The sequence below is a fragment of the Cervus canadensis genome, chromosome 11 (assembly GCF_019320065.1).
Source record: "Cervus canadensis isolate Bull #8, Minnesota chromosome 11, ASM1932006v1, whole genome shotgun sequence".
In the NCBI taxonomy this organism is placed as follows: Eukaryota; Metazoa; Chordata; class Mammalia; order Artiodactyla; family Cervidae; genus Cervus; species Cervus canadensis.
The window spans coordinates 4,898,459-4,959,406 of NC_057396.1; the positions used below are offsets into that span (position 1 = coordinate 4,898,459).

The 60,948-nt window shown below is 39.8% G+C and overlaps 1 protein-coding gene across 2 annotated transcripts; it reads right to left on the reverse strand.

Moving 5' to 3' along the window:
* Window positions 1-36,507: 36,507 nt before the first annotated feature.
* On the reverse strand, window positions 36,508-60,422 carry BIRC2 (baculoviral IAP repeat containing 2). 2 transcript variants are annotated; one of them, XM_043481655.1, is made up of 9 exons: window positions 60,081-60,422; window positions 56,601-58,732; window positions 56,411-56,510; window positions 51,982-52,060; window positions 51,327-51,375; window positions 43,816-44,070; window positions 39,552-39,806; window positions 38,827-38,865; window positions 36,508-38,369 (listed from the first exon to the last, which is right to left on the reverse strand). In XM_043481655.1, the coding sequence occupies exons 2-9, from the start codon at window positions 57,499-57,501 to the stop codon at window positions 38,176-38,178; spliced, it is 1,872 nt and encodes a 623-aa protein (XP_043337590.1). In that variant the 5' UTR covers window positions 57,502-58,732; window positions 60,081-60,422; the 3' UTR covers window positions 36,508-38,175. The 2 variants fall into 2 exon arrangements, with proteins under 2 accessions (XP_043337590.1, XP_043337589.1); XM_043481654.1 differs by lacking the exon at window positions 43,816-44,070.
* Between the last annotated feature and the right edge of the window lie 526 nt (window positions 60,423-60,948).

Below are 60,948 nucleotides of genomic sequence, written 5' to 3' on the forward strand. Positions count from 1 at the left end.
AATTACAACATGATGACTAGTTGATCACTGTTGTATGATATGTAAGAAAGTTATTCAGAGTAAATCCTAAGAATTCTCATTACAAGGGAAAAACAATTTATTTTGTATCTATATGACATGGTGGATATTAACTAAACTTACTGTGGTAATCATCTCACAGTATATGTAAGTCAAATAATGATTCTGTAAACTTTAAACATATACAGTATCATATATCAAGTATATCTCTATAAAACTGTAAAATGCATGTCATAAATATACAGCACAATGAATAATCACAAAGTGGACAGACCTCTTTAACCCCCACCCAGATCAGAGACAAGAATATGACCAACACTTTGTAAGTCCCTCTTACGCCCCTTCCCAACCACACTTCTCTCCTTCTCCTCTGAGGCTAACAAGTGCTTTACTTTCAGCATCATAGATCAATATTGCCTGTTTAAGAATTTCATGTGATAGAATCATGCTTCTTTTCATCTAGATTCTTTCGTCAATGTTTGTGAGATTCATTCATATTATTGTAAGTAGTCACTAATTTATGTTCATTGCTGTTTAGTATTCCATTGTGAGCATATTGATTTGTTCTTCTCCTGCACATTTGGGTCTCCAGAATTTGGTTTATACAAATAACATGGGTAAGAACTATTTATACATGGTTATTGATGCAAATTTGTAAGCATTTCGCTTAGGTATATACCTAGGACAGGAATTGCAGGGTCAGAGGGTTTATGAGTAGAGCTGAGCTGCAGTAGAAAATGCTAAACAGTTTCTCAAGGTGGTTCCATCAGTTTGCAGTCCCATGGTAGCCTAAGAGGTCTTATTGTCTCATGTTCTTGATTTATCAGGCCTGAATTTCAGTCATCCTGGCAGGTGACAGTATCCCACTGTGGGTGTACTTTGAATTTCTTTGATAACTGCTGATTCAAGATTACACACCTTTTCATTTGGTTTGTTGGCCGTTTGGCTGTACTCTCGGGATGTGCCAATTTGAGTCTCTTGCCCATTTTTTGATAGGCTTCCTTATTTGTAATTTTCTATATATCCTTTTTCGGTTTATTTTTCAAAATTTTTATTGGAGTATAGTTACTTTACAATGTTGCATTATGTACTTACTATACAGCAAAGTGAATCAGCCAAACATTTACAGGTGTTCTCTCTGTTTTGGTTTCCTTCCAACTCAGGGCGCCACAGAGCATTGAGGAGAGTTCCCTGTGCTGTACAGTAGGCTTATATGTCCTTGATGAAAGTTTCTGTCAATAATACATTTACAAATAGATCTCTCCAAATCCATCTAATAAATACAGGAAAATTAAATTTTTGTTCTATGCAAAGTGTATAATTTAAAGAACATATGGCATATTTTCATTAAATATGTTTCCAGCAAAAGAGATATTGCTATTATCCCTGAAATTGCTCTGTATTAGAGTGCAGTGACTGACAACTTCCTAAGAAGTAATGCATAATATTATAAAAAGAAATATTTGATAAATACGAACATTTTATACCTGCTCTGCTGTTGTGTGATCATAGATGCACAGGTTCATTACTAAGTTTGTAGCAAACAGGAGAACACAACAGATATCTCTGGATATAAATAGCAGACAACTAAGAAGAAAATGAGTTGGAGATCTGAGACTAAGTCCTAGAAGATTTTTACTAAGTAGAGAGTGCTCAGCTTCCTCCACTTCTCCTGCAGCAGCACCACTATATCTACCATCTCCCCTTTCACCCATCCATCCATCCTAACCCTTTTCCATTTCATTTGAAGAAGAGATAGACTTCTGCCCCAAAATACCTAGATATATCACTTCCCAACTACTCAAAGGCCTTGTCTGTTTTTATTAATGAAATATCATAATCATTATTTAATAATTTCTTAAGAGCCACTTAAATTGCCACTTCTTTTATGCAGAACTTTTCCCATGTCCCCAAGCCTGCTCTTTTTCTTCTTTTGATATTGATCCTTCAAAGTGTTGACAGGCATGCAGCAAAAGGATTCTCAAATCATGTCATATTCTGCTGCTTTTGCTGCAGGATTAGGAAAGAAATTTCTAGGAACTACAAAATGCTCTGCACCAAAGGAAGTTAGGAAAAAAATCAACTGAGATAGAACACTTCGTAACTCATTCTCTGAATGAATATCATTTAGTGTCATTATCTTGATACCAAAGCCAGACAAATTCACCACAAGAAAACTACAAACCAATATCCCTTATCAATATAAATGCAAAAATCTTCGACAAAATATTAGCAAACTGAATCCAACAACATATTAAAAAGATCATATACCACAATCAAATGGGATTTATTTCATGAATACAAGGATGTTTCAACATAACAAAATCAGTGTAACATACTGCATTAATAGAACAAACGTGGCCCTCTCAATGAGATGTGACCATCTCAATGAAGAAAAAGTACTTGTTTATAGCCAACATCTTTTATAACACTCAGAAAACTAGAAACAGAAGTGACTTCATCGACCTGGCAAATGGCATCTATTTAAAAAAATAGATAAAAAGAGCTAATGTACCCAATAGTAAAAGATTGAAAGCTTTCCCTCTACAGAAGCCCATTTGTATCACTGATGTTCAATATCCTGTTGAAAATTCTAGCCAAAGCAATTAGGTAAGAGAAAAAACTTCAAAACTGGGAAAGAAGACACTCACTATTTATAAATGCCATGATTCTATATATAAAAATTCCCAACAAATAAACAAGGAATATAGAGCTATTAAATTCACAAAGTTGTAAGGGTATGAGACCAATACACAAAAATCAGTTGTGTCTCTACATACTAACAATGAACAGTTCAAAATGACATTAAGAAAATAGCACCCAATAGAATAAAACACCTAGGGGGAAATTTAACCAAGAAAGGGGAAGTCTTGTACACTGAAAACTACAAACCTTTGCTGATATTAAAGACCTAAATAATGGAAAAAATCCCCATGTTCATGGATGAGAAGATTTAATATTGTGAAGATGGCAACACTACCCAAGGCAATCTACAGATTCAATGCAATCTGTATTGAAATTCCTGGATCACAAGGGGCCACAAATATCCAAAACAACCTTGAAAAATAAGAACTAAGTTTGAGGATCACACTTCCCAATTTAAAAACTTACTAGGAGGTTACAGTAATTAAAACAGTGTGGTACTGGCACAGGATAGACATATCAGTAGCAGTTCAGGTGCTCAGTCATGTCTGACTCTTTGCAACATGGTAGACTGCAGCACTCCAGGCCTCCCTGTCCATCACCAACTCCTGAAGCTTACTCAAACTCATGTCCATAGACTCGGTGATGCCATCCAACCATCTCATCCTCTGTCATCCCCTTCTCCTCCTGCCTTCAATCTTTCCCAGCATCAGGGTCTTTTCCAAGGAGTCAGTTCTTCACATCAGGTGGCCAAAGTATTGGAGTTTCAGCTTCAGCATCAGTCCTTCTAATGAATATTCAGGGCTGATCTCCTTTAGGATGGACTGGTTGGATCTCCTTTCAGTTCAAGGGACTCTCAGAGTCTTCTCCAACGCCACAGTTCAAAAGCATCAATTTTGGGTGCTCAGCTTTCTTTATAGTCCAACTCTCACCTCCATACATGACTGTCAGGGGACGTTCAACTTTAAGGAATCCAATATGTTACACTTTTCTTCCTTTGTGTGCCACTTCTCAAGGATTCTCTGTTCCTTATCAGTTCCTATTCTGGGAATGAGTAGGGCTGCATGCAGTTCTCAGGACTGAGCTCATGGGAAAGGGTACCTGCTTGGATTCCTTTCAGTAACTCCCTTCAATGACTCTTTTCAGCGTCAGCAATCTTGTATGTATTAGACTATCCATTTTGTTGCAACTGATACAATTTCATTCTTTGTAATAGCTGAGTAATCATTTTACTAAAGATATATAAACCCGCATTTCTGCTAATAAAATACCCTTGCTCCACTAGAGACCTGGGTCCCCCATGTCCTTCTTTCTGGCTTCATTCTCGTCGGAACGTGGAAACCTACCAAGCTCACTTTCTCTCCCGGGCTTTCAAGACCTCCTTGAGAGGACGCCCTGTGCCTCTGTGAGCGGTACAAGTCCTGTGTATGGGCTTTATTGGTTTTCCACATAACCCGAGAGATACTGCTCTCTCTCTCTCTCTTTTCGTCAGCTCCGGTCCATCAGGTCCCAGTCTGTAAAGAAGACCAACAAGTGGCCCTCAAAACAGGGACTTGGAATTCATGGTATTCAGGACGGAGTGACTGGGACCTACTGAGGTCAGGTAAGTGTGAGTTTATGGAACAAACAGCTGGAAAGCCCCACCATTTTTCTACTTTACTTCATCATTTATTAAAGTTCAAAGACTTTCAGTTTCACATCAGCAAATAGAGGCTTATGTCCAAATGGTGGAAAACTATTTTGACTGTAATAATTGTAGTCATCTTATTCTTGCTGTTTGCTTTTTATATCTATAACTATATAATGAATTTTATATCTAAAATGTTTGAAGCATTTAATTACAAAGATTATTCAAGCTCCTATGATTGCCACAGGCTCTTCCAACTATTACTTGGGGCCCCTGGATCAAAGATCCTCAATATGAGGATAAAGAAAATATATTGCCTCAACAATTTAGGGTCTACACCCCTTTCCAACAGGAAAAAGTTACAGAATGATTTCTCCACTCCTTTCCTTGACAACCATATTCTCCTAAAAGCAGGAGGAAATGAAAGAGTTAAAGCTTAAACAGACAGTCAAGGCCCTATAAAGAGGAAGCAAACATTCCCACTCATACTTTCCTTAAGCCTTGTGCAACAATGTATCTTGCCGGAGAACTGACCATTCTTTAGATCCAAAACCAATGATTACACAGAACAATGTCTTACTCATGGAAATGCTTTTCTTAGGCTCTATGTTAATGATTATAATTGTAACAAATCTTGCCCAGAGACATTATCTGGAACCTGTTCTCCCTGGCTAATCTTGTGCCAAAGTTATCTCTGGATATATTTCTTGGGAAAGGGCTTAATAGAGCTCTTACAACATTGAGGTATTCTTTTACCTATTCTCAACCAGTTGAGAAATATATAAGGTCCCACTTAAACTACTGAGACAAATACTCTTTCTACCCCCTTCTGATATCTATATCAGAAGCTTTCTCTGATCTGTCACTTTACACAAAGCTCTCAATGACTGAAACCTATCTTTGGTCCTGAAATTAACTCTCCTTCAGAGACCACTAATCTGACAGAATCGTTCACCGTAAGCTATCATCTTGGGTGCTCATCAAACAATTAAAAGAAGTTGCTCTTGAAGCTTGGACCAAATTACTCCTCAAGAAGAACCTAAAGATAGCTACACTAAGATATTACAAGGGCCTAATAAAGCCTATGCCGATTTTCTAGCTAGACTAGAAACTGCTATTTCCCATAGTGTGTTTGGAGAAGAAACCAGAATACAACTAGGAAAACTGCTTGCATATGAGAATGCAAATCAAAGGGCTATCACTCCAATATGTGAGACCAGGACTGTTATTGATTATTTGAAAATCTAGGGTCTGAGACACAAAAAATACAAATGTTAGCTGAAACAATGGCTGCTACTTTTAAAAAAGGAAAATGAAGGATATTTTACATATTGGGATAAGACCCATTTAAAAAAACATTGCCCTAAGAAACATGGAAAAAAATTAAAACTAATAAAAAATTTTCCAAAAATCTACCCTCGCTGCCATAAGGGGGTACATTGGGCCAAAGGTTGTCGATCTAAATATGATATTGAAGGAAAACTTATTTTGAAAAACTTCAAACAGGGGTCTCCCCAGGTCCCCTTCAACAAAAAACAGGGGCAAACTCCATCTTTTCCCTCAAACAATCCCTTCTAGAATACCTACTGGACTTTTTGGACCCCTACCTCCACAAACCTTTGGCCTTTTACTTGGCCAGTCTAGCTTGACTTCTAAGAAAACTACTGTTCACCCTGGAATAACTGATTCAGATTATAAGGGAGAAATTCGAATTATCATGTCATCTCAGATACTATGGCAATTCAAGAAGAGAGACAAAATTGCCCTATTATTTCTTTTACCTTATATTTCTATTAACTCCTCTCATGATATACAGACAGATGGATCAAGAAATACAGATCAAAAACAATCCTTGTGGACATCATTGGTATCTATATATGCCCGATCAAATGTAAATATCAAAATTAATGGTAAAAAATTTTCTGGTCTCCTCGATGCTGGATCTGACATCACTATTATTTCCAAACATTTATGGCCCAAATCTTGGCCAGAAAATTTCCTGCAAATTACAGGAGTTTCTCAAACCAAAATACAAAAAGTTTATCAAAGTATTCAAATTTATCCTTATGAGGGACCAGAAGGCCCACCTGCAACATTACAACCTTATATGATAGATGTACCCCTTAACCTAATAGAAAGATACTTACTTATACTATGACAAACTCAAATATACATTCCACATTTTTCCTAGGGGCCACTGCTCATTTAACAAACAAAACAATTATTAAAATAACTTGAAATTATGACAAATCTATTTGGACAGAACAATGGCCCCTGACAAAAGAGAAATTACAGGCTACTAAAGAACTTATAGATAGATACACAATTAAAATTAAAACATATTAAAAAATCTTATTCCCCTTGGAACGCTCCCATTTTTGTTATAAAAAAGAAATCTGGCAATTGACGTCTCTTAACAGATCTTTAAAAAGTTAATGCATCTATGAAACCTATGGATGCTTTACAACCAAGAATCCCATCACCTACTGCTGCTGCTGCTGCTAAGTCACTTCAGTCGTGTCCGACCCTGTGCGACCCCATAGACGGCAGCCCACCAGGCTCCCCCATCCCTGGGATTCTCCAGGCAAGAACACTGGAGTGGGTTGTCATTTCCTTCTCCAATGCATGAAAGTGAAAAATGAAAGTGAAGTCGCTCAGTCATGTCCAACTCTTCGCGACCCCATGGACTGCAGCCTACCAGGCTCCTCCGTCCATGGGATTTTCCAGGCAAGAGTACTGGAGTGGGGTGCCATTGCCTTCTCCTCCATCACCCACTACTATTCCTCAAAACTGGCATATTATTATCATTGATTTACAGGATTGCTTTTTTACTATACCTTTACACCCTCTAGACTGAGAGAAACTTGCTTTCTCTCTTCCTTATCCTAATCACACCAGGCCCCATAAACGATACCAATGGACTATATTACCTCAAAGAATGATGAATTCTCCTACCATATGTCAATATTATGTAACCAAAGCCCTGGAACCTATAAGAAAACAATTTCCTAACTTTTTTGTTATTCATTATATAAATAATATATTATTTTCAGCTCCATCTGTTTTAGAAACTCAACACATGTTTAATATAACTCAACAATGCTTGAAAGACTCTGGATTAATTATTGCCCCTGGAAAAAATCTAAACCTCTATACCTTACCATTACTTAAGATTTGTTATTAATAGACAACACATTCCTCCTCAGCTAACACAGATTCATATTGATAAAGTATCAACCTTTAATAATTTTCAAAAACCTATAGAAAACATAAATTGGATTAGATCTTCTTTAGACACTGCTAATTATCAACTGACTAATTTATTTAATACTTTGAAAGGAGATCCCAATTTAAACAACCCGTGTTCACTTTCATGAGAGACACAAGAAAAACTCTCTTTAATAGCAATTTCTTACTCATATTAGACTTCATTTACCTCTAAAATTAATTATACTCCCCTCTTCATTCCCCCACAGGACTTCTTGCCCAACTAAAACACCCAATAGAATGGATCTATACCCATTTTACTAGCGTATGAGATGAGTGCAATTGTGCGGTAGTTTGAGCATTCTTTGGGATTGCCTTTCTTAGGGATTGAAATGAAAACTGACCTTTTCCAGTCCTGTGGCCACTGCTGAGTTTTCCAAATTTGCTGGCATATTGAGTGCAGCACTTTCACAGCATCATCTTCTAGGATTTGAAAGAGCAGAACTGGAATTCCATCACTTCCACTAGCTTTGTTCGTAGTGATGCTTTTTAAGGCCCACTTGACTTCACATTCCAGGATTTCTGGCTCTAGGTGAGTGATCACACCATTGTGATTATCTGGCTTGTGAAGATCTTTTTTGTACATTTCTTCTGTGTATTCTTGCCACCTCTTCTTGATATCTTCTGCTTCTGTTAGGTCCATACCATTTCTGTCCTTTATCGATCCCATCGTTTCGTGAAATGTTCCCTTGGTATCTCTAATTTTCTTGAAGAGATCTCTAGTCTTTCCCATTCTGTTGTTTTCCTCTATTTCTTTGCATTGATTGCTGAGGAAGGCTTTCTTATCTCTCCTGGCTATTCTTTTAAACTCTGCATTCAAATGGGAATATCTTTCCTCTTCTCCTTTGCATTTTGCTTCTCTTCTTTTCACAGCTATTTGTAAGGCCTCCTCAGACAGCCATTTCGCCTTTTTGCATTTCTTTTCCATAGGGATGGTCTTGATCCCTGTCTCCTGTACAATGTCACGAACCTCCGTCCATAGTTCATCAGGCTCTCTATCAGATCTAGTCCCTTAAATCTATTTTTCACGTCCACTGTATAGTCATAAGGGATTTGATTTAGGTCATACCTGAATGGTATGACCAAGCTTCAGCAATACATGAACCATGAACTTCCAGATGTTCAAACTGGTTTTAGAAAAGGCAGAGGAACCAGAGATCAAATTGCCAATATCCACTGGATCATCAAAAAAGCACGAGAGTGCCAGAAAAACATCTATTTCTGCTTTATTGACTACACCAAAGCCTTCAACTGTGTGGATCACAATAAACTGTGGAAAATTCTTCAAGAGATGGGAATACCAGACCACCTGACCCGCCTCTTGATAAACCTGTATGCAGGTCAGGAAGCAACAATTAGAACTGGACATGGAACAACAGACTGGTTCCAAATAGGAAAAGGAGTACGTCAAGGCTGTATATTGTCACCCTGCTTATTTAACTTATATGCAGAGTACATCATGAGAAATGCTGGGCTGGATGAAGCACAGCTGGAATCAAGATTGCCGAGAAAAATATCAATAACCTCAGATATGCAGATGACACCACCCTTACGGCAGAAAGTGAAGAGGAACTAAAAAGCCTCTTGATGAAAGTGAAGGAGGAGAGTGAAAAAATTGGATTAAAGCTCAACATTCAGAAAACTAAGATCATGGCATCTGATCCCATCACCTCATGGGAAATAGATGGGGAGACAGTGGAAACAGTGGCTGACTTTATTTTTTTGGGCTCCCAAATCACTGCAGATGGTGACTGCAGCCATGAAATTAAAAGACGCTTACTCCTTGGAAGGAAAGTTATGACCAAACTGGATTGCATATTAAAAAGCAGAGACATTACTTTGCCAACAAAGGTCCGTCTAGTCAAGGCTATGGTTTTCCACTGGTCATGTATGGATGTGAGAGTTGGACTGTGAAGAAAGCTGAGTGCTGAAGAATTGATGCTTTTGAACTGTGGTGCCTGGAGAAGACTCTTGAGAGTCCCTTGGACTGCAAGGAGATCCAACCAGTCCATCCTGAAGGAGATAAGTCCTGGGTGTTCATTGGAAGGACTGATGCTGAAGCTGAAACTCCAACACTTTGGCCACCTCATGTGAAGAGTTGATTCATTAGAAAAGATCCTGATGCTGGGAGGGATTGGGGGCAGCAAGAGAAGGGGCTGACAGAGGATGAGATGGATGGATGGCATCACCAACTCAATGGCCATGGGTTTGGGTAGACTCCGGGAGCTTGTGATGGACAGGGAGGCCTGGCGTGCTGCGATTCATGGGGTCACAAAGAGTAGGACATGACTGAGCGACTGAACTGAACTGAACTGATACCCATTTTAGAAGGACAAAATCACTTACACCCTATTTTGATTTAATCACTTTAATTGTTATCAGTGAAAGAAATAGAACTAAGACATTAATTGGCTCCGATCCTCATAAAACTGTTATACCTATTAATAAATCTCAATTCAAAAACACATTACAAACTTCTACTGATTTCCAAACAGCCTTTCTGAAATATTTTGGAGAAATTTCATTTCATTATCCTTCTAACAAGCTCTAGAATTTCTTCAAAAAGACTGCATTTATTATCTCCCACATCGTCAGCTCACAACCTATGCCTCAAGCTGATGTTTTCTATATAGATGGGACCAAAAATGCCAAAGCCTTATTCCGGTCTCTTAAAAAATAGAAAAATTTTTATACTAAATTTCATTCTACTCAACTAAACAAATTATATGCTCTCATTCAAGTTATTTACTTACTTCCTTACTACACTAATATAGTCTCTGATTCCTTATATTCAGTTTTTATATTAAAAAATATAGAAACCTCCACTATAAACTCCAATCAACCTGTTATTCAACAACTTTTTTCTAACTACAATCTGTTATTAGAAACGGCACTTCTCCCATTTGTATTACACATATTCGAACACATTCTTGCCTTCCTGGCCCCATGACTCATGGCAATGAGCAGCTAATAAATTTGTTTCTTTTGCTACTCCCAAAAAACAAGATGCTTTATTACACAATAATGCTGGCTCTTTACACCAAATATAAAAAATTCCATACCACCAAACTAAAAAATTCATTAATAATTGCTCTACTTGTAAACCCTTACATCTTCGACCCATTACACAGGATATCAGTCTTTGAAGATTACAACCCAATGAATTATGGCAAATGGATATGACTCATTGCCCTGAACTCTCCATCTTCTTTCTTACATGTCTGTATCGACACAAACTCTGCTTTTATTTAGGCCACATCTCTTCGAGGTGAAGTTACACAACATGTTATAACTCATCTATTAACTTGTTTTGCTATAAAGGAAACTCCTAGTTCTATAAAAACAGGCATGGCCCTGCCTATATTTCTAAACACTTTAAACAATTTTTACAATCATTTTCTATTAAACATGTTACAAGTATTCCTTATAATCCACAAACACAAGATATAGTCAAATGGACACATCACACACTAAAACTACAAATAAAAAAATTTAAAAAGGGAGAATACACAGTATCACTATTATCTTCCTTATCTAAAACAGACTTTACTAGATTCCAACATAAGCTATTCTCTAAACCTATAACTATTGTTACTACAGCTTTATTTGTTTTAAATTTCTTAAACTTACCGCAAGGAGATATTTTGACAAAAGCAGAAAAACATTTCGAGGCATTGAAGGATACCTCCCTTCCTCTGCCCATTGGTTAACTAAACAATGAAAACCTGGAAAATTAATATTACAGAGAAAGAGGTATGCTTATATTTCTCCAGATGGATCCAACGAAGTCAGTTGGCTCCTTCTTCAGAAGATCCACCCCTGGGGAACCACCAACATTCAAGATAGAGAGGAAAAGGCGAAATCCCTGGGAAGGGGAGGTTCCAGTACAAGTCATGGCAGCTTTAGAGATTTCCAAAAAACGCCTCACTCAACGTCATCTACCTCAAGATCTCCCTACTTGGGGACAGATAAAAACCCTTACTAATCAAGCTGAAAATCTCATTTATCAACAGGGAATGCCTTGGAATCCAGAAAATATTTTTGCCGCTATGCTTGCTTTGCTTGCTTTTGCTTCCCCTGCTCAGGCTGACTTGATTAGGCTTATATACCTAACCACTTTTTATTGCAGGTTATAATATGGACAGACATAAGATCAATTGTATCCACTAATGACTCAGTACATATGCCTCCTCCTTAGAGCCTGGAGGGGCCCTCACACCCTGAGGATGAAGGGAGACTAATTACTATTTCTCTAGGCTATGAAATCCTTCCTTTATGCATGAGCCCAACATAATTATGCATAAACATTAGTCGACAAACTTGGACTTTCGTCCTGCCTCCAAAAAAGGACTATCAGACATTGCTTGGGTTATTTACTGCCCTTTCTTTTTATGAAAACCATGTCAACACTACTCAAACTCTAGGAAAAGGACAAAAAACATTATGTAAAGGGTATACTTATAAAAACTTTAAATATACTCCTATTCATTAAGACAGATGTCAAACCAAATCAGGAAAATTAATGTTTGTGGCCAATTACACCATTGTCGATTGGGGACCCCATGGTATATGGTTATCTGACTGTTCAGATAATATTAACCGTACTGTATGTGATTATACTACTCAAGTAACATGAAAGACTACCAATACTACAATGAAACATTACCATGACAAAGGACTTCTTAGTGGCAGCGATGGGATGGCACCTCCTTGCCTTCGAATCATCCTCAATAAACAGATTGGACCTGAACAATGGGACATTTGGAAATTTGCCACGAACACCGAAGAACTTGTAACTTGGACTGGATATTTCACAGGGACTAGTCATGGTTCTAGTCATTATTCCTTTCATTATAATCATTCATATTTCATACAAGCTTGTGTTCCCCTTCTTTTTGTTGTAGCTATAGGAAACTTGCAATTTAATAAGACTTTACATTCTGTAACTTGTATAAACTGCAAACTATATACTTGTCTTAACTCCTCCATGTCTATAAAAAACAAATCCCTTCTGATTCTTCGACCCCAACATAACCTATGGTAGCCAATAGATGTCCAGCGACCCTGGGAGTAAGGTCCCATGGCCGGACTTGCTTCCCGGTTACTTACTAAATTACTCCGACGATCTAAACGATTCATTGGATGGCTAATTATTGGCATTTGGGGATTACTAGCCATTTGCACTACTGCTGCTGTTGCCAGCATTGCTTTATAAACCTCAATTCAAACGCACAATTTTATGCAAAATTGGACTAAAGATGCTCATGCTATGTGGACCACTCAGGCTCAGATAAATGACGAAGTTGAAGATGAAATACAGAAAATAAAAATAGCCCTCCAATGGGTCGGAGATCAAGTAATAGATTTACAAAAACAAGCTATACTAAAATGTGATTGAAATTCTACTCAATTTTGTATTATCTTTGTGCGGTTCAGCTACAGTGCCTACAATTGGAAACAAATCAACTTTCATTTACAAGATTTACATGATAATGCTTCCTTAAATGTACAATTATTACAAAAAGAAATCTTTGAGGCCTTCTTTAAGAGTCTACCCTTTTCCAACAATCTGGAAACCTTAGCTGAACAGCTAGCCAATCAATTATCTGGGCTAGACCCTCGAAGATGGCTGCAAAACATTACACATAGTATTGGATCTAAAATTGTAACGCTAATAATTGTCCTAATGGTTATATGCATATTATACCAATGCCTTTCAACTAAAATTGTTCAGACTAAACAAACTCATTTGGTCAGGACCTTTTTCACTAAAGTATCTACAGTCACACCCAATTATGAAAAAATAAAAAAGGGGGAATTGTCAGGGGACGTTCAACTTTAAGGAATCAAACATGTTGCACTTTTCTTCCTTTGTGTGCCACTTCTCAAGGATTCTCTGTTCCTTATCAGTTCCTATTCTGGGAATGAGTAGAGCTGCACGCAGTTCTCAGGACTGAGCTCATGGGAAAGGGTACCTGCTTGGATTCCTTTCAGTAACTCCCTTCAATGACTCTTTTCAGCATCAGCAACCTTGTATGTATTAGACTATCCATTTTGTTGCAACTGATGGAATTTCATTCTTTGTAATAGCTGAGTAATCATTTTACTAAAGATATATAAACCTGCATTTCTGCTAATAAAATACCCTTGCTCCACTAGAGACCTGGGTCCCCCATGTCCTTCTTTCTGGCTTCATTCTCGTCGGAACATGGAAATCTACCAAGCTCACTTTCTCTCCCGGGCTTTCAAGACCTCCTTGAGAGGACGCCCTGTGCCTCTGTGAGCGGTACAAGTCCTGTGTATGGGCTTTATTGGTTTTCCACATAACCCGAGAGATACTGCTCTCTCTCTCTCTCTTTTCGTCAGCTCCGGTCCACCAGGTCCCAGTCTGTAAAGAAGACCAACACATGACTACTGGAAAAACCACAGCTTTTTAAAAAAACTAGACAGACCTTTGTTGGCAAAGTAATGTCTCTGCTTTTTAATATGCTGTCTAGGTTGGTCATAGATTTTCTTCCAAGGAGCAAGCACCTTTTAATTTCATGGCAGCAGTCACCATCTGCAGTGATTTGGAAGCCCCCCCAAAAATAAAGTCTGTCACTGTTTCCATTGTTCCCCAACTATTTGCCATAAAGTGATGGGACTGGATGCCATGATCTTAGTTTTCTGAATGTTGAGCTTTAGTCCAATTTTTTCACTCTCCTCTTTCACTTTCATCAAGAGGCTTTTTAGTTCCTCTTCACTTTCTGCCATAAGGGTGGTGTCATCTGCATATCTGAGGTTATTGATATTTCTCCCAGCAATCTTGATTCCAGCTTGTGCTTCATCCAGCCTAGCATTTTGCATGATGTACTCTGCATATAAGTTAAATAAGCAGGGTGACAATATACAGCCTTGATTGATTCCTTTCCCAATTTGGAACCAGTCTGTTGTTCCATGTCTGGTTCTAACTGTTGCTTCTTGACCTGCATACAGGTTTCTCAAGAGGCAGGTCAGGTGGTCTGGTATTCCCATATCTTTTAAGAACTTTCCAGTTTGTTGTGATCCATACAGTCAAAGGCTTTGGCATAGTCAATAAAGCAAAAGTAGATGTTTTTCTGGAACTCTCTTGCTGTTTCAGTGATCAACGAATGTTGGCAATTTGATCTCTGGTTCCTCTGCCTTTTCTGAATCCAGCTTGTACATCTGGAAGTTCATGGTTCACGTACTGTTGATGCCTGGCTTGGAGAATTTTGAGCATTACTTGGTTGGCATGTAAGATGACAGCAATTGTGCAGTAGTTTGAACATTTTTTTGCATTGCCTTTCTTTGGGATTGGAATGAAAACTGACCTTTTCCAGGATAGACATATACACCAATGGAATTGAATTAAACATCAGGAATAAGCCCCTAATCTATGGGCAATTAAGATGTGTGTGTGTATGCTCTGTGCCCTTGAGAGCAAATGCCCATTTTAAAAAATTTTATATTTTAAATAAAAAATATATTTACCATGTAATTTTTGTGATGAGAGAACCTGATTCTATTCTTTGCAAATTTCCATTACTCAGTACAATATTATTAACTATAATAACTACAGTCATTATGCTGTACATTGTATCTCTGTATCCATCCAAAATAACTGCAATTCTGTTCTCTTAACCAACATCTCCCCATTTCCCCCACTTCCTTCTTCTCAGTATCCACAATTATACTCCCTACTTCTATTTATCTGACTTTTTTAGATTCCACATACAAGCGAGATCATGTTATGTTTTCTCTGTGTCTGGCTTATTTCACTTAGCCTAATGTTACCCACGTTCATTCATGTTGTTGCAAATGGCAGGGCTTCCCTGGTGGCTTAGAGGGTAAAGCGTCCGCCTGCAATGCGGGAGACCTGGGTTCAATCCCTGAGTCGGGACGACCCCCTGGAGAAGGAAATGGCAACCCACTCCGGTATTCTTACCTGGAAAACCCCGCGGACGGAGAAGCCTGGGAGGCTGCAGTCCATGGGGTCGCAAAGAGTCAGACACAATTGAGCCACTTCACTTTCACTTTCAATGTTACCCAGGTTCATCCATGTTGTTGCAAATAGCAGGATCTCTTTCTTTTTGAAGACTGAAATATACTATGTATATAAAATCTCTCACAATTTTTAAATCCATTCTTTGTTGAATGGACACTTAGGTTGTTTCCACATCTTGCCTATTATATATAAAACCATAATAAATGAGAGAGCAGACAACTCTTCAAGGTACTGATTTCATTTCCATTGTTGATATACCCAAAAGTAGGATTGCAGGATCATGATAATTTTACTTGTGGTTTTTTGAGGAAACTTCATACTGTTTTCCACAATGACTATACAATTTACAGTCCCACCAAGACTGTACAAGGGTTCCTTTCACATTCTCACCAACACTTGTATTGTCTTTTTGATAGCAGCCATCCTAACAGGTGTGTGTTGCTATCTCATTGTGGCTTTGATTTGCATTTCTCTGATGATTAGTCTTGTTGAGTACCTGTTCATTTACCTATTGGGTATTTGTATGTCTTCTCTGGAAAAAGTCTGTTCAGTTCCTCTGCCCATTTTTAATTGATATGTTTGTTTTTTGATATTGAGTTGTATAAATTCCTTATATATTTTGGACACTATCAGATAAATGGTTTACAAATATTTTTCCCTCTTCATTTTGTTGATTGTTTCCTTTGCTGTGTGGTAGCATTTTAGTTTGATATTGTCCCACTTGTTTATTTTTGCTTTTTTTGTCTGAATTTTAGATGTCATACACAAAACATTATAGCCAAGAATAATGTCAAGAAGCTTTTTCCCTCCTTTTTTTTTCATTCAGAAGTTTTACAGTTTCAGATATTATGTTTAAGTCTTTGATACATTTTCAGTTGTTTTTGTTAAGGTGTATGATATGGATCCAATTTTGTTCTTTTGTATGTTGATATCATTTTCCCTATACCTTTTATTGAAGAGACTGTCCTTTTCCCATTGTGTATTCTTCACATCCTTGTCAAAAACTAGTTGACTGTGTTTGTGTATGCTAAGTCGTTTCAGTTGTGTCCAACTCTGTGACCCTATAGACTGTAGCTTGCCAGTCTCCTCTGTCCATGGGTATTCTCCAGGCAAGAATACTGGAGTGGGTTGCCATGACCTCCTACAGGGGATCTTCCCAACCTAGGGATTGAACCTGCATCTCTTATATCTCCTGCATTAAAAGGCATGTTCTTTACTATTAGCTCCAAGCTTGGCTTTATTTCTAGGCTCTCTACTCTGTTTTACTGGTCTATGGGTGGGTTTTTATGCCAGTATCATATTCTTTTGATTACTGTAGGCTTGCAATGTAACTTGAAATCAGGATGTGATGCCCCCAATTCTCATCTTCATTCTCAAGATGGCTTTAGCAAATTAAGGGTTTGGGTTTTGTTTTATTTTATTTTGTTTTTGTGGTTCCATACAAATTTTAGAATTTTTTTCTATTTCTATGAAAAATGCCACAGGAATTTTGATAGAGATTGCATTGAATCTATATGTGCCTTTGGGTGGTATGAACATTTTAACAATATTAATTCTTCCAATTCATGTACACAAGTATATTTTCATTTATTTTTTTAAAGTTTTTCCTTCAATGATCAACTGATTTTAGACAAGGGTTCCAAGGTCATCAATGGGGAAAGAATAGTCTCTTCAACAAATATCCAGTTGTCCCTGTTCAAAAATGGAGAAGAATGGAGTTGGACCCTCATCTCATATCATATAGAAAAATTAATTCAAAATGGATTAACAATTTAAATATAAAAGCCAAACAATAAAACTCTTAAAACAGGAATATATCTTATGACCCTGAATTTGGCAATGGATTCTTAAATTAACACCAAAATCATGAGCAACCAAAGAAAAACTAGAGAAATTAAACTTCATCAAAATTAAAAACCAGGGGAGTTCCCTGGTGGTCCAGTGGTTAAGAATTCACCTTCCAATGCAGAGGATGCCAGTTTGATCCCTCATCTGGGAAATAAGACCCACATGCTGAAGGGCAACTAAGCCCACACACCACAGCTATTGAGCCCATGCTCCACAAGAGAAACCTGCGTACCACAGCAAAGAGCCCTCACATTGCAATGAAGACCCAGGGCAGTCAAACAAATAAAAATCAATTCAAAATATATCACTGAGTTAAATATAAAACATCAAAAATTAAAGACCAAACTTTTGCACAAAGGACATAAGCAAGAAAGTAAAAAAAACCTACAGAAAACAAGAAAATATTTGCAGTCATAGTTCTAAAAAGGGTCTAGTATACAGAATATATTATATAAAGAACTCCTCAACAAAAAGACAAGCAACCCAACTGCAAAGTGGACAAAGAGCTTGAATAGGCATTTCTCCAAAAATGTACATTAGCCATTAGGAAAATGCAAATGAAAATCATAATACGAACCAATTCCACATCCATGAGGACAGCTATAAAAAAGAGAGAGAGAAAGAAAACAGAAAATACCAAGTGTTGCAGGGAATGTAGAGAAATGGGATCTCTCGTGTATTGCTTGCTTGTAGGAATATAAAATGAATGGTGCAGCTGCTGTTAAAAATAGTCTGGCAATTCCTAAATAAGTTAAACCTATTCCAGATACATAACCAAAACACCTGAAAACCGGTATCCAAACAAATACTTGTAAAAGAACATTCATAGCAGTACTACTCACAGTAGCCAAAAAGTAGAAAGTAACCCAAGTACACCATTAGCTATATGGATAAACAAAATGGTATATATGTTCAGTGTAGTATCACTCATCCATAAAAAGGAATGAAGTACTGATACACGCTCTAATGTGCAATGAACATCAAAAACACTATGCTAAGTGAAGGAAGCCAGGCACAAAAAAGCCACATATTGACTCCATTTATAAGAGATATCCAAAATAGATAAACCCAGAGACAAAAAGCAAATCGTTTGCCAGGACAATGGGGAAGAGGGTAAGGAGACTGACCGCTTCAAGAGGACAAGATTCTCTTTCAGCTTTAGTCATCTGCATAAGTGGCAACCCCCTTCTTCATTTTTTGGCACAAATACTATTTTTTATATTATTTATGGTGTTTATGAATTGACTTCAAGTCCAATCAACCAGCCTTCCCAAACTTCTTTAAATTCAATCCTGCCTCTACATTATTCTTTCAGTTCAGTTCAGTTCAGTCACTCAGTTATGTCCAACTCTTTGTGACCCCATGGACTCTTTCCAACTCCACAGCACACCAGGCCTCCCATTCCATCACCAACTCACAGAGTCCACCCAAACCCATGTCCAGTGAGTGGGTGATGCCATCCAGCCATCTCATCTTCTGTCGTCCCCTTCTCCTCCTGCCCTCAATCTTTCCCAGCATCAGGGTCTTTTCAAATGAGTCAGCTCTTTGCATGAGGTGGCCAAAGTATTGGAGTTTCAGCTTCAACATCTGTCCTTCCAATGAACACCCAGGACTGATCTCCTTTAGGATGGAACTCTCTTGCCTTTTTGATGATCCAGCGAATGTTGGCAATTTGATCTCTGGTTCGTCTGCCTTTTCTAAAACCAGCTTGAACATCTGGAAGTTCACGGTTCACGTATTGCTGAAGCCTGGCTTGGAGAATTTTGAGCATTACTTTACTAGTGTGTGAGAAGAGTGCAATTGTGCAGTAGTTTGAGCCTTCTTTGGCATTGCCTTTCTTTGGGATTGGTATGAAAACTGTCCTTTTCCAGTCCTGTGGCCACTGCTGAGTTTTCCAAATTTGCTGACATATTGAGTGCAGCACATTTACAGCATCATCTTTTAGGATCTGAAAGAGCACAACTGGAATTCCATTGCCTCCAATAGCTTTGTTCGTAGTGATACTTCCTAAGGCCTACTTGGACTTCACATTCCAGGATGTCTGGCTCTAGGTGAGTAATCACACCATCGTGATTATCTGGGTTGTGAAGATCTTTTTTGTACAGTTCTTCTGTGTATTCTTGCCACCTCTTCTTGATATCTTCTGCTTCTGCTAGATCCATACCATTTCTGTCCTTTATTGTGCCCATCTTTGTATGAAATGTTCCCTTGGTATCTCTAATTTTCTTGAAGAGATAACTAGTTTTTCCTATTCTATTGTTTTCCTCTATTTCTTCACACTGGTCACTGAGGAAGGCTTTCTTATCTCTCCTTGCTATTCTTTGAACTCTGCATTCAAATGAAAATATCTTTCCTTTTCTCCTTTGCTTTTCCCTTCTCTTCTTTTCACAGCAATTTGTAAGGCCTCCTCAGACAGCCATTTTGCCTTTTTGCATTTCTTTTCCGTGGGGATGGTCTTGATCCCTGTCTCCTGTACAATGTCACGAATCTCCATCCATAGTTCATCAGGCACTCTGTCAAATCTACTCCCTTAAACCTCCTTCTCACGTCCACTGTATAATCATAATGTATTTGATTTAGGTCATACCTGATTGGTCTAGTGGTTTCCCCCACTTTCTTCAATTGAAGTCTGAATTTGGCAATAAGGAGTTCATGATCTGAACCTCAGTCAGCTCCCGGTCTTGCTTTTTGCTGACTGTATAGAGCTTCTCCATCTTTGGCTGCAAAGAATAAAATCAATCTGATTTTGGTGTTGACCATCTGATGATGTCCATGTGTAGAGTCTTCTCTTGTGTTGTTGGAAGAGGGTGTTTGCTATGACCAGTGTGTTCTCTTGGCAAAACTCTATTAGCCTTTGTCCTGCTTCATTCTGTACTCCAAGGCCCACTTTGCCTGTTACTCCAAGTGTTTCTTGACTTCCTACTTTTGCATTCCAGTCCTCTATGATGAAAAGGACATCTTATTTGGATGTTAGTTCTAAAAGGTCTTGTAGATCTTCATAGAACCATTCAACTTCAGCTTCTTCAGCATTACTGGTTGGGGCATAGACTTGGATTACCGTGATATTGAATGGTTTGCCTTGGAAATGAACGTTAGTCTTTATAAAGCTATAATCACGTAACTCCTCTGCTGAAAAACCAATAGCTCTTCATCACCTTTAGAATGATCTCTAGACAGGAAAGCTCAAATCTGGTACCCATCCTAACTTCTTAACCTTCTTTCCCGTTATTTATTTTCATTGACCCTATAACTACTGACTTTATCCCAAAAAATACTTCATGCATTTTATCTTTCTTCAGATTTTTCCCTCTGCCTGGAAAATACTTCCCAACACCTCTGTTGTCCAATTTTATATATTTTAATCCTATCTAATGTTCAATACCCAATTGATTACTACCCTAGTTAAGATTCTTTTTAAAAATCCCCAGAGCACTTTATCTGAACCTCTCTTATAGCAATTATTTTCTACTTTGAATTAAAAGGTATTTCTCAGGGCCTCAGGGCCCCTGTCTTGTTCCTTTGTACCTCTGTGTTTTACATATACCGAACCTGTCACCAGTCTCCATGCCTGTTCCCAGGCTTCTTCGCCTTTGGCATCTGCATATATCCTAATTATTCCAAATTACATTGTTCTACAAATTACCTTCACAATCACAATAGCTTCAAAATGAATAAGCTTCCTCAAGAGACAGTGAGTTCTGGTGGAAACAGAGATTGTACATGTAATCACCTGAAATACTATAGAGATTATATATACCAGATACTGAAAGTGAAAGTCTTTAGGCGCTCAGCTGTGTCTGACTCTTTGCGACCACATGAACTGTAGCCCACCAGGCTCCTCTGTCCATGGAATTCTCCAGGCAAGAATACTGGAGTGGGTAGCCATTCCCTTGTCCAGGGGATCTTCCCAACCCAGGGACCGAACCTGGGTCTCTGGCATTGCAGGGAGACTCTTCACAGTCTGAGCCACCAGGAAAGTCCCAAATACCAGATAAGGACAGAGAAAATCTTTAGTTTCCTTGTAACTTTGAAACCAAGATTATGATTTCTGTTTTCATAGAAAAATCATGGAGTATGTACTTATGGACATGCATATATGCACAACCACACACATTAAATACATAGCAAATTTAAAGGTGATTAGCCCTGTGAAGAATGGCACCTCACTCCAGTACTCTTGCCTGGCAAATCCCATGGATGGAGGAGCCTGGTGGGCTGCAGTCCATGGGGTGGCGAAGAGTCAAACATGACTGAGCAACTTCACTTTCACTTTTCACTTTCATGCACTGGAGAAGAAAATGGCAACCCACTCCGCTGTTCTTGTCTGGAGAATCCCAGGGACGGGGGATCCTGGTGGCCTGCCGTCTATGGGGTCGCACAGAGTCAGACACGACTGAAGTGACTTAGCAGCAGCCTTGTGAAGAAGGTTGAAAGTAGCAGTAGGGAGAAATTAAGGAGGACTTGTATATTTTACTTTATATACTTTGAATTTTTTAGAAGTATCTATTCAAGTATTGATGCTTTTGAACTATGGTGTTGGAGAAGACTCTTGAGAGTCCCTTGGACTGCAAGGAGATCCAACCAGTCCATCCTAAAGGAGATCAGTCCTGGGTGCTCATTGGAAGGACTGATGCTGAAGCTGAAACTCCAGTACTTTGGCCACCTCATGCGAAGAGCTGACTCATTGGTAAAGACCCTGATGCTGGGAGGGATTGTGGGCAAGAGGAGAAGGGGACGACAGAGGATGAGATGGTTGGATGGCCTCACCAACTCAACGGACATGGGTTTGAGTAAGCTCCGGGAGTTGGTGATGGACAGGGAGGCCTGGCGTGCTGTGATTCATGCGGTCACAAAGAGTCGGACACAACTGAGCGACTGATCTGAACAGAACTGATTCAAGTATTCAGTTCAGATCAGTCGCTCACTCGTGTCTGATTCTTAGTGACCCCATGGACTGCAGCACACCAGTCTTCCCTGTCCATCAGCAACTCCCGGAGCTTGCTCAAACTCACGTCCATCGAGTCGGTGATGCCATCCAACCATCTCATCCTCTGTGGTCCCCTTCTCCTCCCACCCTCAATCTTTCCCAGCATCAGAGTCTTTTCCAAGGAGTCAGTTCTTCTCATCAGGTGGCCAAAGTATTGGAGTTTCAGATTGCGCATCAGTCCTTCCAATGAATATTCGGGACTGATCTCCTTTAGGACAGACTGCTTGTATCTCCTTGCTGTCGAAGGGACTCTCAAGAGTCTTCTCCAATATCACAGTTCAAAAGCATCAATTATTCTGCACTCGGCTTTCTTTACAGTCCAACTCACATTCATACATGACCACTGGAAAAGTCATAGCCTTGACTAGATGGACCTTTGTTGGCAAAGTAATGTCTCTGCTTTTTAATATGCTGTCTAGGTTGGTCATAGCTTTCCTTCCAAGGAGCAAGCATCTTTTAATTTCATGGTTGCAGTCACCATCTGCAGTGATTTTGGAGTTCCCCCAAAAATAAGGTCGGTCACTGTTTCCATTGTTTCCCCACCTATTTGCCATGAAGTGATGGATCTGGATGTCATGATCTGAGTTTTCTGAATGCTGAATTTTAAGCCAACTTTTTCACTCTCCTCTTTCACTTTGATCAAGAGGCTCTTTAGTTCTTCTTCACTTTCTGCCATAAGGGTGGTGTCATCTGCATATCTGAGGTTATTGATACTTCTCCCAGAAATCTTGATTCCAGCTTGTGCTTCATCCAGCCTAGTGCTCACATGATGTACTCTAAATAGAAGTTAAACAAGCAGGGTGACAATATACAGCCTTGACAGATTCCTTTCCCAATTTGAAACCAGTCTGTTGTTCCATGTCCAGTTCAACTTTGCTTCTTGACCTGCATTCAGATTTCTCAGGAGGCAGGTAAGGTGCTCTGGTATTCCCATCTCTTTTAAGAATTTTCCACATGTTGTTGTTATATACACAGTCAAAGGCTTTGGCATTATCAATAGAGCAGAAATAGATGTTTTTCTGGAACTCTCTTGCTTTTTCAATGATCCAGCAGATGTTAGCAATTTGATCTCTGGTTCCTCTGCCTTTTCTAAAACCAGCTTGAACATCTGGAAGTTCACGTTCACTTATTGCTGAAGCCTGGCTTAGAGAATTTTGAGCATTACTTTACTAGTGTGTGAGATGAGTACAATTGTGCAGTGGTTTGGTCATTCTTTGCCATTGCCTTTCTTTGGGATTGGAATGAAAACTGACCTTTACCAGTCCTGTGGCCACTGCTGAGTTTTCCAAATTTGCTGGCATATTGAGTGCAGCACTTTAACAGCATCATCTTTTAGGATTTGAAAGAGCAGAACTGGAATTCCATCACTTCCACTAGCTTTGTTCATAGTGATACTTCCTAAGGCCCACTTGACTTCTCATTCCAGGATGTCTGGCTCTAGGTGAGTAATCACACCATGGTGGTTATCTGAGTCATGAAGATTTTTTTGCATAGTGCTTCTGTGTATTCTTGCAAGCTCTATTTAATCTTTTCTGCTTCTGTTAGACCCATACCATTTCTGTCCTTTATTGTGCCCATCTTTGCATGAAATGTTCCCTTGGTATCTCTAATTCTCTCGAAGAGTTCTCTAGTCTTTCCCATTCTGTTGTTTTTCTCTATTTCTTTGTATTGATAACTGAGGAAAGCTTTCTCATCTCTCCTTGCTATTCTTTGGAACGCTGAATGCAGATGGGTATATCTTTCCTTTTCTCCTTTGCCTTTAGCATCTCTTCTTTTCACAGCTATTTGTAAGGCCTCCTCAGACAACCATTTTGCCTTTCTGCATTTCTTTTTCTTGGGGATGCTCTTGATCACTACCTCCTGTACAATGTTATGAACCTCCGTCCATAGTTCTTGTACTCTGTCTATCAGATCTAATCCCTTGAATCTATTTGTCACTTCAACTATATAATCTTAAGAGATTTGACTTAGGTCATACCTGAATGGCCTAGTAGTTCTCCCTACTTTCTTCAATTTAAGTCTGAATTGGTATAAGGAGTTCATGATCTGAGTCACAGTCAGCTCCAGGTCTTGTTTTTGCTGACTGTATAGAGCTTCTCCATCTTCAACTGCAAAGAATATAATCAGTCTGATTTCGGTATTGACCACAGGTGATGTTCCTGTATAGTTGTCTTTTGTGTTGTTGGAAGAGGTTTTTGTGATGGCCAGTGCATTCTCTTGGCACAACTCTGTTAGCCTTTGACCTTCTTCATTTTGTACTCCAAGGCCACATTTGCGTGTTACTCAGGACATCTCTTGACTTTCTACTTTTGCATTACAGTCCCTTATGATGAAAAGGACATCTTTTTTGGGTGTTTGTTCTAGATCTTGTAGGTCTTCATAGAACCATTCAACTTCAGCTTCTTCAGCATTACTGGTTGGGGCATAGACTTGAATTACTGTGATATTGAATGGTTTGCCTTGGAAATGAAGAGAGATCATTCTGTTGTTTTTGAGATTGCACCCAAGTACTGCATCCAGACTCTTTTGTTGACTAGGATGGCTACTCCATTTCTTCTAAGTGATTCTTGCTCACAGTGGTAGGTATAACAGCCGTCTGAATGAAATTCACCCATTCCAGTCCATTTTAGTTCACTGATTCCTAAAACTCTTTGTTCACTCTTGCCATCTCCTGTTTGACCAATTTCAAATTACCTTTATTCCATGTTCCTACGCAATATTGTTTACAGCATCAGCCTTTATTTTCAGCAGCAGATACATCCACAACTGGGTCTGTTTTCTCTTTGGCTCTGTCTCTTCATTCTTCCTGGAGTTATTTCTCCACTGATCTCCAGTAGCATATTGGGCACCTACCGACCTGGGGAATTCATCTTTCAGTGTCATATCCTTTTGCCTTTTCATACTGTTCCTGGGGCTCTCAAGGCAAGAATCCTGAAGTGGTTTGCCACTTCCTTCTCCAGTGGACCACATTTTGTTAGAACTCTCCACCATTACCGGTCCAATTAAAATGGCACATAAATTAAAGTGACATCTTTATTACTCATAAAGGCTTTCATGACATTTAGCTGTAGATTTCCTCATACTGAATCCCAGAATAAAACTTCTACTCAGTCACTGGAAATGCTGAAAAGCCAAGGCAGGCTCCTTGATGCCAAAGTTACAAAATCTGACTGGCTCCCAAAAAGAAGTCGGAAGATGAGACAGAGCTGCTAGGCAGCCCCACGTTTCTCTCCCAAAGGCACCAAGAAAAAAGGTGCAGTTGGGAAAAGAACTCCTTGCATACCAAAGAAACTTCAAAAGAGAAGACTAAATACTCTGTCTTAATACAATTCTTTCAAGGATTAATTTTTGTGGAGAATAAGACTTCATAGTTACCATACTCCAGTGATTCTTAAATCACAGTCCATTGGATCTCTCAGTGTTCCTGAGACCCTTTGGGGGTTCTGGAAATTAAAAATGGCACTAAGATGTTATTTACCACTTTCACTGATGGTACAGTTGACCTTAGCATGAATTAGGGTTGTACCAGCCATGTCCATTATTGCCACAGACTCACAGTATAAAAAATTGCCACTTGCACATTAGGGTTTTTTTTTTTATTTTATTTACTTTTTATTTTTGGCTATGCTAGGTCTCTGTTGCTGATCAAGAACTTTCTCTTGTTGCCACAAGTGAGGGCTACTCTCTAGTTTCAGTACAATAGACTTATTGCAGTGACTTCTCTTGTGTGGAACACAAGCTGTAGATTTCCGCTGGCTTCAGTAGTTGAGGCTTGTGGCTCTAGAGCAGGAATTCAGTAGTTGTGGTTCATGGGCTAAACTGCCTTGCGGCATGTGGGATCTTCCCAGACTAGGGATCGAACCGGTGTCCCCTGCATTGGCAGAAGATTCTTAACCACTGGACCACCAGAGAAGTCCAAGAATGCTTTTGATGAAGTAGTATAATTGTTAGGTCTGATTCTTGAGCAGACATCATTTCAGTACTGACACAATGGGAAAACACAAAGTCCTCACGCTGCATCAGTCAGTCAGTTCGGTCACTCAGTCGTGTCCAACTCTTTGCGACCCCATGAATCGCAGCACACCAGGCCTCCCTGTCCATCACAAACTCCCAGAGTTTACTCAAACTCATGTCCATCGAGTCGGTGATGCCATCCAGCCATCTCATCCTCTGTCAGCCCCTTCTCCTCCTGCCCCCAATCCCTCCCAGCATCAGGGTCTTTTCCAATGAGTCAACTCTTTGCATGAGGTGGCCAAAGTATTGGAGTTTCAGCTTCAGCATCAGTCCTTCCAGTGAACACCCAGGACTGATCTCCTTTAGGATAGACTGGTTGGATCTCCTCGTAGTCCAAGGGACTCTCAAGAGTCTTCTCCAACACCATAGTTCAAAAGCATCAATTCTTCGGTGCTCAGCTTTCTTCACAGTCCAACTCTCACATCCATACATGACCACTGGTCACGCTGCATACAAAAGTACAATATGTGTCTCAAGGAAAGCACCTGTGTGATTGAACAGCAAGCTGAACTAGCTGGTTTTTTCCATGGAATAGCATTTTTACTTAAAAGAATGACTGGAAAACAACATTGATAGTGTAAGTATTTGGCAGTCATTCTCTTGAAGTGAGTCTGAGAAAACAACTGATAGTGTTGTAGCTAAATGATAAGAATCTAGCTTTTAAGCAAAAATTAAAAGTTTGGAAAACTTGTAACTACCTCTATGAGCCTGAAAGCTTCCCAATACTTAGACTTGTCCTGACACTGACCACAAATGTCGTGCTTTTGGTGAGATTAACAAACATGATTTGAGGACTGAATAAATGAAATGTGTCAACATTTGCGAGATCTACATAATTGAGTAAACAAACATTTTCCAAACAACCAATGCAAGACGGTACATGATGGTAAAAGATCCATTCAAAGTGCAAGAGTCATCAATGGACCTTATATAAGAGAAAACAAAAAGCCCACTGGACATTAAAAAGATTAGTGGTTGCCAGGGGTTAGCTCAGAGGGATGGTTGAAGAGATGGAGCAGAGAGACTTTAGGGCAGTGAAACTATTCTGAATGATACTACAGTACTGGACACATGTCACTGTTCATCTGTCCAAACCACAGGATGTGCAGCACCACAAGTGACCCCTAATGTAAACCATGGTCTTTGGGAGAAAATGCTGTGTCAATGTAGGTTCATCAACTGTAACAAATGTGCTCTTCTAGTGAGGGGCACTGATTAGTGAGGGAGACTGTTCACGTACATGTAGGGACAGAGTATATGGGAAGCCTCTGCATTTTCTGCTCAATTTTGCTGTGAAACTAAAATTGTTCTAAAATATAAAATGCACAAATACATTTTTAAGTAAATTTACCTAATTTTTTTTCTAAATTTAAACGATTATTAGTATGATTTTAGATTCTATACTCTAGCTATCTTTAAGAAACTACCAGTTTTCAAATTTTGGTGTGGCATGAAATAAAATTCAAAATTACCTGAAAAATTCTTGCTTTTCCATACATTCTCAGAAGCTGAATTTTCTTCACATCTTTTAATCAAGATAACTTCTCACAAGAGTAGATGCAGAACAGATATAAGAATCCAGCTGCCTTCTGTAAAGCCAGACATCAAAGAATTTTGCTAAAATGTAAACAATGCTCTTCTTCTTACTAAATTTTTAAAATAGTAATTTTTCACAAGTGCTACATTGATATGTAATGTGGATTGCTTCATTCCTAAAAAATTCAATGTGCTTATTTTCAAATGAATTAGCTATTTTAAAATTTTGTTTTTGTTTCTATAATCCACAAATACACAAGCTCTTTGGGGTCCTCAATTTTTAGGATTGTAAAAGGGGCTCTGAGACCAAAGTGTTTAAGAACTGCTATTATGCACTAATATATATTAGTGACATATATACTAATATATATTAGTGACAGTATACTGTCACCCTGCTTATTTAACTTATATGCAGAGTACATCATGTGAAATGCCAGAATGGATGAAGCACAAGCTGAAATCAAGATTGCTGGGAGAAATGCCAGTAACCTCAGATATGCAGATGACACCACCATTATGGCAGAAAGTGAAGAAGAACTAAAGAGCCTCTTGATGAAAGTGAAAAAGGAGAGTGAAAAAGCTGGCTTAAAACTCAACATTCAGAAAACGAAGATCATGGCATCTGATCCCATTGCTTCATGGCAAATAGATGGGGAACAATAGCGACAGTGACAGACTTTATTTTGGGGGGCTCCAAAATCACTGCAGATGGTGACTGCAGCCATGAAATTAAAAGACGCTTGCTCCTTGGAAGGAAAGCTGTGACCAACCTAGACAGCATATTAAAAAGCAGAGGCATTACTTTGCCAACAAAGGTCCATCTAGTCAAAGCTATGGTTTTTCAGTAGCCACGTATGGATGTGAGAGTTGGACTCTAAAGAAAGCTGAGTGCTGAAGAATTGATGCTTTTGAACTGTGGTGTTGGAGAAGACTCTTGAGAGTCCCTTGGACTGAAAGGAGATCAAACCAGTCAATCCTAAAGGAAATCAGTCCTGAATATTCATTGGAAGGACTGATGCTGAAGCTGAAGCTCCAATACTGTGGCCACCTGATGTGAAGAGCTGACTCCTTGGAAAAGACCCTGATGCTGGGAAAGATTGAAGGCAGGAGGAGAAGGGGACGACAGAGAATGAGATGGTTGGACGGCATCACCAACTCAATGGACTTGAGTCCGAGTAAGCTCCAGGAGTTGGTGATGGACAGGGAAGGCTGGCGTGCTGCAGTCCATGGGGTCACAAAGAGCTAGACACGACTGAGCGACTGAACTGAACTGAACTATGCACTAATAGGTTTATTTTATACATAATAAGGGATACTGATTGAAATGTTACACTCATATAGAATATAAGTGCTGACAGCCAGACGTCTTTTGACTTACAGAGTGGCAGTCATTAAGTAAAAGGTGTCCTGAGTTGCAAGTGTGGAGCAGAAGAGAGAACTTCCTTGGCTGCAGGACTTCTGCTCTCTTCAGAGAGAATGTGGGAAGATACCAGGCAGAAGCAAGAGGCCTAGCTTCCCTGGTGGTTCAGATGCCACACAACTCTCCCCATTTATGTTGAAAAGCAAAGAGATCGAAGCCTGTTATTTCTACTCTAAAAAATGAAGTATGGTTTAACAAAAGATGAAAAATTTTAAAGGTAAATAAATGTATTAGAGTCTCTCCCACCCGAACCACAGACCACCGCTGTCCACCACGCATTTGCTCTGGCAATCTGGAGACTCAGAATGGCAGCGGCGGAGGAGGATGGGCACCTCATTTCTCGCCAAAAACACATCAAGAATACATCAGCACCTCATTGTGGCTTTGAGGTACCATTACACGCCAGTCAGGATGGCTGCTATCCAAAAGTCTGCAAGCAATAAATGCTGGAGAGGGTGTGGAGAAAAGGGAACCCTCTTACATTGTTGGTGGGAATGCAAACTAGTACAGCCACTATGGAGAACAGTGTGGAGATTTCTTAAAAAACTGGAAATAGAACTGCCATATGACCCAGCAATCCCACTTCTGGGCATACACACTGAGGAAACCAGATCTGAAAGAGACACGTGCACCCCAATGTTCATCGCAGCACTGTTTATAATTGCCAGGACATGGAAGCAACCTAGATGCCCATCAGCAGACAAATGGATAAGGAAGCTGTGGTACATATACACTATGGAATATTACTCAGCCGTTAAAAAGAATTCATTTGAATCAGTTCTAATGAGATGGATGAAGCTGGAGCCCATTATACAGAGTGAAGTAAGCCAGAAAGAAAAACACCAATACAGTATACTAACGCATATATATGGAATTTAGAAAGATGGTAACGATAACCCTATATGCAAGACAGCAAAAGAGACACAGATGTATAGAACAGACTTTTGGACTCTATGGGAGAAGGCGAGGGTGGGATGATCTGAGAGAACAGCCTTGAAACATGTATATTATCAAGTTGGATCGCCAGTCCAGGTTGGATGCATGAGACAAGTGCTTGGGGCTGGTGCACTGGGATGACCCAGAGGGATGGGATGGGGAGGGAGGTGGGAGGGGGTTTCAGGATGGGGAACACATGTAGATCCATGGCTGATTCATGTCAATGTATGGCAGAAACCACTACAATATTGTAAAGTAATTAGCCTCCAACTAATAAAAATAAATGAAAAAAATAAATTTTAAAATTTTAAAAATAAAGAATACATCGGCAAATGGAACAATCCTCGCAGAGCACTGCTGAACACTAGCAGAGGACCTCAGACACCTAAGATAAGAACGATCCCCGTGCAATCATAACCGGGGAGGGTGAAAGAAGGGGGAAAGGGGGGAGGACACAGGGTGGGAACTGCAGTGGGGTGGGGCTGAAGACAAGCAGGTGTGCCGGTGTCCGAGGAAGCCCACCCTCTCGGGAAGATCAGCTGGGACAGGCGACAAAGGGGGCTCCGCGAGCGCGGCCACCGGTCAACAGAGTGAGACCCACACGGACGGTCTGTGCCACGGCCCCGCACACCCCAGCCTGAACATGTGTCGCCGGTGCGGACGGAGGCTCCAGAATGGAGCAGGGGACTTGAAGGGCAGACTCGGGACGGGAACTGCTGTTGGCCATGAGGAGGCAGCCTGAGGGGATGGGAGTCAGGGGGTCTGCAACCAGGGGTGGCCGTGGAGGAAGCGCAGCCTCCATCGCAGTGACACTCACTGTCAGCGATGCACAAAGGGCTGGCTGCCGTAGCAGCGCCCCCCACACCCTGGCCCCTGCCTCCGTGGGCACCGGCGTGGGCTCACACCCCCGGCCATCACCTCCTCTGCCCCCACCCCGCCCCCGGCAGCCTGGCCACCCTGATCCCTGCCCAGCCTCTCCCACCTGACCGGCTCTCACAGTCCAGCAGCCCCAGGAGCAGATGCCAGCGGGTGGCCCATGGAGGAGGGGCTAAGACCACAGTTGAGCTCCCAGGACCGCGTGACTGAGGAAGAAGAGCTGAACTCTTTCCACAGCTAGGCAAACCATGGAGTGAGACCTCTACTGAAGGCTTCCTAAATTCAGCGCCTGTGGAACACCTGGACAGCTGCTCCAGCAGCTGAGACGGGTCTCTCTTGGGCAGCTGTGAGTTTTTGGGACACGTACATGCAGGGTTTGGGCCAGGCCAGAGTCTGAGCTGCTCTCACAGCTGGGAGAGCTGCGTGAATGAGGCAGTCCTGGGGACTGACCTCTGTGGATCTGCACCCGCAGCCTGCTGAAAACAACGCCTGAGAGGCACCAGGGCCGACTGCCGGCATGCCCACAGTGAAATTGGGACTGAGAGCAGTGCAGTTGCAGAGCCCAGCCAACGGGTGAAGGGTGACACAACACAGCAGCAGCGCCAGAACACTCTGTGGCTTCTTTCCCAGCGGGAGTGTGCCAATCCCAGCTACCTCGCACTGCAGATCAGAATCTCAGCTAAGAGAGAGACCCGGGGACTCTGCTCCAAAAACTAGGCGGCAGACCCCACCCCTGACAGGCACTGACGACCACAGAGCAAAGGGGAGGCCATGCTCAGCATCTAGTGCAGGCTCTGGTCACAGCAGGTACGCCCTCCATCAAGGGGATAACGACCCGAGGACACTGAACAAAGAAGTAGCAGTCATTCATACTAAAACCAGCCCTCCACCAAAAAGTAAAAACAAATAAAATTAAGCCCGCACAGGCTACACAGGGATATTTCCACTTAAAAACAGGCCCCCAAGATAGCCTGAGGGTCAGGCATTGGAAGGAAGAACCCTCAGGATATTTAGCCTTGAAGGTCAGTGCGGCTTGAGTGCAGAACTCCACAGGGCTGGGAGAAGGACTCCACTCTTCAAGGGCAAACAAGGTCTCCGTGCACTGGGACCCAGCACAAAACAATACCTCCATGGGAACCTTGTCTAGACCTGCTGACGGGTCTTGGGTTTCCTGGGGAGGAGGAGTTGGCTGTAGCCCCACGTGGGAGCAAGAACACTGGGAGCAGAGGCCTCCGGGAATATTAATTTGTATGAGCTTGGCAACACCAAGACTCAGCCCCATCCAACAGCCCACAGGCTCCGGTGCTAGAACAATTAAGGCCACACATCAACAAGACAGAAACACAGCCCCACCCATCAGCAGACAGGCTGCCTAAAGTTGTACCAAGCTCATAATCACCCCAAAACACACCCCCTGACACAGCCCTGGCCAGCCAAGGGACAAGACGCAACTCCACCCACCAGAGGGCAGACACCAGTCCCTTCCATCAGGAAGCTTGCACATCCTCTGGATCAACCTCACCCACCAGGGGACAGACACTAGAAGCAAGAGGAACTACAATCCTGCAGTCTACAGAAAGGAGACCACAAATATCCTAAGACAAAATGAGAGGACTAGAAAATCTGTTGCAGATGAAGGTGCAAGATAAAATCATGCAAGAACACCTAAATGAAGAGGAGACAGGCAATCTACCTAAAATAGAATTAGAGTAATGATAGTAAAGGTGATTCAAAATCTTGGAAAAGGAATGGAGGCAGACCAAAAAGATAAAAGAAATGTTTAAGAAAGAGATAAAAGATTTAAAGAACAGAGATGAACAACACAATAATTGCAATGAAAAAAATACAGTAGAAGGAATCAATAGCAGAATAACTGAAGCAGAAGAACAAATGAGTGAGCTAGAAGACAGAGTGGTAAAAATCACTGCCATAGAACAGAACAAAGAAAAAATGAAATGAGGAAAATCTCAGAGACCTCTGCGATAGCATTACACATACCAACATTCACATTATAGGGGTCCCAGAAGAAGAGAAAGGGCCTGAGAAAACACTTGAAGAGACTATAGTTGAAACCTTTCCTAACAGGGGAAAGAAAACAATCACCCAAGTCCAGGAAGCACAGAGGGTCTACACAGTGGGGGTCCCCAACCTCGGGGATCTAATGCCTGATGATTTGAGGCAGAACTGATGTGGTATTAATAGAAATAAGGTGCACAATAAATGTAATGTGCTTGAATCACCTGGAAATCACCCCCCACCCCCCAGGCCACGGAAAAATTGCCTTCCATGAAACCAGTTGCTGGTGCCAAACCTCTTTGGCATACAAACACTGCCATACAAAGTAAACCCAAGGGGGAATGTGCCAAGACACGTATCTATGGCACTTGCATTTCACTAAACCTAAATTTCCACATATACAATAAAGGGATAACAAGTGTCTTAAGATGTTAAATAAGGCAATAAATAAACCTAAGAAAGCATCTGACATCTTATCTGTTTGCTCAACATAACGAGTCCTGTAATGATACTGATTTATCATTAGAAGGGAACAAGGGACTTATCCAGACAGGGTAAAGCCTACTCTCCGGTCTAGGTACATGTGAGGATTCAGCCAAGTGATAATATAGTAATTAATTACCACTTATACTTTACACAGTATTTTTACTAAACAAGAAAATATGCAAGTTTTTCTATGTTAAAATGGACTGGCTGAATAACGCCAAATAAGATAAACTCTTAAACAGAACTCAGAAAGTTAATTTTCATGCTGGACAGCAGCACCTGAAATTTTCAAGAATATTGATACAGCTTAATAGGACAATTGCCTAAAAAGCACAAGCTAAGGAGTCAGACAGACCCATATTCAAATTTTACTTTACATTGAAAGGTATATGGTCTGGCCCTCAAGATGGCTGTTTTCTTGCTCTCTATACATGCCCAGCTTGACCAGGGCCTGCTTCACCTCCACCCTTCTCACCTAACCTTACATACTTGCACCATGCCCCAGCTAATGACTGTTCCAACTTTATACATAGGACATCTCCATTAAGATAGCTTATCAGCTATCAAGCAGCAGTGAGGGGCATGTCCCTCTCTTGGTTTCCCTGGTAACCAGAGAGCTAACCAGACTTCAATTCCCCCTATAACTGCTAACTGCTGCCGTGTCTCTCCCCCTTCTGCCAAACGCGTGGGGTGTCACTCCAGGTCCTTACTTCAGACATGTAATATCCCCCTATCTATTAAACCACTGATGTCTGTGTCACTGAAGTGAAGTGAAAGTCGCTCAGTCGTGTCCGACTCTTTGCAACCACATGGACTATACAGTCCTTGGAATTCTCCAGGCCAGAATACTGGAGTAGCTGTTCCCTTCTCCAGGGGATCTTCCCGAACCCAGGTCTCCTGCACTGCAGGCAGACTCTTTGCCCTCTGAGCCACCGGGAAAGCCCCCTCTGTCACTGACTAGGGCTCTTTGTTCAGTCTTGGTCTCCAGGAGGGGCAATTACAAGGCTTGTGGGCCTGCAGGGTACAGCCAAACAAGAAAGCTAAGGTGCTTTAAGGTATTTAGCACCTTGAATTAGTTTTCTAGGGCTGCCACAACAAAGTATCGAGACTGGGTGGCTTAAACGACAGAAATTTATTTTTTCACAGTCCTGGTGTCTGGAAGCCCGAGATCAAGATGCTGGAAGATGTGGTTGCTTTTGAAGCTTTTTTACCTTTGCTTGTTGACAACCATCTTCCTCGAGTATCTTCACATGGTCTACTGCCTGGGTGTCTGTGCCTTAATCTCTTAGAAGACCAGTCATACAGGCCTGGATCAGGGTCCATATCATCTCATTTTACCTTATGTACTTCATGCGTAGTTGCTCAGTCGTGTGCAGCTCTTTGCAAACCCATGGACTGCAGCCCGGCAAGCTCTTCCGTCCATGGGGATCCTCCAGGCAAGAAGACAGGAGTGGGTTGCCCTCCTCCAGGGTAACTTCCCAACCCAGGAGTCAAACCCAGGTCTCCCTCGTTACAGGTGGATTCTTTACCATCTGAGTCACCAGGGAAGTCCCCTTTAAAGGCCCAATCTTGAAATACAGTCATATTTTGGGATACTGGGGATTAAGACTTTATCGTTCATATTTGCGGGACACAACTCAGCTCATAACAAATCTTAATCATTAAAAGAATCTAGTAGCACTGTGCCTGGTACACGGTGGATACTATGTTTCACTATAGTAGTTTCAAAAATGATCTAATTCCCTCTTTAAATTCCTTCTGTAATGGCAGGGAGAATCTTTCTCTTACTAACACAGGTCTTGCACCTAAAAGTACGCATTCAGACCTACACCAGTGCATCAGCACATCACGACGAAGGCCAGAGCCAGCTGGTGGCCCGCACTCACACACCCCTGCTCCTGGCCTTGCCACACGCATTCCCACCAGCCACGCCCTCTCCTACCTGATGGAACACTTGCTGCAGCGCCCTGCAATACACGGAGCCTCAGATTCCTCACAGGGCCAGACCTGGGCCCACAGAAATATCAGGGAGCCTGCAGGGCTGCTCTCTGCCCAGCAGAGGACTCAGGCTTTCTGGAGACCCAGGCCTAGGCCAAGGGGTGAGTCCCACAACTCACAGAAGAGAGGGGCTGTGCCGCGGGCACCCTGGAACAGGACCTGCCTCCACGGCCCTTAGAGTGCATGCCAGGGCCCTGCAGATACTGCTTTCTATAGAATTCCTGCCCATTTTCACTTAGCCATCATTAAACAGCACCTGTAAAGTCTGACTAAAGAAAAAAAAAAGGACAGAGAAATTTTCTTTCTTCCTACTATACTCTTTACTTGAAAGAATCTAATGGAGTTTGGGGATAAGAATTTTTAATACTACACCTCCTTTTCACCTGGCCTCAGAAGTCTGTCAAAGACCCAGATCTGGGAAAGGTCAAATATGACTGAGCCCCAAAGAAGATACTTACCATTGCCTGTATTCAGGCCCCCACCAACACCTCTACAACAAAATGATGACACTATGTTCTTAAATCCCAATGAAGATTTACATAATTTTGTTAAGAATGTTTGATATGGATTTTTAATTCAAACAGTATCTACAATATACAAAGCAACTAGACAGATACTGTCATCTAAAAGAAATTCTCATAAATTCCATTATTATTTAAAAAACAATTTTTGGTAATTTGTTTTATGAATTCAATTTTTTAATAATTAGCATTTGAACTGCTTACAATGTGACAAGTATTATGCTTATGTACATTATCTCATTCTTATATAACCCTATGAAAGTTTATTATAAGGCAGAACAAAAAAAAAACTGGTGTGAATTGATGTAGTCTTTTTAAAGACCTTTTATTAAGGGAAAACCTTTTATAACACTAAGAGAAAAATCCTTATCTTACAACACAACTGAAAAAGAACCAATGAGAATTTGGCAATATAACTGTGATAAACTTCAGAGTTCCTGGTTTCCAATTCTTTTCAACAATACTCTAAAGTAGTACTCAATGCTTTCAGAAAGAATACCAGATCCAGTCACTTCTAAAATGATACATAACAGCATTAACACTGCTTCTTTAACTTCTCCCGTGTACACACATGTACACTAACACAGCTCAAACATAAATCTTACTTTTCATATAAACAGAGATTAAGATTAAATATCATATGACACCATTTTATTTTTTTTGCTGACAAAGCAGATTTTATCGGGAACAGGTGCCCAGGTGGAGAGCAATAGGGTTATGGAACCCAGGAGAAGAGGTCTGACAGTCTCGGGTTTTATGGTGACGGGATTAGTTTCTGGGTTGTCTTTAGTCAATCTCTGACTCAGAGCCCTTCCTGGTGGTGCATGCCTTGTTCAGCCAAGATGGATGCTAGAGGTGAGGATACTGGGAGGTGGTCAGACATGTGGTGTCTCCTTTTGACCTTTCCTGAACTCTTCCGGTTGGTGGTGGCTTATTAGTTCCATGTTCCTTACCAGGACCTCCTGTCGTAAAACAACTCATGCAAATGGTTACTGTGGTGCCTGGCCAGGGTGGGCGGTTTCAATCAGCGTGCTTCCCCTAACAACTCCCCACTGAGACTTCATACTCAAGATACTTCTTGGGAATTGGGGCGAAGGTCTCTTTCTTCTGAAACTTCTTCCTGCTGTGCCTGGGCGTAGGCCTGCCTAGCAGAGCAGAAGTCTCTCTCTAAATGATCTAAGTGGAGGTATTATGTGCCTGAAACCAGCATTCACCCTTGTAATAATAGCAATTTAGCTTGAAAGTGTTGGCTCCTCTCAGAGATAAAACAGACAGGGGCCAAACAGGTGACCTAACAGGATGGTCATCACTGGTCCCCAGAAACAGAAGGTAACATTTGGGATGAGGGCTTCAGGATGTGTGACTTTTTTCTGATTGGTTGCTGCTGAAGCAACAGAGCAGTGCTCCAGGAATCTTGTATTCAGCCTGAAGTTACCTCCCTCCACCTGGGTGGGGGCCCCAGTTCTGTGGAACTCAAAGACATTGTTATGCATATTTTTTTTTTGAGTAGGAACCAGGACCCTGTCTCAATGCTGTACCACTATTTGAAAAAGAACACAAATGAAAAAGAACCAATGAGAACTTGGCAGTGTAACTGTGATGAACTCCAGAGTTGCTGGTTTCCAATTCTTTTCAACTGTACTCTAAAGTAGTACTCAATGCTTTCAGAAAGAATACCAGATCCAGTCACTCCTAAAATGATACATAACAGGATTGACACTGCTCCTTTAACTTCTCCTGTGTGCACATAGGTACACTAACACAGCTCAAACATAAACCTTACTTTTCATATAGAGATTAATATTAAATATTATGTATGACACCACTTTTTGGAAACACGAGTACTAATGCCAAAGAAAGCAGAGAATGTAAATGTTACTAATTAAGGAGTCAGTAATTCATTTTTTTACTTGAAACAACTTCAGACAATATTTTAAAGATCTTTATACATAAGCTAACATACAGCCTATTTTTCTTTTATGAGAGAAATGTACGAACAGTACCCTTAATTATACCTCTGCAAATAGGGCATCTTCTTAGAGAAGGGGCACATTCTTGGCATACTACCAGATGACCACAAGGAATGAATACAATAGAAACTTCTTTGTCCATACACACTTTACAAGTTCTTTCTTCTTGCAGCCTTCTCAACTGTTCTTCCAGGGACAGACCTACAACAACAAAAACCTCAGTGAAATTCAGTTTCTACTTTACCTCCCATTTAAAAATTAAAAGGGTAGGGGCTTCCCTGGTGGCTCAGTGGTGAAGAATCTGCCTGCCAATGCAGGAGACACAAGTTCAATCCCTGGTCCAGGAAGATCCCACACGCTGTGGAGCAACTAAACCCGTGCTCCGCAGCTGCTGAGCCTGTGCTCTGGAGCCCGGGAGCCGCAGCTGCGGAGCCCACGCGCTGCGCTGCTGAAGCCTGCGCGCCCTAGAACCTGTGCGCGGCAACCGAAGCCGCCACAGCGAAAAGCCTGTGCCCTGCAATCAGAAGCGGCCTCCACGCGCCCCAACTAGAGGAAGCCTGCACAGGAACAAAGACCCAGCACAGCCAAAAGTAATAAATAAATAATTTTTTTAAAGGGTAATATTTTATGTTGGTCCCAAGCCTTAATTTTGTTTTACCTGAGACATCTGCTGGAATATACTTCATATTCTTTTCCACTGAAGAAAGAAAAACATACAAAAAACATCACTCTAACACTCAGCCATAAAAACAAAGTTCTGTCACATGCAACAACACAGATGGACCAGGAGTATATTGTGCTTAGTGAAATAAGTCAGAGAAACACTATGTTATCAGGTATATGTGGAATCTAAAAAATAAAACTAGCGAATGTGACATAAAAGACACAGACACAGAGAACAAACTAGTGGCCACCCAGTGGGAGTGGGGGTGGGCAAAACAGGGATAGGAAGATTAAGAGTACAAACTACTATGTATAAAATAAATAAGCTACAAGGTCCGTTGTACAGTACACAGAAAATAGCCAATGTTTTATAACTATAAATGGAATATAATCTTTGAAAATTTTAAATAACTGTTGTACCCCTGGAACTAACACAATACAGTGAACCACCTACACCTCAATTAAAAGAACTTTTTAAAGCATTACTCTACAAATACAAGACTGCTTTGCCTACTACATATTATTTTTCCCCTACTATGTATTGAACACATAGATTTTAGCTATATATCATCAGATATTATTTAGCCAAGCTACTTGGGCAATGAAAGACTTCACTTTTTTAGAACAAGTTAAATGTACACAGTTTGCTAACTGGATTCAATCTGTTTATCAAACACAAAGATGAACACAATTCTAAAAATAACTGTACAACAAACTCACCAAACAAGTTCTTATATAATGTAGGGTCAATTTCCTTAAGACAGTTTTTGAAGATGTTGGCAGCACTATTTCCTTTAACTAAAACGGTATCAATCAGTTCTCTTGCTTGTAAAGGTATCTGTGTTTTTTGCTTAATAATATCATGTTCCTGTTTATTAATTACATTGGCCTTTAAAAGATTATCCAGGATAGGAAGCACACACGTCAACTGTTGAAAGAGAGCCATTCTATTCCTCCGAAGTAATGACAAATCATCTTCAATATTAAAAAAAAGAAAAAATGTATTAGATTATAAACTGTTCCAACCACACTCATAGTCACTAACAACCAACCCTATGAACAATTCAGACACTAAATAGGAGCTAGAAAAAAAGAACAAAATTACCTGTCAGCATCTTAATGTCTGTCACTTGGAAAACCTTCAGAAGATTCAGCTAAGGCATAGTATGTAGCACACACATGGCCTCTGCTTTGGTAACCTACTTAAGTCTGTATATTGGGTTGGCCAAAAAGTTCGTTTGGGTTTTTCTGTAAAATGCTACAGAAAAACCTGAATAAACTTTTTGGTCAACCCAATATTTACCTATCTTAGAATCCTGCTTTATCCTGCAGAAAGTAGGAAGGGACTTTTAGAGGATAGTATAAATGTGCCACCTCTATACTTTGCCCCAATGAAATACTGACTTCTCTTTGCATTATATCACATTACGTTTATAAGCATTTTTATATGAATCATCTCATTAGATAGAGAGATCCTATCAATTAAACAAGTCGGTTATGACTGTTTCTTATTTTCATATAGGGTAAGAAAGACTCAGGAGGAATGAGTGACCTGTCCAATGTCACAGGAAGAATCAGTTGCAGAATCAAGTCTCCGAGATTAGTATCTTCAACTTCATGTTTAAGAAGTAGTGAGCAGGATTTCCCTGGTGGTCCACTGGTTAAGAATCCGCCTGCCAATGCAGGGGACATGGGTTTGATCCCTGGTCCAAGAAGGTTCCACATGTTGCAGGGCAACTAAGCCTGTGCTCCCCAGCTGCTGAGCCCGCACCCCACAGCCCTGCAGCTACTGAGCCCATGCAGCACGACTTCTGAAGCCCATGGCCTAGAGCCAGTGTTCCGCGGCAAGAGAAGACAGTGCAGTGAGAGGCCCGCACTCTGCGAGAGAGCAGCTCCCACCTGCTGCACCTAGAGAAGGCCGGCGCTCAGCAACAAAGACCTGGGGCGTTGGGGGGGGCTAGCTGCCCACACAGGCACAGCCACTTAGTAGCTATGTGCCATAACCTTCACACACCTCAGTTTCCTCATCTGTAAAATGTAGACAATAACAGTACCTTTCTCAAAGAGTTGTAGGGATTAAATGAGACATATGTGAAGCATTTATCACAGTATCTGGCACATAGTTGGCTACCAATATCTTATAAATGTCTAGGTCTATAGCAATTTTAAAAGACTGCATATGAATCAAGCCTAGTCTTTTTTTTAAAGTAATGTTTTACCCTTTAACCTTAAACCACACAAAATCCATTGTTAAATAGACTATGGGCCTAAATTCCTGAAATATTTTTCAAAATCTTCCTCTTTTGATGTCCCAATCACCAATATTTAATTGCCTGCTTTCAGCCTTAAAAAAAAAAAAAGTTGTTGTTCAGTCCTTCCAATAAATATTCAGGGTTGATATCTCTTCGGACTAAATGCTTTGATCTCCCTGCTGTCCAAGGGACTCTCAGGAGTATTCTCCAGCACCACAGTTCAAAGGCATCAATTCTTTGGTGCTCTGCCTTCTTTACAGTCCAGCTCTCACAACCCAACATGACCACCATAGCTTTGACTATATGGACCTTTGTCAGCAGACTGCTGTCTCTGTTTTCAACACACTGTCTAGGTTTGTCATAGCTTTCCTGACAAGAAGCAATCGTCCTCTGATTTCATGGCTACAGTTACCACTCGCAATGATTTCAGAGCCCAAGAAGAGGAAATCTGTCACTATTTTCACCTTTTCCCTTTCTATTTGCCATGAAGTAATGGGGCCAGATGCCATGATCTTAGTTTTTTTAATATTTAGTCTTAAGCCAACTTTTTCACTCTCTTTCATCGTCATCAAGAGGTTCTTTAGTTCCTCTTTTCTTTCTGCCATTAGAGTGGTTTCAGCCACATATCTGAGGTTGCTGATGCTTCTCCCGCCTATCTTGACTCCAGCTTGTAACTCATCCAACCCGGCATTTCTCACGATGTGCTCAGTGTATAGGTTAAATAGACAGGGTGACAACAGACAGCCCTGTCATACTCCTTTCTCAATCCTGAACCAATCATTCTATACAGGGTTCTAACTTTTGCTTCTTAACCCTCATACAGCTTTCTAGGTAGGCAGGTAAGATGGTCTGGTAGTCCCCTCTCTTTAAAAGTTTTTCACAGCTTGCTATGATCCACACAGTCAAAGGCTTTAGCATTTTGTACATCTATATATTTACAAGTTTAATGAAAAATAAAGAAGTCTATTGTAAAGTTGTTTAAAAAAAAAAAAAAAAAGACCATTTCCTTGGGGTCACAGAGAGTCAGACATGACTGAACAACCACAAAGTGAAACACACTATTCATCTCAAAATTATCAAAGTCCCTTCTCTGACCACAACTTATATCCTTCTACCTTAATAATTCACCTTACTACTAACAGATTTGTTCTTCACCTGATGCTGTATCTCCATGTCATTTCCAACCCTACTAACACAAGAGCTGTCTCCTGGCTTTGCTTATGTCCCTTTCTAAACTATGTATCAGTCAGGTGTTTTAATGATCTTCTCTTATTAGCATTCTAAACTCTTCCTCTCTAATCTTTTTTTTTTTTTATTAAGAAACAATCTCAAAGCTGTAATTCAAGACTATTCTCTGAACCTTACAAAGTCCAAGAAAGTCACAAAACTATGGTGCCCAGATTTATTAGAGTGATTTCACTTAATCTGTATTTTATTGTTGTTGTTGTTCAGATGGTCAGTCAGGTCCGACTCTTTGCGACCCCATGAACTCCAGCACTCCAGGGGTCCTTCACTATCTCCTGGAATTTGCTCAAACTCATGTCTATTGAGTCAGTGATGCCATCCAACCATCTCATCTTCTGTTGTCCCTTTCTCCTCCTGCCCTCTGGTTAACAATCTCACTATGCCTGGGCCCTTTCTTGCATGAAGACCCTCTCACTTCCCAAAGCAATCTACTTAAAAAAATTTTTGATGTCCTAGGTAAAGGCACTAAACTGTTTTACTTGTAACATCTCATTTAATTCCTATAGCTGCCCCATGCAATTTGTACTACTATCATCCTTACTTTACAGATGAGAAAACAGAGTTCTGGTTAAATTAATCGCCAAGCTGGTAACTGACAGAGCCAGGATTTAAACACAAATCTGTCTCAACTACAAATCAGACCTTAAACATTTTGCTACATGGCCAAATGACATAGTTCTCAAACTATTCCTATCATTACTTACAAGCTTAACAGAAAAAGTGTTTTCCAACCCCAACAGCCAAATTTACACCATGTATGCAACCTTCACCTCTCCTGGCCCTGTAACCGTCTTTTTGCATACTAGTTTCCACAGGTAGTCTCTAAGCTCCTTGAAAGTAAGCACCATGAGGAGCACAGTACTTGGTACAGGTTATCATTTTCAGTTAGTATTTGTTAAAGGAATGATTACTCAAAAGACTTGTTGTGGAAGTCTGAAGCTTAACACAATCTGGAAGAATGCCAAAATCAATTCTCTATGATCTTTGGGTTGGGGAGGTGCTTCTTATCAAATCCTAGAATTTCATCATGGGTTCTATTTTTCTATAAGGATCACTAAGGTAGGATTAGACAGCCAAATACCACATTAAGAATATGACTGAAAGCAACTTTAAAAAAATAAGTAGAAATAAGACAGGCTCCCAGCTTTAAAATCTTGCTTTTTCAAAACAGTTTAAATCTGTTAATATATGAGGGAGAAAGGTAATATAGCTCAAGAAAAGAAATTATGACAAAATCCTCTGATTAGCATAAATTAGGGATCTTCTCGGGGAGAAAAAAAACATTCAAAAAGAAAAAACAACTGTAGTCAGTGATACTCAATTAGTGTAATACATTGCTCACAGTGACGGGGATGGAGGTTTGGAATGACCGGTGGCTGTCACCAGCAGTCAGTGGAGAGACACGGATACTCACTGTCCTGCAACACATGAGACAGTCCTATGAGACCTCAGTGAAAATAATGCAGGGGACTAACATTCCCAAATACCTGATGCTGTTCCTTCAGTCTGTCTGTCTTTCTCTTCCTCCTTTTCTTCTTCTCTTTTCTCATCTTCAGCATTGAGAAGTGCTGACACAATATCATTAACTGTTTTGTAATTCTCTCCAGTTGTTAGGATTTTACTCTGAACTGTCCGCTTTACCAGGCTTCTACTAAAGCCCATTTCCAAGGCAGCTTTAACCACAGGTGTATTCATCATGACTGCATCGTCTGAAGAACTTTCTCCAGGTCCAAAATGAACAACTATTTTAAAAGATACATATTTGGGTAAATTCCATAAACATAAAAATATGGGGAACAATAATGACTCTGATAAAATCTTTACTCTAGGGGTGATTATATCCTGGTAATGGAGACGAGCCGTATGCACAAGTTACCTATAACTCCAACCAAAGTTTGAACCTCCTAAGGGTCAAATGAGAGTGCAGCAACAGCCTGCTGTTATTGTTTTTAGTTGCTAAGTTGTGTCTGACTCTTTCATGACCCCATGGACCACAGCCCGCCAAGCTCCTCTGCCCACAGGAATTCCCAGGCAAGAATGCTGGAGAGGGCTGCCATTTCCTTCTCCAGGGGATATTCCCGACCCAGGGATCGCACCCATGTCTCCTGAATTGCAGGCAGGTTCTTTACCACTGAGCCACCAGGGAAGCCCAGTGATAGGCTGTACTTTAAAAAAATACCAATTCCCACATCTTAGACCTACTCAGAGATTCTTTAGGGAAGGAACATAAAAATATCCTAACAATTCCTCAAATGACTCTTGTACACTTATTTTTGGAAACTGAGATGCTACACGAATTCAGAAGTGAGAATAACCTCAATTCAGCTAGGAAAGTGGGAGAAATCAACAAAGACTTAATGAAAAAGATCACACTAGAGTTTGAACCTGAAGGATAGACAGGACCTGAAGAGGTGGACAGATGAAGCAGAAAAAAACAAAGATGGGAAGAACAGTAAAATGGAAGACTAAGTCACACTGAATACATCTAAAAACGTGGTTTAAAAAAAATGTGATTAAAGAATTAAAGTAATACGACTTCAGATAGCAACACATATTCTGAAGAAAATAAAGCAGAATAAGGTGGTTAAGACAAACTAGGAAGCAGCAGGAGGACAATCAGGATAGGGTGATCAGAGAGGCATTTTCTGATAACAGGGCCAATGCTAGCCAATACGGCACTTTTGTGAAAATTATAAAAAGACATCATTCTTCAAGATACTTTACTGCCATCTGCTGGAAAACTGCTTTATAATAAACATAAATATACAATGTGTAAGTGCGCCCTTGCTCAAACACATGTGGAAAACCCTGTCTGAATGGGTAACAGCAGAGCAAACACCTGAATGATAGGGAATGAATGTGGGAATATCTGAAAGAAGTCTTTCAGGCAAAGAGAACAGCCAGTATAAAAGCCTCAAGTCAAGAGGAAAGCTTGATATAGTCAAGAAACAGTAAGGTGGTGCAGAGTCAAGAGAGGAGGGTGAGGCCTAGATCACGTAGACCCTTGTGAGGAGTTTATATTTTAAGTCTGCTAGAATATTCTACAACTGCTAAAACTTGATTTGTTTTTTCAAAAGATGATTCTGGCAGCTCTGTGATAAACTTTAGTGAGGTAAAATGGAATCAGGGAGACCTGTTAGGATTTTATGACAAAAGGTGATGGAAGCTTGAATCAGATTAACAGTGGTCACGATAAAGAGAAGTGATAAGATTTGGGACATATTATAAAGGTAGAGATGAAAGGACTTTTAATAGCGTAAATATACAAAGTAAAAGGAGGAATCAGGGATGATGTCAACTTAAGTCAACCTCAGCAAGTGGGGCCAATTAACTGAGCAGGGGACATCAGAGAAGAAGCACATCTGAGGTACGAAGGGCAGGGAGAAAATGTTTGCTCTGGTCCTATTAACTCTGAGAAACCCATTATAAACAAGCAGAGATTTAAACACGTGGTTGAACATGCTAGTTTGCAGCTTAGGAAATGGATAACTACCTTTGGGCTGAATGCTGAGGGGCACTGCATCACTTAACAGGTCTGAAAAAGGAGCAACCAGCAAAGGAAACTGTTCATGATCAACCAGGGAAACAGAGGAAATCAACAATGTGGTGTCCAGGAAGCCAAGTGAAGACAATACCTTAAGAAGGATACAAGAGAGTTATGATAGCAAGACTGCCAAGTAAGATGCCCCCCATTTATATCCCCACTCAACAACAATTTGGAATCCATCCAAGGACCAAAGTGCCTTTGTGAGAGGCTCTGTGATTGAGATGTAAGATTCTGAAAGCCTAGTGTATTCCAAAACCAAGGACAGCAATTTTGAGAAGACTGGCTTGTACCCAGGTGCCTGAATCCATGACTATGGTCCCAGCAACAGATCCCAAAACAGCTCTGTATCCATCAAAATTGACAGAAGAAGGTCCTCACCTAGCAAGACCAATCAGTAAAAACTGGAAATGGTGCTTGCTCCTTCAAATGCACAAATACTATGGCCAGGCTTCATACAGCGTATAAATCAGGCACACAGAACACCATCAAAAGAAACTAATAAACATCCAGACTGACCCCAAAGAAATGAAGATCTATGATTTGTCTGACAATGAACTCAACAGTCACCTTAAAGAAACTCAACAGAATTCAAGAGAACAACAGTAAACAACTAAATGAAATGAAAATAACAATGCATGAACAAAATCAGAAGTTTAAACAAGAAATAGAAACCCAAATCAGAAGTTTAATCAAGAAAAATAAAAAAGAATCAAACAAAAAAGCTGGAGCTGAAGAATAAAAGGACAGAACTGAAAATCAATAGAAAACTTCAACAGACTTGATCATGCAGAAAAAAAGAATGAGAGAACCCAAACCAAGATAATTTGAAATTGGCCAGTTATAGGAACAAAAAGAGAATAAAGAGTGAAGGAAGACCATGTGAATTATAGGGCACCATCAAGCAGATGAACAGCTACATCACAGGAACCCCAGAAGACAGAAAAAAGGGTAGAAAGCTTACTTCAAGAAATAATAGCTTAAAACTTCAGTTCCCAAATCTTGGGAGAGATACGGATATCCAGAAATAGCAAGTACAGAGAACCCCAAGCAAGATCAGGCCAGAGAGTATTCCAAGACACATTATAGTCAAAATATTAAAAACAAAGACAAAGAAAGCATTTTGAAAGCAGCAAGAAAAAAACAAATCATTACATACAAGGGAACCCCCCTAAGGCTATTAGCACATTTCTCTGCAGAAACCTTGCAGGCTAGGAGAGAAAGACTTAATATATCAAAGTGCTAAAAGAAAAACAAATGCCAGCCAAGAACACTGCTTGGGAAATTAAAACTGAAGGTAGCCTTGTTCAGGCTTCAGAAGTAGGGGAGCATACCTCTAACCGACTTCTGACCTTGCCTGGACTACATGCCTGCCTGCATGCAAGAACACCAATTGTTACCAGCAAGTCAAGCAGCACTTTGGATAAGAAAGGGAGTGGGTCTTGCAATGTTTTTTTTAACAAGTGCTTTATATTTGATTATTTATTCAATTATTTATTTTTGGTAGCACTGGGTCTGTTTGCTGTACAGGCTTTCTCTAGTTGCAACGCGCAGGTTTCTTACTGTGGTGGCTTCTCGTGCTGCAGAGAATGGGCTCAGTAGTTGCAGCATATGGGCTTAACTGCTCTGCAGCATGTGGAATCTTCCCAGACCAGGAATTGAACTGGTGTCCCTGTTAGTTGGCTGATTCTTAACTACTGGACCGCCAGGGAAATCCAACCTTAGAATATCTTAAGCCCCTGGGGACCTAATCTGGCCCTCAGAGTCTAAAGAATTTTATGACTCACAAGGTGAAACAAACAGCATTGAAAAAGTTAAAGAAAAACCACAACTGCACTTTGCATGCAAACTGTTATCAGTTTGTGGCCTAGGATCATAAGCAGGAGCTCCCAAAGCTGCAATCTGAAGTCTGGCCTGTGTGGTGGAGGTACTGACAGGACCCCTTCCCAGTCAGGACTCCAGTCTGCTGTTACGTGGGACTTCCAGCACTGTTCAATACTAGATCAGCGTGGGTGCTGGCCCAATGTAGAGATGTGTTATGTTGTTACTTCTCTCTGCTGTTTCTATTTCTATTCTTTTAATGACCGTACACTGAAATTAAGCCAAATTAATTACTGAATATTAAATATTGAAACTGTTTATTTGTGTGTAACAAGCAGTTTCTTTTGTTAACGAATCCTATGAAACCAAAATAAAAGTACAACTTTCAGCAAAACAAATACTGGCAAAATTGTCCTTCAGAAATGAAGAAGAAATAAAGACATTCCAGTCAAATAGAAGTTGACAGAGTTCATGAACACAAAACCTGTTTTATAAGAAATGCTAAAATAATTTCTTCAAGTTAAAATGAAGAGACCTTAAGTAATAACATGAAAACACCTAAAAGTATAAAACTTAACTGGTAAAATTAAGTATGCAGGTCAAATTCAGAACACACTATACTGTAATTGTATGTATAATATAAGTTAAAAAAACAGTAATACAGTTTGCACAGCAAAGGAAACCATAAACAAAACAAAAAGGCAACCTATAGAATGGGAGAAAATATTTGCAAAGTGACTAACATGGGATTAATCTCCAAAATATACAGAGAGTTCATGCAGCTCTACGTAAAAACAACAAACCCAATCAAAAAGAGACAGAAGATCTTCTAAAGACATACAGATGGCCAAAAAGCACATGAAAAGATGCTGAGCATCACTAGTTATCACAAAAACAGAAATAAAAACTACAATAAGGTTATCACCTCACACTGGTCAGAACAGCTAATATCAAAGTCTACAAAAATAAATGCTGGAGGGAGAGTGAAGAAAAGAGAACCTTCCTTCACTATTGGTGGGAATGTACATTGGTTATAACCACTATGGAGAACAGTATGGACGTTCCTTAAAAAACTAAAACTGTAACTACCGTATGGCTCAGCAATCCCACTCCTGGGCATGTATCAGCAGAAAACTGTAATTCAAAAAGATACATGCACCTCAATGTTCACTGCAGCACTATTTACAATAGTCCAGACGTTGTTGCTGTTGTTTAGTCACCAAGCTGTGTCCGACTCTTGTGACCCCGTGGACTGTAGCCCTCCAGGCTCCTCTGTCCATGAGATTTCCCAGGCAAAAGTTCTGCTGGAGTGGGTTGCCATCCTTCTCCAGCGGATCTTCCCAACCTAGGGACTGATCAAATCCGCATCTCCTGCTTGGCAGGTGGATTCTTTACCACTGAGCCACCTGGAAAGCCCAGCCAGACATGGAAGAAAACTAAATGTCCACTGACACAGGAATGGATAAAGAAGATGAGGTACATACATATAAGGGAATTCACTCAGCCACAAAGAATGAACAAAATAATGCCATTTGAAGCAACATGGATGGACCCAGAGATTAACATACTAAGTCAGACAGAGAAAGACAAATATCATATGATATTGCTCATATGTGAAATCTAAATGTTTTTTTAAAATGATATAAATTAACTTACAAAACAGAAACAGACTCACAGATTTCAGAAACAAACCTATGACTGCCAAAGGGGAAACTCTGAGGAAACGGATAAATTAGGAGCATGGGATAATCATACACACACTACCATACATAAAAGAGATAACCAACGAAGACCTATTGTATAGCACAGGGAACTCTACTCAATATTCTACTACACACTATATGGGAAAGGAATCTGATGAAGAATTAACATATAGTATCACAGAAGTGCTACACTGTATACCTGAAACTACACAGCACTGTAAATCCACTATATTCCAATACAATTTTTTTTAATAAGGAGTACATATAGAAAAATAAAAAACAATACTAACAACTACAACTCCAACTCCAATAATTTGTTACTAGATGCAGAATATAAAGAGATATAAAGTATGACATCAATAGTGTAAAACATGGGGTGAGGATAAGTAAACTGTAGAGTTTCTCTAAACAACTGAAGGTAAGTTGTTATCAGCTTAACACAGACTATTATATCTGTAAGATATATTATTATCTGTAAGATTATTATCTGTAAGAGATATATATATATATATACACACTATTATATCTGTAAGCTTCATGGTAAACAGAAAGAAAAAACCTACAGTAGATACAGAAAATACAATAGAGAAATTAAAGTACAAGGAAATGGCAACCCACTCCAGTATTCTTGTCTGGAGAATTCCATGGACCAAGGAGCCTGATGGGCTACAGTCCATGGGGTCGCAAAGAGTCGGATACGACTGAGTGGCTTCACTTCGCTACAGAAATTGAGTCAGAGATGAAGACAGCAAGAGAGAAAGAAATGAACAAAGGAACTAAAAAAAAAAAAAAACCCAATCAGAAAACAATTAACAAAAACACAGTAAGAACTCCTTATATATCAGTAACTATTTTAAATGTAAACAGACTAAATTCTCCAATCAAAAGACAAGAATGGCTGAATGGATTAAAAAAACCCACAAAATCTAACAGCATGCGGCCTACAAAAGAATCACCTTAGCTTTAAGGACACAGAAAGACTGGAAGCGGAAAGATATAAAAGGCTGAAAGTGAAAAGATATAAAAGTTCTATGCAAAAGATAATCAAAAGTGATGAGGAGTTGCTCTACTTACATAAACTAAACTTTCAGTCAAAATTAGTGCTAAGAGACAAAGAAAATGACTATACACAGTGATGAAGGGGCCAATTCATCAAGAATACATAAGACAATTGTAAACTTATATGCAACAAAACACTGGTGCATCTAAATATCCAAAGCAAATACTAGCATAACTAAAGGGAGAAACACAGAGGAATACAATAATAGAAGGGAACTTCAATATCCCACTTCCAACACTGGTTAGATCATCCAGACGGAAAGTTAATATGGAACAGCAGACTAAATAACACTTTACACTAAATGCCTGATGTAGCTAAAATTGAATTATAACCAGAAGATGTATTTCCTACCCTTGCACTAAAATACTACATATCAGGTAAATACCTACTTTTCTAGCCCAATTCTCAAATCATGTAACCTGGGCCTTTCCAAACATGATAGTTTACAGCAAACGTTCCCTCTCTGGAGGGCTTATTATTTGCTCCTCTCATTTGCTATTCCTATCTTGTCTCCCCAGTTAGAACATGAGCACTTTAAGAATAAAAACTAGAATACTTCCAAGAATCCTCTAAAAATATCATGAATCTTAGAAGGTAGATATGTGCGTATGTGCTCAGTGGCTCAGTCATGTCCGACTCTCTGCCACCCCATGGACTGCAGCCTGCCAGGCTCCTCTGTCCATGGAATTCTCCAGGCAAGAATACTGGAGTGCGTTGCCATTTCCTTCTCTAGAGAGTAGAAAGATACATAATATTTACTAGTTAACGTCTTAGCACTTTTTTCTATAACCTCAGAAATCCTTTATTTACAAACTTTTATTTTTATTATTCTTAAATCCTATTCTTTATTTGGGATATTTTCATACATACTTGGTGGATCAGCATTTTCATCTCCAGGAGTATTTGCAGTTGACAACAGCTATGAAACAGGAAAAAAAAAAAAGTAAAATCCAGAATCTCAAACAATCTGAGCATAGCAACATTAAGATAAGTTTATCTTAAGTACTATCTATATCTATACACATGCTTTGAAAACTGGGCAATTTATATACTGCACTTTGCTATGTTTTATCTTAATCACCATAAAACATTTCCTTAAACTTCAGCTAATTCCAAATTAGAATTCAAGTATCAGGAAGGCAGGAAAAAGTATTAATGGTTTCTCATTCCACTTAGAAAAAGTTATATTTCAGCTTAACCACTCTCTAAGGTTCCAAAGTCCTAAAAAGTTATTTTTGTTTATTTTTCTCAAAATGACGAAGGAGATACTGAAGACTCTTCTCCAACCCTACCACAAATTTGTACAGGGCCAAGTTCTGTGACTTTTCAAAAAACTAAAAAATAATTTTTTAAAAGCCATGAACAAACATGGTAGTCTGAAAATAAAACTTAAAAGTGTCATTAAGATGGACATAAAACATATAACTATAATTAACTTTAAAAAGATATAAAGATCACTTCTAATCATATTTTGTAATTATTATTCAGGAGAATCCAATGTTGCCAATTATAAAAACATATTTACCTGTTCAAGAAGATGAGGATATCTAGCTTGAATCTCACCAACAAACTCCTGCCCTTTCATGTGTATCAAGAACTCACACCTAAAACATAAGAGGAAAAATTTTTTATCTCTTTTATGTCAAAAATATACTCTGATCATTCTAGAAAAGCGGTTTTCAAACTCTTGGACTATATCCCATGGTACAAACATTTTACATCACAACCTAGTACACATATACACCTAACAGGAACAAAATTCTCATAAAACATCACAAATTTTTACTATGTATTGATACATTCTGATATTTTCATTTGATTCCATTAATACAATAACAACAATAAACGAGTCTGGACCTCAACGGAGAAAAAAGTAAGACGAAAAATGCTGTTCTAGATAATTTACTTTGGGAGTTTAACATAAGTTTCAGAAACTGTAATGTGGTATGCCTAAAATATGATCTTTTACAAAATGACTGCTAATCTTTCTCCACTGTCCACTCTTTCATTATACAGGAAGCACAAACCCCCTAAAAAATTAATAAGAGTATCAAGTATTTTCATCTATATACACTGTGACAGTGTTTCCCAAATACTTGCTTTCAAATTACTAGAATTTCTCAATGGTTATTCCAGGAAATTCATATAACATCTGTTTCTGTTTCTTCCCTTTTGTTTTTTCAACAAATGGACACAGACAATATTCATAAATATTAGCCTTGATCTATGTCCATACTGTACACAGAAACAAACTAAAAATGGACCACATGCTTAAATACAAATCTAAAATAATATAACTTCTAGAAGAAAACACAGGAGACAATCTTTTTGTCCTTAGGTTAAGTAAAGATTTCTTAGCTAATAAACCAACAGCATAATCCATAAAAGATAAAACTGATAAACTGACATCATCAAAATTAAAAACTTCTGCTCATCAAATACACTGTTAAAAAAATAAAAAAACAAGTCAGACTGAAATGTTGCAAAACACATCTGATGCAGAACTTGTCTCTAGAATACATTAAGAACTCTCAAAACCTAGCAATTAAAAAAAAACTTCTTTAAAAGAGACACTTCATCAAAGAAAATACAGTTCCAAGAACAAAGAACCCACAGATACAAAGGGCTGACTACTATGTCATATGAGGAACTTAACCACACATGGATTTTGGTTTCTTGAGGGGAAACCCTGGGAGTGTCCTGGAACCAATTCCTTGCTGACACTGAGGGACAACTTATACAGACAGCAAATAAACATCTAGATAGCAAATAAATATCATTAATCACTAAGGAAATGCTAATTAAAATCACACTGAAATACCACTACACATCTATAAGAATGGCTAAAATCAAAAAGACATTACCACATGTCACCAGCCCAGGTGGGATGCATGAGACAAGTGCTCGAACCTGGTGCACTGGGAAGACCCAGAGGAATCGGGTGGAGAGGGAGGGGGGAGGGGGGGTCGGGATGGGGAATACGTGTAAATCTATTGCTGATTCATGTCAATGTATGACAAAACCCACTGAAAAAAATAAATTAATTAATTTAAAAAAAAAAAAAAAGAAAGAAAAATTAAATTCCAATTTAAAGAAAAAAAAAAAAAAGAATCTGGAATACTTGAGGTCTCATACATTCCTGGTGTGAATATAAAATGATACAGCCACTTCAGAAAACAATTTGGCAGTTTCTTCTAAAGTTACAATGGTAAACAAAACTTGCCATCCAACCCACTAATCCCAATTCTAAGTATTTAAAGTATTTACCTAAACAAAATGAAAACAAGTTCACAAAGGTTTACTAATTTTTAGAGTGGCTTTATTCATTATTGCTACAAACTGGAAACAACCCAAATGTCCTTCAAGTGGTGACTGGGGTGATTTAGTAGAGAACATGTAAGCATGCTCATGACTCAAGTTCATCATGCCGAGAACATAGCTTGTCATTGTTCCTGATCTTAATATCGTTCTAAATTATTTTTATTCTAGGACTGATTAACTTATAATCATAATGACTAAAGATAGGAAGTATATTGGCTGTTCTATATTTCCTCTTTCCAATAAATTCTAGGAGGATTAAGATTTTTGTCTTGTCTTATTCACTGTTACATCTCCAGCATCTAAAGTATTCAGAAGGATATACGGAAATAGGTGAAAGGGATTTAGAGATATAAAATTCAATGATAAAATAAATAAGCCATGGGGATGTAATATACATACAGCAAAAAAAAATGTGGTCAAAACAATTATGATGTTGTTGTTGAAGTGTTAGTCACTCAGTCGTGGCCAAGTCTTTGTGAACCCCGTGGACTGTAGCCCGCCAGGCTCCTCTGTCCATAGAATTCTCCAGGCAAGAATCCTGGAGTGGGCAGACATTCCCTTCTCCAGGGGATCTTCCCCACCCAGAGATCAAACCCAGGTCTCTTGCATTACAGGCAAATTCTTTACTGCTTGAGTCACCAGGGAAGCCCCAGAAGCAATTATACTTCAAAGAAAAAAATTATTTTAATATGGTCAATAATATTGCAATAGCTGTATAGGGGCAGATGGTTACTAGGCTTATCATAGTAACAACTTCATTATGTGTGCAAATCAGGGCACAGCACACCTGAAACGTATTATGTTAACTATATTTCAATTTTTTTAAAATGATATTAGAAGGGGAAAAAAGATCACCATAGTTTTCCACTGTTACTTCTAACTACTGATTCTTAAGACTCTTGCTAACAGATAATGCTGTTACTGTCATGAATTATCATGCTCAACCAAGATGAATCGCAGTATTCTTACTGGTCTGCTGCAAAATCAGCATTTATCTGCCAGTTTCATTTTCAACCTCATATGTAATAGTACCACAATTTTTGCCTTTCTCTTTAATTTGGTTCTTCTTCGTTTTGCTTTGGATTGACTTTTCATTTGATTCCATGCTGTCGTGTAAATATTAATACTTATGAAAAAGGAAACTCTTTTGAATGGTTATGACTAAAAATGTTAAGAGAGAAAAAACAAAAGTAAAATAGTATCTAGTAGGCATGCACATATTTAATAAGTGAATAAATAAACTGTGTTAAACACAGTGATAACGATTATCCACTTTGGATTTTCATCTTCTGAACTGAAAGACTATCCACAATTGAAATTTGTTGTTTTCAGAAGTGTTTACAAAAAGCACTGGCCTTTCCCCTTATGTAACCATTTCAAGCAAAACACCAATTACAGAAATAAACCAAGATTTTGTTTGGTCTTGCTTTATAAAGGAAAAATTATAACAAATGAAACACTGTTCATCAGAAAGCTGTTTTTGTCTTTTTAATACTATTAAATTCCAAATTACAGAATAAGCCAATCTCATAGGGCCAAGGACAATCAAGTCATTTAAAATTCTGACAACTGGGAATTTACTGGTGGTCCAGTAGTTAGGACTTGGTGTTTTCACTGCTGTTGCCCAGGTTCAATCCCTGAATGGTGACTGAGATCCCAGAAGCCACTCAGAGAGGCCAAAAATAAATACAATTATGACAATAAAACATGATTTTTCCTACAAAAATAGAGATTCCTCATTATTAGCAAAGTCTCTCACCAGTCGAAACATTATCTATATGATATGATTTCACTCTTATAAAGTACCTAAAATAGTTGAATTCACAGAGACAGAAAGTAGAATGGTGGTTGCCAGGGGCTGGGAATATAAGGAATTAATGAAATGAATACAAGATTCAGTTTGGGAAGATAAAAAAAGTTTGGAAATTGACAGTAGTAATGAATGAGGAATAAGGTGAATGTACTTAATGCCACATAACTGTGAACTTAAAAATGGATAAAATAGCAAATTTTATGTTATGTACATTTTATAATTTTTTAAAAAGACAGTATTACCTATTCCAACTTCCTCATTTTATAGATGAGGAAAGGCTCAAAGGGGTCACATGACTTGTCCAATTTCATACAACTACTCAATAACATTCCACCAATAGCACTGCCTCTAAATTCTTTCCAGGCTATAGTAAAAAAATTAGGACATACTGGTAGAAACAGAGTGACTAAAGAGAGATATGTGACATATCACAAAAAGATAAAATTGTTCAGAAAAAAATAATTTACAATTATAATCACTTAAAATTGATAATACAAAAAGGTTTTTATTATATGCATTTTTATATTTGTCCTATTCCTAGATTCATTTAATGTCCCTTCTTGTTTTTCTTTTTCCTTCTTATCTTTTTCTAACATATCCCCTTTTTGCTCTACTTTACATATTTTTATAATACTTTAAACCAAAATGGAAACATTTTTCTACCAAAATAACTAACATTACACTTTGGTGTCTTAAATGGCTAATTCTCTAATGGTATAAAGAAGTTTTGTTATACTGAAATGTAAACTTAAAACACGCAAACATGCCTACATCTTTTACGCACAGAACTGTGTATACAAATACCTTTCAAAACAATTACCTTGGAAACCATTTGGCGTGCTCTACCCATGGGTCATCTCCAGATTCCCAACACCTTAAGCCACCATCACAACAAAAGCACTTGACATCATCGTTGCGACCTAAACAAAACACAAGAATAACTGAATACACGTGTTCTAATATATTAATCAAAACAAACTAGATAAACATATAGCTATACATTTTCTTACCTACATAATAGAAACCAGCACTTGCAAGCTGCTCGGGCTGAACTGGTACAGTAGGTGGCCAGTACATAAATGTTCTCAGGCGAGCTGCATGTGTCTGCATACTCAAATTTGAAATGCTGAACCTTAGCATTTCCAGAGAATTTTCCAAAAATGGACAGTTGGGAAAGTGTCTCTGGTGTTCTAACATAGCATCGTCCTTTGGTTCCCAGTTATTTAGCGTCCCACCACAGGCAAAGCAGGCTACCCTGTCTCCAGGTCCTATATAATAAAAGCCAGCTCTTGCCAATACTGATGGTGACAGAAAGGTTAATGGCCACATTTGATAAGTAAGAAATCTCGCTTCTTCAGTACTCATGGCATAACTGTAGGGGTTAGTCCTCAATGGGGAAAAGTCTTCGACTGCTCGAGAATTAATAGGGTTTGGTGAAAGGTTGGAATAAGAACCACTGAATGATCTACCATGTTCCAAAGTGGGTGATAATGAGTGAGTAAAACTGTTTCTCATTGGAGAAGAAGCATTCTTAGAAGTGGATTCCAGACTAGTAACAGAAACTAGATTCTGAATAAAGCTACAGCTCGGATACAGTTGTTTATGCTTCTCAATAGGATTGTCTCCTTGTTTCCAGTTATCCAGCATCAGGCCACAACAGAAGCATTTGACCTTGTCATTCACACCAGTGTAATAAAAACCAGCACGAGCAAGACTCCTTTCTGAGACAGGAACACCGGTGGGGAAAGCTGAATACGTAGACATTCGGTAGAGTTCACATGAAAAGTCATATGTCATTTTTTGTTTGTTGCCAACTGTCCAATTTGACAAGACTGTACTATCTTCCATCACACTCTTAATTTTTTGATATGAGGGATCCAGGACAAGTCTTTGGGAGGTAGTTTTGTGCATGAGTGATTTTTACTTTTTGACAGCAAAAATCCTTTACATGAAATTTTTCTTCTCTTCACATTAGATTTTTTTTTTTACCATAAAAAAGAATTAAATGATAGGCTCCTACTCACATAAAATTCACTACACCTTCTTTACTGGATTTACATCTGAATTTACACTCAGGTAGGATGACTTTCTCTCCTATATTATCAAAATAGCATTTAATACTCTTTAGGACTATATTAACTCAAGTGCTATCTGTTCACTATTTGGTATAATACTAACCTAACAGTCTGAAAGAAGTTGAGGCACTCTTGAAAATATGTTAACACTCCTTGATTTTTCAAGCAAGTTTATATTCCCCCAATTCTAAACAAAGACACAATACTTATGCCTTTAATTTGCTTCTGGTTACAAACTACAAAGCCTGGGTATCAAGCCAATTAATGGCCATCCTACAAGAGAAAAAAAACTATATGCAGACTTCTTTTCCTCCAAGCACTTTAATATCTTTTTTATTAAAAAAAAAATCTTCTTTTATTCTAGCAAACAATAAGTCTTCATACGGTCACATTATATAAAGGCTAATTTCACATAGCTTATCATCATAGTATTTACTTAAGAAGGTTAAAGTAGCTTCAATTAACACTTTTGGAGGATGTCAACACCTACAAGCATTATTGAACCTAAATCTGTTATACTGTGCACGATGTTAAAACTCACAAGCTGCTAACTCATCTTTGTTAATACTGTCTATATTTGTTTTCATTTCCTGCAGCATCAATATTATGTTGTCTTTCTTCCTAACTTTGCACACCGCTTAATTACACTTGGTCAGTTGAAGGTATTGTCTCCATAAACTTAACTAATTAACCATAGTTTCTACAGCAGAACCTTTTTATGTAACTTGTCTTTAATTTAAGAATCATGCATCTATAATATCACTCATTTTGTATTTAAAGGTAAATCAAGTTTATCAAGATACAGCTTGACTGTTCTAGTATTATCACAAATGCCTAACAAGTTACTCTATCACCAACACTGCTCATGCATAATATGCCAGTAATTAACTCTACTAGCCCTGTTTCTGAAAACCCTTCATATTTTAAAAGTCTAAGTCATACACAAAATTACACTCCACAGAATTCAAACTATATCCCTTTATAAAGTTTTTGGGTGTCCATAATGGGATTTATTACTGCAGGGTAAAAAATGAGGGGAAAAAAGTAGATTCTCCAGGGCTGTAAATCTGAAAAGGAAAAACAAAAGCTATTTTAGAAAACTGCATTTCCACAGTGAATACAATTTATATATTCTTTTCAGCTTATTCAATAAATTCTAAGTGATTTACACTTTAGGTAATACATCGTAAATTTCCGCAATTTGTCACGGAAACTAATTAGAAAAGCGCTTTATTAAAATAAATGCAATATATTGCCCATAGCATTAAATATGCATTTCTTTTAACGTACAACTTTGAAGAAAGACGGACATAGAAACCTATTTTGTTTTTGGTTTCCTCTCCTCCTCTGGTGACAACTTTCATACATACTTTAAGGCTAATATCTCTGGCAGTTTGCTAGAGGCAAAGGGGCACTAGTGCTGAAAGAGACTGCACCCATCAGCAACGGTGCAGCAGTTATTAAGACGATATAATAGATGGCAACCCACTCGAGTATTGCATGGAAAATTCCATGGACAGAGGAGCCTGGCGGGCTACAGCCTTTGGGGTTGCAAAGAATCGGACACGACTGCGCGCTCACAATGTTCTTTATTCTTTAATATCAAGTCTCTCCAGAACTCGGAAAACTCACCAGTGAGAGTAAAATGCGTCAGGAACTCATTAATAAATGCTAACCCTTTAACTCTACAATGCCCTTACATTCCAAAGCAACAGCCACAGAAAGCAGCTCAAAAACAACACACCCCACAAGGCTCTGTGAAATTCTGGCCTTGGGAATGCGACCCCTTGCAAGAAAGCTTCCGTTACACCAGAACTTGGCGTTCTGTATTGACAGACTTTTGTCCACAAGCACCCTACAGTGGTTTGCCCTCTTAAAGCAAACCTGTAGCTTTGGGGGTTGAGGCCAAGAGACAGGCTGTAAGGAGAAAGGAGGGAAACCGGAATTTTAATTTCCCAGCGCTATTTCTCACAACACACAGTGGACCACAAAAGTGGCAGCGGTTGAGGCGATCTCAAACAGAAGACACCGCTCCCACACAACTGTCCTCCTTCCAACACAATCTAAACAAAACAGCACCGAGGGCTAAGTTTAAAACTCTGCAGGAGCTAGACCAACATCTTGGGCTGAGTCCAATGGCCACAAAAGTGGGCGGCGGCCGGAGGAGGCTTGCCAACAGGTCAATTTAAAAAATTTACTTTCGACTACAACTTTTGGAGTTGGGGCTTCCAAATGAAACACTGTCGGCGAGAGTGAGGAGAGCGGAGAGCTCGCCGCGACCCCCCAGCTCCCGGCCGAAGGGCCCCGGCCCTGTCGTCCCAGTCCTCCCAACCGCAGCCGCAGGGAAGCGAGCGCCACAGGCCCGCGCGCCCCAAGCCGCCTCGCACCGCGGGGCCCGGAAGGAGCTGCACTCACCGCGGGGCCGGCGCAGCAAACGCGGAAACGGTTCGGCCGCCCGGAGCCTCCTCAGCCCCTTGAACAGCGACGCAGGCAGAAGGGGCGGCCGGGTGGCTGGGCTCCAGCGCTCCACAGGCTCCCCGCCCGCGCGAGGCCCACGCCGACGCCCGCTGACGTCAGCGCGCCGGCCGGGATCACGTCACGCAGCCCGAGGGCGCCCGGGCGTCTGCGGGCGGAAGTGCGGGTCTGGCGCGGCCCGGGGAGCGCGCGCGGGCAGAGGGCCAAGCCGTGGGTCAGCTGGCGGGGGCGGCGGAGCCGGGCCTCAGCTTGGTATTCTGACCTTTCATCTCGCGGCGTGGGCACTTCTGACGTTTCCTTCGTTCGCCGTCCCTGACCTTCTCCTGAGGGGAACGTGACGAAGCGCGAGCCGCGGGAAGCCCTGCAGAAACGCCCCTATAGGGGCGAAGCGCCTCTCCCCGGGGTCGCGCGTTCGGGGTCCTCAGCGCGGGTGACCACGTCGCGGGGTGGAGGCAACCTGCCGGCGTTTGGGCTTCCCTTAAATGAATAGTTGTAGCAGCCTCAGCGGCTGCGTAACATCAACCTTCGACAGCTGGCCGTGGAAATGGAAAAAAAGTGTTGGATAGCAAACAGCATCAGATAATTAATTTTATAATCAGACACTGTATCTTTTATTTTTAAGCTTTTGTTTTTCTGTTCTGGAGGCGGATGCACTGACGAAAGTGTTCTAATTTCAGAAAGTCGTCATGAGCAACAGGAACGGTGTTTCAGGCCAGGCCTCACTCCATTTTTTAATCTGAATGTGACTAGAATGGAATGTATACATTCATGCGTTGTTGTTCGGTCGCCAAGTCGTGTCTGATTCTTC

Bases quoted from the DNA above. Each gene is read 5' to 3' on its own strand.
- BIRC2 (XM_043481655.1), bottom strand. From the start codon at position 57,501: ATGCACAAAACTACCTCCCAAAGACTTGTCCTGGATCCCTCATATCAA. The intron at 51,376-51,981 runs GTAAATATGTTT...CCTGTTTCATAG, and splicing joins ATCCTCATCTTCTTGAACAG to CTGTTGTCAACTGCAAATAC. The intron at 39,807-43,815 runs GTATTTGGGAAT...TTAATATTGAAG, and splicing joins GACTGAAGGAACAGCATCAG to ATGATTTGTCATTACTTCGG.